The sequence below is a fragment of the Bactrocera tryoni genome, chromosome 5 (genome assembly GCF_016617805.1).
Source record: "Bactrocera tryoni isolate S06 chromosome 5, CSIRO_BtryS06_freeze2, whole genome shotgun sequence".
NCBI lineage: Eukaryota > Metazoa > Arthropoda > Insecta > Diptera > Tephritidae > Bactrocera > Bactrocera tryoni.
The window spans coordinates 66993533-67054480 of NC_052503.1; the positions used below are offsets into that span (position 1 = coordinate 66993533).

The window sequence follows — 60948 nt, forward strand, 5'->3', positions numbered from 1 at the left end:
GGCCAACTTACGGGTCCATTTCTTGAGATGAATTGTTCTCCGAAGTTTTCCCTCAAAATGGCCATAGAATCGCGAGCTGTGTGGCATGTAGCGCCATTTTGTTGAAACCACATGAGTCAACATTTAAATGAAATTGTCTTCAAAAAGTAAATGTCATGAACCAATCTAACGTTTCAAATAAAGAACCGATGAGATTTTGCAAATTTTATGCGTTTTTTTTTTTTTAAAAGTTATCAAGCTCTTAAAAACCTCGATATATATGTACATATATAACCCTATATAATATAATTATAATACTCTATAAGTCGCTCATAATTCCCGTCCTGCTATATGGTGCAGAGGCTTGGACGATGTCAACAACTGATGAGTCGACGTTGCGAGTTTTCGAGAGAAAAGTTCTGCGAAAGATTTATGGTCCTTTGCGCGTTGGCCACGGCGAATATCGCATTCGATGGAACGATGAGCTGTACGAGATATACGACGACATTGACATAGTTCAGCGAATTAAAAGACAGCGGCTTCGCTGGCTAGGTCATGTTGTCCGAATGGACGAAAACACTCCAGCACTAAAGGTATTCGACGCTGTACCCGCCGGGGGAAGCAGAGGAAGAGGAAGACCTCCACTCCGTTGGAAGGACCTAGTGGAGAAGGACCTGGCTGCGCTTGGAATATACAATTGGCGCCACGTAGCGAAAAGGAGAAACGACTCCAAACGCGACAATATTCTCTATTATTCAGTCAAAAGTGAGCTTCATCATTGAACAAAATTTTCTTGTGAAAATCGGTATCGGTGGTTATCTCCATTCAACGAAAGTGGAATACACCGAATTGTCGTGCGGCTTCAATCCTCACACTTGTTTCACGAGTTAATTTACGTAAGCTCACAAAGCAAGATCCTTTCGTAAAATCTTCTTTAAAATGGTTGAGCGCAGCTCCAATTATTTTGCGCGATGGCGTATGGACTCATTCAGCTCTTCTTCGATACTCTACTCCACAGCAGCAATAGCGTCTTTGGTGCGCAGTGTACATAGTTGTTTGAATTACTGTCTCTACTAGGCAATTACTTCGACCGAATATTTTGGTAGTAAATTCCCCATATTTTCAAACGTTGTTCCGGAGTAGTAAGTCTGATGAAATGACATACCAAACTGTGTCTATCATAATAAAATAATAAAAAGTGTTATCTAGGCATTAATTCACTTTATACGTAGTGTGAGCCCAACCTATCGAGATTTTCGATACACTAGTACTATAAAGTGGATAGTCATTTAAATATTAGTGATTAGGAATACGAAATTATATGCTGTTTGTATCAGTCAATGTTTGATTTTTCCATTGCAATTAAGCGCGCATGTTTTCCTTTCCAAAAATAGTATTTTCTAACTTCTAGTATATTAGCACATTGTTATGCCAAAAGCAAGTCTAAATTTAATCAAAGAATTTTAAGATACCTTAAAACCGATTTGACCATTATACAAAAATAGGCTTCTGTAAAGTCATCAAGTACATGAACATTACATTGTTAAATCCGAAAAATCCATCAATGCCTATTGTACAGGTCGTATATTGAGTAATAGATGTGGCGTAAAATACTTAAAAAAGCAAACAAAACAAATCTGAAATGTGTAATGAGCAAAGGACAAATATTTCTGCAGCAACTTGGACTGTTGCATTGTTGCAAATGCACAAGAATGAAAACTAATTACGAAACAGTGATTGCACACGTTACGTGCAGCTGCTATAGCAGGAGCAGGGAGGCAGGATTTTAAGTTAGAAAATGTTACGTGCAGCTGCTAAAGCAGGAGCAGGAAGGCAGGATTTTTAGTTAGAAAATGTTGCCAACATGTTGTTGTCAGTTAGTGGACAGCTTGACGAGCGGCATATTACGTAGACAAGCAACATGAGACACACAAATGAGAATTCAACAAATTTGCAAACTGATGTTTCCACACTGCTACGCCACACAGAAAATCTAAGCTTAGGCAGTGTGATGAGGCATGAAATTATATAATTGCAGATTGTGAGTTATATGAGGAAGTAGAATGATTGTGATAGTTGAAAAAATAGCACAGAAAGCACAGTGGTTATGTAAAATGTGGCAGGAAAGACTTTCAGATTTGTTTTGTAAAGTTGTGTGTATGAATTTCTATTTTATCCATCAGCATGCTGTACTGTGTGTGCTAGCTTATATCATTCACTTAGAATTTTAGCTATAAGCTCGGAAGGGCTGCCACTTTAGGCCCATCAGCTTATCCTCCTTATCACTAAAAACTCTGGACAGATTGATTGACTGGTACAGTCCGAGAGACCATTTTACAGGAGCGAAACATGCTTTTTGTAAAGGCAATTCAGTAGATACTGCCCTTCATAAAAGTTATGTATTATCGTGCCATGGCTTGAGATAGTCATTAGGATTAGGGTTAGGTATTTCGCTGTTGAGACTTTTCTTGTTATTGAGGGAGCTTTCAACAACGTCCTTCCGGAGGCAGTCGTTACTGCTCTAGACGGTCTTAGGATTGAATTAAACCTCAAACATCTCATTCTCTGTCTTCTGTGCGACACAGTGATTGAAAGGGAATGGAACAACGCGCGTGCGCGACAAAATGTGAGTAGGGGAAACCCACAAGTTGGAGTTCTTTCTCCTCTTCTATGGATTCTGAAGATCATGGCTACAAGGTTATTGCCTTTGCAGACGATGTAGCGCTTATGGTCAAAGGAAAGAATCTGAGCACCGTTTACTCGGCGTCGTACCAAATTGGGCAGTCATAAACAGTAGCACCATCAACCCAAATAAAATCGAGGTGGTTTTATTCACTATAAGATGCAAGATCCCGCCGGCAGCGCCGCCGTGAACAGGAGACATCCGTCTGCAACCAGTAGACAGAGTGATACATCTAGGGCTCGTCCTGGATAGGAAGCTTCCATGGAAGCCGAATATCAAAGACAGAGCAAAAAATGCATCGATTACCTTTTACTGCTGTAGAGGAGCAATTGGCAAAAGGTAAGGTCTCCCACAGAAAGTGGGATCTCTACGACACCATAGTTAAATCCATTTTCTTTTATTGAGTCTTTATGTGGTGGAGGCCTTCAGAAAACACCATACTAGTGAAGAAACTCGAGAATGCAGAGCGGGCGGCGCTCACCAGCATGTGTGGTACACTAAGGTTCACTCTAAACATGGCACTCAACGCCATCATGCACATATTGCCCGTGGACATCGTCGGAAGGTGTATGCCTGCGAAAGCGGCCATCAGACTCAGAGAGTCTGAGTTCCTAAAAGAACAAGGGAGTAAACACTCGGAAATCCTCATTTACTTTGACTTTCTGAAGGATTACTTGGATTATATAGTCGCTAAACTGAACTCTGGCGGCTCCTCCTCTACCCACATACTTCGGTGATACCGACGTTTTGTTTTATAGTCAAGATCAGGTCGGCTATACTGAAAAAGAAGAGGTGTAATATTCAACTGGTCGCGTACAAAAGTACATATAAAGCCGAAATATTAATCACTTCCATGATTTTTCCGAATTTTGATAAAATATTTCACTCTCACCAAAAAATCAACACACCTTTAGATATATACTATATATGTCTCACATCAACAATTAAGCTATCACGTTGCACTTACGAGTATTATCTTACTTAACTATTTTAATGGCGTTGATTGCCGGTCTAGTGTGCATGAAGAGCACCACAATAAAGGCGAAAAGCGACAGAAAGGTATCTAGTACTAGTAGTAGTGCAGTGCGCCATGTTAGCTACACAGGAGAGCAATGCCAACTGTGGCTTCTGCGTGCAACTTGGTTACGGTCTATACATACATATAATACCTGCATGTATAAGTGTGTGCCACCACAATTGTGGGAGTATTGGTTACCGTTGCAAATGCACTTTCCTATTATTCATTCATTTTATACAAATACCTTAAATTTGGTTTGCTGTTGCTATCCATCAACATATCTAGTAAACATGTGATAGAAAGCAATAATGTACACATATACAGATACCTACATAAATACATATATATTTTCGTATATTTTCAAAGCTATTAATTATTGCATTCAACACGTGGCAACTGATGGATGTGTAAATGGAATTTCTGAGTGGATAGTGTGTGCTTTATTGTCTCATATTTTATACCTCTTTATTGTCTGCTTAATAGCATGCAAGGTGGGTTGTGTAACTAAAATGTATTTAAATGCAAACAATATTTGAAATTATTTCCAAATATGTACATATTGCGCATATTGTATTTAAAGCTTATTTCTGAATCTTGTATAACATTAATTTGCTTACCAGACGCTTCTTTTTTGGCATTTATATGTAGTTTGACTGAATATTTTTAACTCCATTCTACCGTATATTCAAATCCATGCGCTTAGAAAAATTAAAAAAAAATAAAAATTTTCAACACATCAAATTAGGTGGCAACACCACAAAAATAATTTTTTTGTAAAAATATTTTAAAAGTACATATTTACATTCTCCTTTTTTACGTTTTCTGAAATTTGTATGATTAAACTGTAAAGGTGGCAACCCTGTTCCATTATTTTGTAAAACAGCAACTTCGCATAAATATTTTTGCAAAGACCCTAATTACAATTTCCAACTTTTCACACCCCTTTGCCAACAGTTTTTGTTTATAACCAGGTGGCAACTCCATAAAACAATATTAAAATTTTAAGTGCTTACCAAAATTTATTCAAACTCTTGCTCTACATAATATTTCAAAAAAAAACATTTTTGCTGCACTGCGAATTAGGTGGCAGCGCCGCAAAAATATTTTTTCGTAGAAAAATTTTAAAATTACTTATTTAACATACACCGTTTTATACATATCTATATTTTTTATAATTAATCGGTACAGATGGCAACCCTGTTGCATTTTTTACTTAAACAGCAACTTCGCAAAAATATTTGTATTCAAATTCTACTTACAACTTTCAACTTTTTGCTATATTCCACACTGTTTTTATTTAAAATCAGGTGGCAACTCCAAAAACAATATTAAGTAATGGTTTTGCTAAGGCAGTGTCAAGTTAAGCTTATCTAAAAATCTATTTTGAAACCTATTTTCTAAACATACTGTTATATGTATATTTTTATATATAGGATTCTTTATTTAAACTCAAAAGACAAAATGTAAAATTCCGATCCTCACTCTCAACCCAATGTTAAGGAGACTAAAATACATACATATGTTCTAATTGCGAGAATCATGGTCAATAAAATATGCATGGTATCCACATATCATAACAGGGTAACCCGATAGAGTCAATGATTGAACCCAATTGAATATCGCCGTTAGAGCAATTAATCAAATACTGTAGAGGTACTAACTTATGCTCAGTTAATGGTACATACACAGGATGTATGTATTTAGGAACATACTTCTTACACTCCCAAAACAGTCGGATCTGCGAAACCGGAACGAACTCGAATTTTTAACCGGTCAAAAACCTACTACTGGGCAGCATTCTCCCAAATTACTTCAGGAATATTTTCTGCCACTACAATAACAACAGCAAAAGAAGACTGCTTCTCTTTATCCCCGAGTCTTCTGTGCGGTATGATATGAGGCTATTTTTTCTCGAATTCATAGAGTCCAAAAAGATGTTTGTTTTTACGGACCGTTAAAACGCATCTAAAGTAACCGACACTAATAAGGTAATATTTTATAAATGAATAATAAGGTCACCAAGCTTCAAAAGATTAGTTCAGCCTAAATAATTTATATATTAAAGTAGTGAGATCGTTTAAATAAGCCTATATAATGATCACGACTCTCCCGCCATTTAGACACTGACAGATTCTGCACTACTCTTAAAATATGCTTAGCTGTAATGGCATCACAATTTACATTATCTTGCAATAACAAAATCATTTTAAGAATTACTCACCCAGCTTCATAATCGTAACAATGACAGCACTAAAAGTGGATTTCAATCGAGGTTGTTTCAACATTTCAGTAAATATTTGGTTGCGTACAGTAAGAGTGCCACAAATAGTCACAATTGTTTACTAAAGGACATATATTTGTAACTAAAATGCCAACATTTTAAAATTACTGTGTCTTCTTTTTAAATAAAAAACTAACAATTGTTGTAAAGTAACACTCTCTTCTCACTACTCGGAATTCAATTACTTCACAATTACTAAGCTGAGAACCACAAATACTTATAGGCATCTTAACTTACCTTGAATGGTACATTATTGCCACAAGTACGTATATGTGAAAGCAAGTCAAAGTAATGCTTTTACGAGTTAAAGAAAATAAAATTATAAAATCTCGCCGACGTAAGGGCGTCTGCAGTCTTGCATTGCCTTCAATATAGGTATGTATGTAAAATAAATCAGTACGAATACACTCGCGTTAAGTAAACAGAAGATTCTTATGCTCACAAGGAAACCTGCACTAGGTCAAGGCTGGTCGATGCAAGGAGGATAAGCACATATTGAAATGTATGTTAAATGCTTATAAGGACAGAGGAAACTGTACAAAACACAAAGTAATCAACAGCTTAACTGTAATTTCTAAACACGAATGTAATGAAGAAATATTTTTTTTATTTGAGGTTAGTGTTTGGTAAGAAAGAAACATGTTTTATCGTTTTAATTTCTTCATAATTATCCTTTAAAAGCTAATGTTCTTTAAATCTACATACTAAACTGTACTATACTAAATTTATAATTTACTATAATATATATGCATTTAAAAGAAAAAAGAGCGCATAGGTAGATCTTTCCCGCAAAAGTCTACTATGAGAAGTTTTCCGCTTTATTCTACCAAATTCTTTGATTCAGCTATAAGCTACAAACTAACCAGCATCACCCTAAACCAAGGTGTCAACGTGCCCCTGCTGATGGGTGAGTGGTCAACTTGCAGTAATCGAATAGCTAATCGCGATACCCGAGCGAAGACGGTGGCAATAAACTGCTTCTTTTGTCTTATCGACATCGCGTACGCGTGAACAAAACTGAATGGCTGACTCGTGGAAGCAAACAAGAAGTTCAATAATAATAACAAAACACAACTCAAATGTCAATTTGACAACCAACGCTTCTACTACAGCTGTAGCGGCAAACATTACGACCTATCGGATCCCTACTAAGGAACCCGAAAAAGACAACCTCCTCACCTCCAGTCAGTATGAAGGTATAAAAAGAACTATCGGATGTACCAACCAGAGTACGCCAGTAATGTCTGCAGCAGAACAGAGAATACCAACCATAAAAACATAGAAACTTCCACCTGTAAGGCGGAATACACTGGCAGCCAAAGGAGAGAACCGCAGAAGAAGATTAAAAAATCACTAAATCTGTTGAGGAAACAAAAATGAAAACAGAGGAAAGATTAGATTGCTGGCACTTTGTTTGTAGTTGACGAAGAGGAGATAAAAAACGAAGCACGAAGCACAAACGAAGGAAAGGAAGCAAGCGGAACTTTTCGTGGAAACCACCAAAAGCAAATATGTGACCTGGTCTACGAAAAGGGAGCTAACGTGCGAAAAATAGTTTTCTGGGAAACACCGTTATCTCGTTATTTCTCCGTTCGCCGTTATTTCTCGTTATCTCATTAATTTTGACACCTAAGCCCCCTTTCCGTAGACCAGGTCACATATAGTGATTTAACCAAGAAAAGCCTCCAGGTGTCCATAATAAACAAAAAACTACTCGTCATTAAACACCACATAGGAGAGATGGGTGGAGATTAACGTCAGATTGTCTAGTCCAGTGTTAAGCTGTGTACTATTCGGAGTTTAAATCCTTAGGGGCTACAGCGGCAGACCTGATCTAATTCGAATTTCTGGCGAGTAACCTTTCCAAACTTAGCGATGCCTTGGTAGTCCTCAAACTGGAGCTTATAACCGCCAAGGATATACCAAGTAGACCTCGTGCTTGCAGTTGGTTATCGCTCTAGAAGAGCCAGGCGAAAGAGTACTGTGGCGTAAAAAACTAAACAGGCCTGCGCACGATATAAAGGCTGGCATTCTATTAAAGAGGAGAGCCGTTCAAATCTAGCAGATCGATACTAGCAGCCATCTGCGCAAAGTGAACAGTGAACGGAGGTTTTATTGAAGCAGACAATATCCGCATCAGTATCCGCAAGGACAGTATGAATAAATTTCAGCCAAAAGGCACAATTTTCGTCGACTGCAAATGGGGCTGTATCTCAGCAATAACGGGCCGAATATTCTCTTCCAGGGACTCTATTGTCTCGGACTTATCTGTGTACGTAAGCGACTTCACATAACCCCATAAAAATAGTCCAGTAAGTCCCATAAACTACAATATCTTGGTGGGCACGTCACAAGCTCACGATGGGCGCATTATCGCTTACCAAGAGTTTCCTTCAATAAATTGAACATTACGTTGCTGTATGACATGTAGCGCCATCTTATTGGAACTAAAGGTCGTCCACATCAACATAATTCATGCATGAAGAAGATACTTATCACGACTATATAGCATTTCCCATTGACTGTAACATTATGGAAACTTTATTTTTGAAGATATATGAACCAATAACTCTCTCTCAATATTCGAGAACTACGAGAGCTTGCGAGTACCGAAGGCATAAAATTATAGGAAACTCTGAATAAATACTATGGGACACAGAAGAAACTAGAAGCAATTTCTTTTATATTTTAACATTTAATTAGACCTTCAAATAGTGAAAATATGTATTTATTTTAAGTAAGACCAAACAAATAAGAAGATAAAAGTGTTAGCTCAAAGTCAAGTGAAAGCATACGATTCATTGTGGCTAATATCTAATCTTCATGAAAAAAGTATTAAGAAAAAGTATTAAGCGGCAGAGCCATCGAACTATCTCATCAAAATCTCTGCCCTCTTTCAACGCTTCAACAACAAAATTGTAAACGGAATACCAAAAAATAAATTCAATTCAAATACAAAGTTCAAGGTGCGTTTACTATTTCTCAGCAAAAGTACTTAAATCAAGGTATAGATGTAAATGTTGCCGGAAATCAGGGCAACAATAATACTTGGAAATTTACGAGACAATGTCAAATTGTGGCTTACTGGAACAAAGAAAATATATTTACACGTGCAATTTCGAAATGAAAACGAATGAAGCCATAATTTGCGAGACACACACAAAAACTCTGGCGTTACAACAACAACAGGCACACACACACACACACGAAATTGTACGAAATCAAAACACATCCACACAACGCTTGCGATGCCGTTATAATTACAATTGAAGCACTTAAAAATCACAAAAAGAATAATGCAAAATCAAAAGTCTGCTTTATATTCCGTTCTAAGTGAAATGTTTTTGCCATAAAATCAAAGAAATACACCCACACTCCTACACACACACACACACAACTATACGTAAGTTGTAATGCAGCAACAACGCCTCTGTAACCATAAGCACTCGTTGATTCACAGCTATGATAAATAGTAGTGCTGAAGTATTTATGAGGGAAAATTACAAGATTGCACTTACACTACTGTATTTGTGTGTGCGCGTATGGATTTGAATGTTTTTGTTCGTAAAATGTGGAAAATTTCGGTAATTTACACAGTTGTTTTCGCTTCAAAATTAGTTATGCTCAATTACTTCATTAATGCCATCGTAAACGCTGTGAATATTCAAGTTATGAAAGATGAAACATTCAAATATTGAACTATTTCGATTTGTAAGGCGATTTGTCGGAGGTGATCGCTTTATTTTTGTTAATTGGTTCATAATGTCTGCAATAAGGGGTTTTAAGAGGGAGCTGAAAAAAACTAGAAAATATAATATAATAACATATATAATAAGTGGTCACTTTTGAACAAATTGGCTAATTATTCAAAATTAAAATCCCTCTAAGATTGTGGTTAGATCTGGAAATTTTTTCCCAAAATTACATCGTTGCCTTGGACAATAATTAATGAAGAATTAGGTTTAGAATATATCTAAACAAATCAAAATGGTTACCATACAAAAACTGTTGTTGATCGAGATGGCAGCTATATGCTACAGTGGTTCGGTCTGAGCAGTTTTTTTCGCATATTAAACCTTTAAAACCAAATTAAAAAGCTTTTCATTCTTCTTCATACTTGACTTTGATTGTTCAGTTTAATGCTAGCTTTGAGCTACAGTAGTCCGATATCGGTTGTTCCAAGAAATAAGCAGCTTCATGAAGAAATAAAACTTCAGCAAAATTTCGAAAATAGTTTGCGATAGTAACACTGACTATAGTATATAAATACTCGTACAAATTTTGAACCGTTCCTTTCAAGTTAGACAAACTTCGTGCAAACTTAATATACCCTGAACAGAATATAGTGAAAAAACTAATTATATGTTTTCAATAATAACACTTTTAGAATACTACATATATTAGGCCTCAAGCTCTGCAGAACATAAATTCCACAGATTTGATAGAGGTACCCCTACGGAATTCTATACTTCAATACAAAACACTTTTCTTGGATGGGTTCCAAATATTTACTGAGCTAATGGTTCGTTTAAAATGGGGTAGACTTTGAGTTTCGAAAATATTGAATATATTACCAGATACTATATATCTATATTAGCAATATATAATCGGACCTCAAAAGCGAAGGCAAAAGTTTTGGTAAACTTATACAAAAATATGGCTCCGTAAAATGGAATATAATCATTTTTTACACTTGCAACATGTTGCTACAGAGTATAATAGTTTTGTTCACCTAATCGAGTTAGATATAGGGTTATACATATATGTATGTAAACGATCAGAATGGTGAGACGAATTGAAACCGTGGTACTGCTTGCCTGTCCGTCCGTCCGTAGATTTCAGATGTCTTGATGAAACTTATTACATACGTTTCTTGCCAAAAAAGTAAGGCGAATTTCATAGATGGGCGTAATCTTACATGGTCCACAAAACGCCATTAAAGGAAAACGTATAAAAACCCATAATTAAGCGCTTAATTAAGCTGTGGAAGTGTAGTTTGGTACAGAGGATTGCAGTGTAAGGAACACTTGTCGGCCTTTTGAAAAAAGTTTAATGTACATATTTCTCAAACCGTTTAAGCCAAAATAACCAAATTCTTTCAAGACAAATCCTATAAGAGCTCCAGCCGACAATGTGAAAATGAATGAAAACGGCCCATAAACCCGCTCACTCTCCAAATAACGGTACTGTTAAAAACTATGAGAAGGCTTTATGGGACGCAGATATTGGTCAATGTGTGTCAAGAATGGGTTGAATCGGGTCAATTTCGAATTTCCTGGCTACCGCATATATCGGCCAGAAAGTGGGTTATCTAAATGGTATTGAGAGAGCGTGTTTTACTGATAATTGTATACCTTTGTGCTTAAAATTTATAAAATTGGGCGAAAACTTGACGTAGTTCCCATATAACTAACATACATATATCATCCGGCTTATTTTACTCCACATGTTTCGTGATGGTATGTGAAGTACTTTAATTAATCTCAGGTGACATATTATTAGTATGTGGAAGGTTAATAGTATGTAGTATTGGCAAAAATAAATAAAATCGAGTCGATGCTACTCCCAATTCCCAATGATTTTCGTTTTTCTAACAAACCTTATGCCGAATATGTCGGTCAGTGTATGAGTTATAAAGATATACATACATATATGTATATACAGTTGAACTTCAATCGATCCCTTGAATTGGCAGTAGAAGTCAAAGTTCATAAAAATGTCCTTCCATAACTCGAAGTTTTGGTGTAGATTATGGAGATTTTAGTCAGGGAAGTTCAAAAAGTCGTCGCACTCGCGACTTGGCTCTCACGTTACTGTTGACAGTCATAACTTTGAAGTCGTAGATAATTTCGTCTATCTTGGAATCAGTGTAAACACCACCAACAATGTCAGCCTGGAAATCCAACGCAGGATAACTTTTGACAACAGGTGTTACTTCGGACTGAGTAGGCAATTGAGCAGCAAAGACCTCTCTCGACGAACAAAAACCAAACTCTATAAGTCACTCATAACTCCCGTCCTGCTATATGGTGCAGAGGCCTGGACGATGACAACAACTGAGGAGTCGACGTTGCGAGGTTTCGAGAGAAAAATTCTGCGAAAGATTTATGGTCCTTTGCGCATTGGCCACGGCGAATATCGCATTCGATGGAACGATGAGGTGTATGAGATATATGACGACATTGACATACTTAGTTCAGCGAATTAAAAGATAGCGGCTACGCTGGCTAGGTCATGTTGTCCGAATGGATGAAAACACTCCAGCTCCCGAGGTAGCAGAGGAAGAGGAAGACCTCCACTCCGTTGGAAGGACCAGGTGAAGAAGGACCTGGCTACGCTTGGAAATGGCGCCACGTGGCGAAAAGACGAAACGACTGGCGCGCTGCTGTTAACTCGGCTATAATCGCGTAAGCGGTGTCCACGCCAATTAAGAAGAAGAAGTTCAACTATAAACATATATAATTCCGTTCATCTGATTTCTGATGTTTTGCACCTTAAGGTACATATTTGCCTGGCTTTGATTCTTCTAATTTGCAAGGGTATAAAATGTTCGGTTGGACCAGAACTTAGTTCTTTCTTACTTGTTTAGCAACCAGCTTAACATGCTTAGTTACAAAACTTCGGGATATTAATCGAAGCAAGTTTATTCCAATAAAAATTTCTGAAATTTTGAAATAGAAACTAATAGTTTACCAAACCAATAGATCAACAGCGTTGCAGTAGGAGCCATGTACAGCTTTTTAATGATGTAGCCAATCCTTATGAGATAACAAATTCTATTACATGAAACCTGTTATTGAAATATGGAAGTCAAGGACCCTTGTTAACAGGTAATTTTAAATAGCAGAAATAGAGAATTCCGACCTACGACAGTTGTTGCTCATAGACAGAATCTTTTTGAGATGAAACATTGCTGATTAAATATTATGTTATCCGTTAACAGTAAGTCATGTTCAGTCTTACAGACTCAACTTGCTCCTATATGTTATATCCAAGTCATATGTTAACTGCAGTGTTCTGTAAGAGTTTTTCATTCATGTAAAGTTAACATAGGAATTTAAAAAAAATATTCTGTAAGTAAAACAACAGCAATTGTTCATCTTAACTTATAGACCGTTCATTGCACTTAACATTATTATTTAACATTTATGTTATTGCGCATGTTTTTATAACATAATGTAATTTTTCTTAAATATTCATGTATGTACATATATGCAAGTATTGAGGTACGGAGATCACGTATTATTGCTCAGAAAAAAGTTTACTAACTATAAAAATAAGCATGCGTAATTATTTTCACGAATTTTATAATAATGTCAAAGATATAAAAACTAAAATATACATATGTATATAGAAAGAGATTTATTTCAACTGATAGGAAAAATTTATTCTGCAAAAAAAATCTATTACCACGAAAAAAAACAACGTTATTCAAAATTAGCACAATTCTTTTCAAATACCCAACGATTTATAAGAAATATCGACGCAATAACTGACACAAAAGCTTTTCCGGAAGCTTTCTGCCTTTAACAGTTACAGCTATGTACGTTAACATTACACATTTTCTAGCAGTAGGGGAATAGTTATTTCCCATATTTCCAAACTTATCTCTACCGAGCTAGATACATACTTAAGCCCTTCTCTCGATTGTGTACAGCATATAATTTTCTAGGCGGGAATGTTATTCTTCCCACTGGAACAGAGTTAGGGAGACACGAAACTCACACTTTCCACAGCTAAAAATCTTAAAAACTAATACTTAGGTTTATGCATATGCAGTTAGCATACATTTTTAAGTTTTAAGCATTTTTTGACAGTTTGAGAGCACTCCTTCAGGGCCAAATTATCTAAAATTTCATACAAAAACTGACAATTTCATATAAAAAGACAATCCTAGTGGTTACATCTGAAAAAACCGCTTGTTATAAATATTTTCTATAAGATTATTTAATCCTTTAGTTTATTTGTAGACGAAAAATAATAATGATTAATAATAATAAATTAAATCTTTGGAATTTGAATTCTTGAAACTTCCCCGGAAGTAATATCCGATGTGAAATAATATTCTTCTCAAAAGAGTACATTATAATAGCTAGATTTGAAAATTTTTGGATTATCTTGATGCCCTACTCGCTCCCCAGTTCAATATCCAAGGTCATTTGGTCATTTTAGAAAGTTTAGATTTCAGAGTGGATGATTTTTTAGCAATTATTATGAAAAAACTTATTCATTGGAATAACTAAATACATGTATCTAAAAACATCATGTGCAAATTTCAAATCATCGGTAGTCGGTTTGCAGAACTCGCTTAATATTCATATGTGTTCGCAACTATTTTTCATCACAAAAATTGTTTTTTTATATTTTTGTTTTTAATTTTTTTTTCTTCAAATTATTTTATTTTTGTTCAAAATATATTTTGTTTACAAAATTTTTTTTTTCTAAATATTTTTTTTTTAATTTTTTTGTTTTAATTTTTTCTCAAAATTTATTTATAGATATCAAAAAAAAATTTTGTTTTAATTTTTTTCAAAATTTATTTAGAGATTTCAAAAAAAATGTTCATAAAAAGTATTTCAATATAACCAAATTGCAAAGCCTTTTTTCCACACAAAACACTGTCTTGCAGGGATTTCCTTAAATAATTACAATTTATAATCACGTATTCCATTAAAATATTTGCGCACCTTCAAAGAAAATGTAAACAATAACTCAAGGCATCTGATTGCCAAATTTGATTACAAAAATGTAAACAGCTGGAAAGTTCGCCCTACGACAATTTATCATGTTCCTTGAACATTCACACCCTCACAACCAAACGGCCTTTGGCGTAAAGGGTTGCTTAATGTAATCACTAATGATTACTCAGCGAGTGTCCAACAGACAACAATAAAGTGAATAAAAAAAACAAAACAAAAAATATTTCGCAAACACAAAAGCTTTTTATAAACTTTCAAAAAGCTGCACAGAATGGAAAAATTCACCGAAATTCCAGTGGCTTGCAGAGCACAGACTTTTTTTTGCTCTTGTGAGTGGCCTTGCAGCCGACGTAAGCATTGTTGTTTTTGTTATAATTTATTTATTTATGCGTTTATTTATACACATGGTTTTGTTATTGTTTTTGTGTGTACTACCGCTGTCATTGACAGCAGAATCAGCTGTGCGGCGGACAACAAGCACAACGTTTGCTGGCAACAAGCGCATGTGCCGGTTAACCGTTACTCGTTACTACGCAGACATTCAGAAATTCACTCGCCGAAAAATGCCGACACTGCTCGCCTTTTGCCATCAACACACACTGTGAGTGTGTTATTATTGTGGCTGAAACATTTTTGGTTTCTTATCGGCGATTCGTTTTGTATGCGTGTGCATGTGTGTAAGTGCGTTTATGCCTGTTATCTCTGCATTTTCAACGTTTACACTTTTGTCCGTTTTTCCTTTTGTCTGTATGTGTTCGTGTGCGCCTGTGCTTTATACTTTCTCTTTGGTTGCTTCACTTCTTTGGCTGCGTGCGAGATTTTCGTATTTGCGGCTTTCGCGCCTTTGGCACAAATCAGTCGTTTGCTAACAACACAACTTGCCAAACGTGGCCTAGAAAAGCGGTCAAAAAACACATTCTCGACCTTTATCGCCAACAAATAACTTACAATGCGTGCGCTCGCTCTCAACCATTGTTGCTGTTTAATTAATTTATTGGCTATAAAAGTGAAATAATTGCCACTGTTGTGGCGTTTGCGCAAGCAAAGTGTGATTAGTTTCAAAAATAAAATTTATTTGATTTCTAATTTATCAGTGCTGTGCGGAGTTCTAAAAAAAATAATAAATTAGTGTTGAGTTCCCTTTGAAAAATGGTTTTGAAAACTCACAAAAATACTGAATTAGAATTAAATTGAAAAAAGTTCGAAAAAAACACAATGACATTGGCAATATTATACAAAATTTCAAGCAAAAAATTAAAATTGGTTCAAAATATTACAACAACAAAAGCAACATTTTGAAAGTTTCTATAAAAGAAGACGTTTTGAATTTCTTAAAAAACACAAAAATAATAAATTAGAATCAAATCGAAAAGAATTCGAGAAATTACCACAACAAAAGCAACATTTTAAACATTTTTTATAAATAAACGAAGACGTTTTAAACTTCAAACTAAAAAAACACAAAAATGCCAAATTAGAACGAAGTTGAAACAGTTAATGTAATTACAACAACAAAAGTACCATTTTAAAAATAGCTTAAAAAATCGAAAAGAAAATATGTAAATAATTTCGAGTAATTACAACAACACAAGTAATTTTTTGGAGAAATTGCTATAAACAATTGGAAAAAGGTTAGGCTTCTTTCAAAGAGAAAAATACTGAATTGATTTTAAATATTTAAATTAAATAAAAAAAGTTGCAAAAAATGCAATAACAAAAGCAACATTTTCAAAATATTTTCAATACGGAAAAAATGCCAAAAAATATATAAATTACAACAACAAAAGCAACATTTAAAATAACTACTCTTAAAACCCATTCTAAAAGGAATAGTGTTTACATGTATTTTTAAGTCATAAGAAGTATAAAAACATTAACTTAAATATATAAAATTTTTCTCTTACATTTAAACTAAACAACTTGACAACAATTACAGTTTAATAATAATTTGTTAATATATTTTTAAATTAAGTGTGTGTCAAGTGTGTTGCTATAGAATATACCACAAAAATTGCAATTAAAGTACGGCCTATTGGAAAAAACCAAAAAACATAGAACTTCGAAAACTCAATTAAGTGTTTAAAATCTAAATTAAATGTAAAAAACTGCAAAAAATTAAATTAAAATTAAAAAATTTTGGAAAAGCAAAAAAAGTTAATTTAAAAAAATTAATAAAAAATTAGAAAAAAAATAAAAAATAGCTATCAAGCTGAAAACATCGTACGACTTAAAAAAAAACGGAAAAAAGTAATAGTCGAAGACTACACTGAATGTTTCAAAATATCAGTGTTAAAAAATCATATTTATTTATAAAATTTCGCTGGAAATATTTGATGTCACATACTATTACCATTTTATATATTTTATAAAAATTAAAGCGATTCAAACACAACGGTAGTCAAATTTACAACAGTGTTGCCCGTTATACTAAACTTGAAAGTTTTTCGAGGCACATAATTATATATTCCAAAATATGTATATTGTTCAAGTATTCTTCAAAACTTTATTATAAATAAACAAAAACAAAAATCGCAATTATCATAAATAGCGGATGCGCCATTACTTTACCTTTGATCTTAAACATAAATTTATGGACGCCATTCATAAGTACATAAAGCATCAGCGCGGCAAACCATATAAAGTGAGTACCAAAAAAAAGTCAGAATTTTAAACGTCAATATAGCTAAACAAGAAAAACCGTTAAGATCAGTTGCAACGAAGCTTGCATAATGTTCACAAATAAATACGTTTCTATACAAGACCAAGATATATATATATCTAGCTATAGTGCTTCGATCTTAAAAATTTGTTCAAATGTTGTAGGTTTTCTTTAGGAAATAATTATTGCAAATTTCATGAAGAAATAAAGTGAAAAAGTTTTCCATACAAGGTCTTGAGTTTGATCAGTAATTTGTACGGCATCTACTACTATGAGCACAGAATAGTTAGACTTGGTCACGACACGATTTTGGTCGAAAATTTGCCGAAAAGCCCATAAAGAATCAATGCCAGGAGTGATCGGCCCATTATGCCGGCCTCTTTTTACGAATACCTTCACGCAAACGGCGCATAACGCTCAAATCATGTTCTTTGCTGACAAGAAGGAATTCGGAATGCATCACACCACCTAAATCAAAGATAACTTTCAAGATAACCTTAATTTTTGGCCTACTTTGACGTGTTTTTTTCGGCTTCGGTTCACTTTTGCCACGATATTCCGGCGATTGATCGTCTGCTTCGCCGTCTTATGTCCAGATATAAGACTCATTGTCAGTAATAATACGTTTCATGACATCCTAGTAGTCGAAGAACATTGTTTTAAAGACGTTAACGCGACGCTGTTTTTCGAAAAAAAAATTGTCCTTTCACTTTTTTTTAGACCCAAATGATCTTTCAAAATGGTTTTCACTGTTCCTTCCGATATTCTAATGATGATTAAGATCTTTGACTGTTAATCGTCGATTCTCAAGCAGCAATTCCTTTATTTTTTTGACGTGTTGATCATCAATTGATGTTGATGGTCGTCCTGGACGTGGCTCGTCGCCAACGCGTTCTTGAACCTCTTTGAAGAATTTATACCAATCAAAATACACTGAACTGGCGGTTATCGCCAGGACTGATGTTCAGAAATATTTTGTTGTACATTTGGTGTTACTAACAGGGTATCATATTCTATGAGCTGGTCTCCAATGCCTTAACTCTTAATTGCGGTTTGTGCAATCAACAATTAGACCGACCGAAGGAAGTAATTGGCCAGAAGCGGCCAGTCATAGCCAATAGCAAAGGTATTGTGTTCCATCTTGATCTTTAGTGACTTACCAGAATCTCTGGGATCTCAAGTCTATGGTAAATGATTTTGCGTACGAAAAAATTGTCTAAAGAGAAGCTCATGAAAATCGACTGTAACAGTTTTTTGCCAATAAGTACCAGTAAATATTTTTATTAGGAAAAACACATTAAAACTAATAAAGGGCCGATCAGGGCTCATTAAACAAAACTGTTAAGTCGTCTCGTCATCCTGATCATATGCATGTATATACATTAACTCCATATCTACCTCAATTAGTTGTAGGTGATACGAGTAACCGTTTGTTGAACAAAACCATTAATTTTTACAATCAATATATTTTTCGGATTTGGCCTGGAATACTATATAAATTGTCGAACGTAAAAACAATCTTAGTTCTTAGTTGAAAAGAAATTTGGCGAAAATCAAATAAAAATCGCCGAGACAGGTCCTTATTACAAGCAAACGACAGATTAACATTTTATTACAAGCTTGTAATATTGCTATCCAACTGTTGATGTCGATCGGTTATTGTCGTTAACAGCCAAGTTTCTATTATTCTTACTATCAAAAAAATCCGGAGTCCTGATTATTTTAGTTCATGAAGGTCAACTAAAGTCATATTTTTATACAGTTTCCTAAAAAAAACTTACAAGTTAAAGAACCTGCAAGTTAAAGAATGAATGCGCCAATTTTATGAATTCTATCATTTACTTATTGCCTTTCCTTTAGTTCGCATCGGCGCTTCGCTCGAGCTTCACTTTGGAATTCACTTTTAATTTCTTACTTGTAATATTTCCAAAAAGAAAAAACAGGAATTCAATTTACCTGACAATCTTTACAGTACTGAGTTATTGGTATTGTTCAGCCAATCGCTGCTCACAGCTCAAATTTCAATGCGTTGTCAAGTTGGAGCGATTTTCCTAAAATTTTCCTTCACTGATTTCGTATTTACGTACTTGGCATGCAACCTAAAACTCTGTTGGTTACCAAGGCGGGCAACGACACACCCATCGGGCCAAATGTTGAACGAAATTGGCAAACAACTACAAAGTAAACCAAAGTCAATTGCTAACGAAGTCGCCGATCAGCGAACGAACAAAGAAGCAGCGGCTGGCTAACGCCTTAATGCCGCTTGCGGTCTGAGACAGATAACTGCCAAACGTCATAAATATATAATACAACAACCAAACAGTGTGCACAGCACACCACAAATCGCCTTTGCAGGCAGTCAAATTCCTTGCGAGTCCTTTACGCCCTTCAACTGCCGCGCACTCACCTTAAGCTGAGCGCGCAATTTACTTTCACCGTTAGCTGCTTGCTGCTTTCTCATTATATTCTCTGGCAGTGCGGTGTTTATTACCGTTGCAGCTGTCACCGCAGAGTCATCAGTGCTGAAGTTGTTGTCATTTGAGCGCTCTTACCAGCCAAGCCCCGTGAAATCGCACACACAAAGCACTCTTCGCATCGACACCACTCACCCACGCTTTCACCGATTCACTCACCAACTCACTTAGAAATCGTTTATAAAGTTTACGTGCAACGCAGCGCAAACCTGTTGCCGATAATTGCGTACAGTGGTGTGGTAAGTATTACGACTGAACGAGTGGAAGACATAAAAAGAGGCACGCAAGCGAAATATTATTTAAACTCGCGCGAGTTACGAGCGCATTAATGTGGAAATTCGTATGTATTTGTGAATTTGGATGTACTTTGTTCCGTTTTTTCGATAATGATAGACTTAGCCGCCGACAGAGCATGAAATGTACCACCACACCTGATGACAGGCGTATTGAGCCGTTGCCGTTGTCCATAGCTATAGTGGCAGCCATTGTCATTGTCAATGTCAATGCGCTAGTAAATTGTCATACTTCACGCCACTGCCACACGCTTTCGCTCTATGATGATATAGTTATGATTTTATTCAGCTATAACCACATAACGGCACAAATAAAGATATCAAGGAGTTTTAATGCATTATGCTATTGAAATGTTTATTTGTGTCATCAGGAAACTAAGCAAATAATGGGGTTAATGATATTCATTTCAACCATAATACACATAAGTAAAGTGTCTTGATAAGCGTCAGCTATTGACTTTAATGAATATTTATGTATTATAACCATGATATCTACAGATATTAACTCTCATCCTTTCATTTGGCCATGTTTCACAATTTCGAGTTGCATTACGAACTTCTTTGATCCCAGTGAACCGTAGTTGCTTGCTACTTATTAGTCTAAACATGGTATGATCGACACCGAAGAGCCCAAAGCCGATTATAATCCAAGCAAATGCAGTGCCGTAGAACCGGGAGAAGTAGAGACTAGCGGGTGATCCAAGCAACGAAACTTTTTTCAATAGCCTTTTTTGACAGATCACGCGTGAGTCGTGTGAAGGTGGTATACTAATTTTGTTCCGAATTATATAGCATTTCATCGCGAAAAGACTTCCGCCTAACAACAAGGTCGCGATCGTATGACATCACACCGTTAAACTTTTGTAATATTTTTGGATATGTAAATAAAGTCTATGCGGACAATCCTGTTTCGATTCAGGCCTTGGAGCAAAACATCACGCTTGTCATTCGCCAGCTACCAGTCGAAACATCTGAACGAGTCAAATGCCAAAGAATGTTTTTTTTTTTCGAATGATAATACACATTCCCCATTGTGTCTGAAGTTTTTTTCTTTAAAAAAGTAGTAAACCTCGAAAGGGTGATGCATTTATATAGGTTCAGTTAAGCGCCAACCTCAATTGGTTTTGATTTACTTATAGTTGCTCTCTTTATTATAAATTTAGAAATTCCCAGATACATAGATTGCTCCTTAACCAGCTGTAAATGTAAAGACTTCATATAAATATTTATGATCATTATAATTTGAAAAGCATCCTTTAAAATATTTACGCTCTCTGAGAGCGCGAGAGAAGGACGAAATTGTACAGACAGAATACATTTCATTGACAATATTATATGATAAAAAAAATTTGTATGAAGCATTAACTGTCCTATGGCTTAAATAATAAATAATATTCGAGGTTAATATCGTGAAGATCAGTTTATATCTTACGACACATGCCCATATAAAGCTTATTGAAGTACGAGGTTGTTCTGATATGTGCTTAGCTCCACCGACCTATGACATCACTATCCAAAGATAAATTTTCTTTAGCGCAGTGTCATAATTTCAACCGAATCAGAGTTTACGTTTTATTTTGATCGCGTATGAAATCGAGCGCTTTCGGGAATTTTAGAGAAATGGAAAATATGCAATATCGGTCTGTGATTAGATTCTTACTTTTGGAAGAAAAAAAAAAGCATTGAAATCAAAGATCGCTTGGACATTGTTATTGCCCACGTTGCCTACCAAGTATATAGTAGTATGCAACAAATCGTCCAGGTCATATCCATTGTCAAATCTTGTATACAAGAAGCGCAAATATGAGGCCACTTCATAGCAAAAGTTCTTAAAGCACAATTCGAAGGTAGTTTTGCGGTCTATGATTAGATTTTTGCTTTTGGAAGACAAAACGAAGCACTGAAATCAAAGATCGCTTGGACACTGCAATTGTCCACTTTGCCCAGCAAGTATATAGTAGTATGCATTTCAACAAATCATCTAGGTCATATTCTTTATTTATTTTTAGGTGCTGACTGTATTGACGTGGGAAAGGGTGATAGTAACCGCTTTCTGTGATCTACATCGTCTACCTGGTGAAGAGCAAAGTAGTCATAGGGCTGTACTATGACGCATTATTGGGCCCATACGACGCCGAATTGCAGAAAGATTCGGTCGAAGTGGTCTTCCATACTAACAACGCTCGGGATAACACTTCCGTCGTATTTAAGGAAAAAGAATACGGTATTCAACCTTATTCATATTGCGACCTTCTTTTCTTTCCAAACTGACTGAAAATGATACTCGCTTGGCAAGAATTTCAGTTGACTGAGCAGGTTATCACCGCCAAGGAGCACTACTTTTCGGGCTAGAATGCTATATTAAAAATTATTATTAATTTTAATTTTCGGGCTTCTTTCGTAGGCTATTTTTGATGTGACCGCTCCCATAATGGCGTAAAAGCTTGATGTATGAATTGAATGAAACTTAATTTGTAAAAAAGCCGAAATTGTTTAGAATTAGTAGGAAATTCTTATTTTATTATGAATGCCGTCGGGACCATTTTTGAGAAGCGAGTGCTACAATTATTGAGCGATATAAAAATGAATAAAACAATTTTGTATTGTAACACGTTTTAAAATTAGAAATACCCTTCGTTTTGGCAGATTGCTTGTGAAATGATGAAAAGGTCTGTCTTAGATTTCATTTCAGCCACTCAACTATACTACAAATTTGATTTCAAAAAAGGGTGTTTTTAAGGTGAGGGCTTCAATGAGGCAATACTTTTCTCAGAGTTGGTATTTTTGATAGCTGTTATTTGATTTAAAGGTTAGACCTGCAAGAGCGATGTGATGCTAAAATGAAACATAATTCTCAAATTTAATCAAAATGTGTTCTGTTTTCTTTTTTTTTTTTTTTGAGAAGATAATTTTATGTCATTTATGATTTAAACAAGATGTTGGCCAAATGACCACTACGGCTCCGTTTGCATATTTCTACCGGTTTACGCCAATTTTCAATGACCCTGTGCAGCATTTCTGTTTTTATAGTAGTTGGGAGCATCGAAATCCGCTAAAAGTATCCTACTTTCATCTCATGACTCTCCTACGGAACCATCGGTTAATTTTCACTTCGTGGAAGGGACGGAATATTTAAGTCTCCTCTAATGGGCGGTATAATCTGTTGAATGTTGTTGTTGCGAGGGTAATTAAATATTACATGGTCAGAGTCTTTTATATATTCTATGCATGTTGGACAATTCGGACTAATGCCATTGTGGAATCTGTAAAGGTTGCTTCTAAAGCACTCATGTCCACTAAGTGTTTGGGTCAAATGTGATTCCAGGTCCCCATGTCGTCTGCCTATCTACAAATGGATGTCCGGTATAATTTTGTGGATCCAACGCCCTTTGGATGAGGAATGCCACCACTGCTGCCACATTTTGGTGCTCTTTTTCCTCCTCTTTATCTTTGCCGATACTACTTTAGGCGCTGAAAGCTGATCGCTCGTGTTCATCTCCCAGGCTGTCAATGGGTGGCATACTGGCTAATACTTCAGCAGCGTCGACTGATATAGTCGGGAAAGCACTTATTACTCGAACTGCAGATAGCCTATGCTCTGAAATTATTTGTTTAGCATACATTTCTATGTCCATTGCCTGTATCTGTGACGTTGCTGCATCCAATATTATGGTACGGTGCAGCATTTCGGCTATTGTGTGTTGAATGTTGTTTTCGTGCTCCTCGAGCGTTGATTGATTGGCGTAAACCTTTGATTTAATATACATACAAAATAAAACAATAAATTATATTCATTAAATTGAGTGATCTTCTCGACTATTTGACCGTTGCATCCTCAGAAAGTCACTGCTTGGTGTGCTCTATAAGCAGAAGCAATCAATCGTCTATATTTGTTCAAAAATCAAGCCGGGCATAAAGTTACAGACAATGGGGAGCGATATAGAAATATCACTAATGAATCTTTCGTATCAGAATTGGCGGATGTTGATGTGGACGACCTTATGATTATTCGCTAAACAGCAATTTATTGAAGAATACTTTTGGTGGGCGCATTATCTCACATCGGGGGCCTGTGGCGTGGTGTCCAAGATCGTGCGACTTTAGCCCGCTGAACTATAATTTGTGGGATGTATGTGAAGTAGTTGTCTATATAGATAAGCACGAGACGAATGTTGCCTTGGGAGTGACTTTTCGACGCTGTTGCTGACATACAGCCTTAATTGGCACACAAAGTGAACGAATTTATTCCATCCAGCTGCGGGACCAAGTCTTTGGCCATAACATTAAATGATATGTGTTTTATTTAATCTTGAAAACCACATGTCTAAAAAAACACGCTGTACTTATTCCAAAATTTGTGCTGCTCTATTAAAAAGGATAATTTTTTAATAGCTAAGAGCTTTTAGCTATAATTTCGAGTTAAATTAACACAAAGATAAAAGCTTAACACTTTTTCTTATTAGCCATTAATTATTGTATCTAGATATGCAACACAAATAACAGTAAAATAAATTTTCATAAAAAAGGATTAAAAATCTTGGGCAAGTAAAAATTTTGTTGCGCTTACGAAACTGGCTACGATTTGCTGAAACCTGATAAATTCGTTTAACTTTCCACAATTAAATTGCAGTTATATAGCAAAGTATATATAGTTTGGTATATATGTATATACGTACCAAAAATATTCTGCGCTTGTCGACCATAAACTGTAGATACAAGCTAAAAGCTGCAGCTGCAACATTTTAAAATTTAGCTTTTCAGCACACCATTGAGACGGTAAAAGTAGATGAAAATCTTGCCGGCGACGCTACTGCGAGCGAGCAACACAATTACACCTACTACATTTGCTGCAGTTAATTTAGCAATTTATAGCCAAACTCTAGAGCTGCAGAAAAAAAATTTGGACTTTGTGAACAGAAGTATAAAGCTGCCACCAAAAACGTGTTGTTGTTCTTGCTTTTGTAGTTGCGTATTTTAAATGGCAATTTTTAGTAGCCACCGGCGAGTTGTCGAAATCTGTGTGCAACACAAACAAAGCGGCACACGCTAACTAAGCAAACCACAATTGCTTGCAGCAGGACGACGGGGCGTATGAGTGATAGCGTTTTTAATCACAATGAACGAAGAACGCTTTGTTGTGGTGAGTGAGTAATATAAAGCGCGCTGAAAAGAAAAAAGTAAATAATATACAACCAGAGTATTCAACGCAGCAGATGAAGCACAAACATTTGCGGCAACCACACGTTGGCAAGCACCACATCGCACCAATAACACATTGTTTGCCAGTATATGCCACACGGCGTTGGCAGTTTGCAACGCCTTTCAGTTATTTTTTTTTTTATTCTTTGCACCAAATAACCCCTTTGGCCTTTGGTCTGTCTGCACTCTTGTTGCCCTTCTTGTTGTTGTTGCCCGTTTGTATTACAATGTTTTCCCTTTTGTAGGTCACTTAGCACCAGCGCAATAATGTGGCCGCCAGTGCGCACCCGCTTTCTTTGCATTATGTTGCATTGGTTGCTAGTTGGTAATAATGTGGCAAGTTGTAGCTGCAGTCGAGTTTATCTGTTGTTCAAGTTAGTTGGATAAATTGCTTGCCTTTCCTAATGCAATTTAATGTTGTGGCAAAATTGTTTCGCTTTGAGTGCAGAAGGCTAACAAGGTTTAAGATTTCTTAATGGGTTTAGGGTTAGAAAAATATTTTATTAATTTTTTTACAATCTTTTAGATAATAAAAATTGATAATTTAAATGTAGGGGTCATTATAAAGAGTTTAGATATTTATTGGCATTCGAAGAACTCTTAACTTAATATACAAGGTCTGTCGCAAAAGAAACAGAACTTTTTAAATATAACTGTTTCTGGTGGCGCCACCTATTGGTGGGTATATGAAATAAAAAGCTTGATCTCCTGTTGACATTTCGGAAAAATTTTACGACAATTGGATAACTACAGTCGATGTTATCGATCAAAAAGTGACAGCAGCTTTTGGTCATCGGTCGTAAAATGCATTTTGAACAAAGAGCAAATATTAAATTTTGTTTTAAACTTGGGAAAACGTTTACTGAAACACTTCAAATGATGAAAAAAGTTTATGGTGATCAGTGCCTATCCCATAGTAACGTGCATGAGTAGTTTAAGCGATTCCAAGAAGGTGGTGAGGACCTCTGTGACGATCAGAAGTCAGTCGTCTTCAGAAGTCAAAAACAAAGACAATGCCGATTTGTTTTTACGATTCCGAGGGTATTGTACACCGAGAGTTCGTCCCATCTGGCCAAACGATTAATGTTGTGTTTTACCTTGCTGTTATGAAGCGTCTTTTGTCACGCATTCGTCGTGCTCGACCACAATACGTTGAGGCAGGGTCCAGGTGCCTGTTGCACGATAATGCGCCGTGTCATCGGTCGACGCTTGTCACTGATTTTTTGACAAAAAACTCCATATTAACCATTAATCACTCACCCTACTCACCCACACCCCACTCTGGCATCCTGGAAAACTTCATTTACCCATGAAAGGACATTGGTTTCAGGACATTGAGCTACCCAAAAGGCGACGACCGATATTCTCAAGAGCATTCCGAAAAATGACCTTAAACACTCATTTGAAATGCTAATTGACCCGGCTAAACGCTGTATCGAAGCACAAGGAAACTACTTTGAATAAAAAAATATAGCTTTTGAAAAATATTAATTTATTGTTGTTTTTTTAACAGTCCTGTTTCTTTTGCGACAGACCTTGTATATACATATTCTCTTAATATATACCAAAAATTTTAAAATTGATCCAGGAAACAGTTTCGGAGAAATGAGCTATTTTTAACAAAAAGCTCAATTTTAAAAAAAAAAATTTTAAAACTTTTTTTTTTGGAAAACCGCAATTTAGTCAAAATTTAGACCAGTCCTTTGATTACTAGCTGTATTCATCTATATAAATAATAGATTTCTTTGGTTTTTGTATCTGAGATAGTTTTAAGCTGAAAAATCTTTCGAATCAGACATTCTTTTTCAGAGGTGCCCTTGGTGATCGGAGTTTTATTGAAGTACAAAATAAATGCTGTAAATGTACAATATTTTTATTTTTTCTGACTTTCAGGTTGATGTCATGTGGTATTCTACATACTTTCTCATTAATTATCTTCTTACAACTACCACCATCGAACGATCTTAATGAAATATCCTTCACTGATCTTTAAAACAATTATTTCCAATACCAGTTAATTTGCCTAAATGTAGGTAAGCATTTTGTAAGGCTTCCATTACTTTTCCGTAATTCCAATAAGTATTATCGAGATAGGCACTTGTAGGCACTTTCTTTCTCTCTTTTGCTTGTTAAACTCTTAGTTAAGATTTTTATACAAGGTTACGTAATATCCAAGCTCTTGTTTCTATATTATTTATGCTCAAACGAGGCTAATAAACTTTAATTTAGGATCGGTCAAAGGACTAAGAGTTACAATTTATTAACAAGTCAATTAAAAAATTCAGCATGGCGGTACTAGGATGAAATCCATATAATTTCTCCTAACCTTCAAAAGGCGCGTGTATAAATTTAATAGCTGTCATCAGGCTTGCCATCAGGTTTTACATTTCTGGGTCTATTTTTATTCAATATGGATGATATTTCGCTGTTCATAATATACACAAACACACTGTTATAAACAAAAGGCAAACATTTGTGTTTAAAATAATTATCTTCTTTTCAAACTCGGGATATATCAAACCAAAGCTGCCTTACTTCTTTCAAGGTTCTGCAAAATTGCGCAGTGAGTTACCACCAACCACTTAAAATTATAATATTATTATTTATTCAAAGCATCAGAGCCATAAACCAATAAGGCTGTAGTTAAACTAATAACTAAATATTAGACCAAGGTCTTCATCCGGGGGAAAGCGGATCACCATATGAACACTTACATGCGAGAATGTAATTTTACCTATAACACAATAGCTCTATAATAAGTGGATTTACGTATAAAAAAACTTAGTTATATATGTGCTTGCCCATATTAACACTGAATTGTTTGTTGTTTTAACAGAACACTTCGCTCACTGTGAACTTTGTTTGCTTTAGTTCAGTCAGTTCAGCGGAAGTTTGTTAACAACCGGATATGGGTTTGGTGTATACAATAACAACACTTTCTCTCCTATTGTAGACTTGTCTGTGTTTACTAAACTCTTGTTAACATTTATTAGCTACATAATTAAAATTCCACGAACACTCAGCGGTCGGGTGATACGCTGAAGCGTCAGAAGTGAAGCGAAGTGTCTCTTGGGCATACGCAGACATGTGTGAAAACTTGGTGTATTATTCTAAATGGCGACTTTTTGATGTGGGCGTAAATATATACATATATGCCTTTTTATACCCTGAACGGGGTATATTAAGTTTGTCACGAAGTTTGTAACATCCAGAAGGAAGCGTCGGAGACCCTATAAAGTATATATATAAATGATCAGTATGTTGAGCTGAGTAAATTTAGCCATGTCCATCTGTAAATATACGAACTAGTCCCTCATTTTTTAAGATATCGTTTTGAAATTTTGCAAACGTCATTTTCTCATCAAGAAGCTGCTCATTTGTCGGAACTTTCGATATTGGACCACTATAGCATACAAACTGAACGATTGGAATCAAGTTCTTGTATGGAAGACTTTCACATTTGACAAGATATATTCACGAAATTTGGTATAGATTATTCACTAAGGAAACAATGTAATCTCCGAAAAAATTGTTCAGATCGGCGTACTATAGCATATAGCTGCCATACAAACCGGATCGGAATCAAGAGCTTGTATGCAAAACTTTTGCATTTGACATGATATCTTCACGAAATTTGACATGGATTACTACTTAAGGTAATAATGTAATTTCCGAAAAAATTGTTCAGATCGGATTACTATACCATATAACTTTTGTATAAACTGAACACAAAGTTACTAAAAGAAATGCACCTGTGAAGGGTATATTAGCTTTGGTGCAGCCGAAGTTAATGTTTTTTCTTGTTTTTTCCTCATCTTGCAAAATTTCATTTAATTTGCAAAGCCGAAAATGAGTTAAGTGTATACTTAAGCAACACTTATTAGGATTGCCAACGGCTGGCGGCAATTTCATCAAGAAAAACAAAATGTGAATAAAGTGCATATGTCGCTTAACGACGGCATAATCATATAAACAACAACGCCAGAGGGATTTAATTACAATGTATGCCAAAGTTGGCTCTAGATTACGCAGTGTCTCTATTTTATAACATGTCGCTCACAGCCCACATAATTCAAAATTTATAGGTATTGGCAAAAACTTTTGAAGAAGATGGTGTGAAGAAAACCTTCCAATTTCGCGTAACTTTGTTTTAGAATTTGGCAAAAGAGAGTGAAATAATGTTTGTGCGCCGAATTCGTAAAAATAGTTCGGTTGGATGAAACTCCTCAGCTTTATTGTACGTTGATGTGGCTGGAGATAAAGAAATGAAATGCTTATGACGATATTGTGAGACCAAGAATGATATCGCTAAATAGTTGCCTATACAAAGGCTATAAAAAGCGGTGAGCTTTATGAAAAGCTGAATTTTGTATGCTTAGTCTCTTAAAGAATCTCTGAATATCTACAATATTTCCAACATTGAGTAATGTTGTTCAAGTTTCTCTGATAAAGAGAAAAAGGATCGAAGAGAGAGTAACAGAGAATCGCAGATAGAGATGCTACTTTACGGTTTTGATAAATAAAAGAGAGAGATACAGGAAAATAGAGAAAAATATAAAAATAAAGAAAGTAAAAAGCAAGTTAGAGCAAAAATGAGAGGGCTGTATATGTTAATTTGTGCAAAAAGTTAAATATGTTCAACCATAAAAGTGAATAGATCTGCGGTTTCTCTCAAAAAGCCGCTCACACCTATAACCGATGCTGGGTCAAGGTTTAAAATAAATCGCAAAATCACTGGAAGTGTAAATGAAGAATGTGGTTAAGGCCTCATTCTCAGGTAGTTGATGCGGATTTACTCAAACCTAAACACCATGAACTTTGCCTAGCTTCATAAATAAGGTGCGAATCGGAATTAGTTAACTTTTAGTCTTCTGCTTTGAGTTCTAGATGACTCGCACTTCAAAAAAATAGTGGAATATTATATACGAAAAGTTACCAGAATAGAATTATATTGACATTTATGGTATATAACTGGCACTTACATCTCTGACTTATGCTTGACCAATCTACTCTCTTCAGATTAGCTATTAAGAAGTAGACTTATCATTTGGGATTTTAGAAATTTTCCCAGTTCTTATGTGAAAACTATAATATATAAACATTCTGACGAATATATAGTTTGGTTGCCCCTTAATTAATTCAGTTAAACCTAGAATCTAAATGGTAAGTCTAAAAGATGTAGCCTCTGCAGTCGGCGAGTCTCTTCACTATTGTCCAGTAGGTTAATGGCGTGTATGTTGGGGTGGCAGCTTAGGCGATTAAGATATCTTGAACTGAGTTACTGAATGTCGCACTTCACCATATTTATTCCGCGTTCTTTCTGTAAGTTAATATATTTGATGTACTACGAAGGGTTTGCGCTCAACCTACCTGTTTTCGACTGATAGCTTTGAATTTGTTCTACGTTCGATTTACTTGCAGTTCATCAGATTTGTATTCCATATGTCCAAATCGCTTCTAAAATGCTTTTACATAAGATTGCCTTATTTTTAAAGCTAGGTTTTGATTTAGGACCCACTAACCAGTACTTTTTTCTTGTCTTGATTTCAAGATGATCGCGTTTGGTTTTATGTGTTGCTGCTATGTTGGTCTTCTGCTTAATTTCATCCCGAGATACTTAGCGCTAGTGCTTTTTGGGATAATGGTTTGATTTGAGATTGACACTGGGGCAATCTACTGTTTTCATGATGAAGGTAGCATGTGCTGATTTTGTTTCATTTACCATAATGTTACAATTTCGAAGCCAGGATTGTACTGCGTTCAGTTCTTTTTGAACAGTTTCAGAGGCTTCGTTTGCAAAGTAAGCAGATGCAAGAATGGTGGTGTCGTCTGCATATGTGGCAATTATTATATATTCGCCGTTTATTATTGACATGTCGGCAGCGGAAATTGTGTATAATGTAAAGCCAAGCACGCAGCGGAACACTTACTTTGACTTCATATTTGTCGGATGTGTCATTATTAATTATAACGTAGAAATATCTGTAATTTAGGTATGACATAAGAAATAGGTAGAGTGGAGGTATTAGTTTCATTTTTATTTTGAATAACAACTCCTCGTGCCAGACTTTGTCAAGAACATGTTGAATCTCTAAGAAAACTGTCTCAGAGCACCGTTTCTTTTACAGATATTTTAGTATGGTTTTAACGATTCTGTGACAGTGTGCAGGACTTCCACGTAGTTGCCTGAAACCAAATTGATAGCGCAGGATAACGGTTAAGGATTCCAGAACTGGCAGTAATCGACGAAGAAATGTTCTTTCAAATATTTTTATGAATATTGTCAGCAAACTTATTGACCTGTAAAAGGATATTTCGGTCTCAGGCTTTGACTTCGAACGTAAGGTTTAAAATGTTTAATCGCATTCACAGGACAATATTGCTAAGACGTAACCGAGCGAATGCGAATAGATATGAGTGAAAAAGAGCTTTGAAAGTCAATAACCGGTTCTTGGTATTTAAGCATTTGAAACAATATGACCAAATTCATTCTTCCATAAAGCCTTAATACTGAACTTGAATTTCTATATGATTTTGAATAGAAGTAACTGCGTGTTGCTGCTTAGCATTTCTGAATCTTTCTTTAAGTTGCACCCAACAGAAGAAGTTGTTGACGTTTTATGTGCTCCTTTGTTAATAAACAAACTTAAATTCCTTGCAAGCCTATGGCCCACCTATCAACACATAATGTGCACAATTATGGCATATCGCACAAAAGCTCCACTCCTGCAAGTATCTTCCATACAAACAACATAAAGGCGGAAGAAAGCAATTATACCCTCCCTTAATGCCGCCGATAAGTACAGCAACTAAATGACCTAATGCAGGGCATAAAATATTTACAATGTCTACAAACATAGCATGGTATAACCAAGCATAGCATAGCATTTGGCGTTAGCAACCGTCCAAGCACAACCAGCCAAATTTCATGCAATTTGAAATTACAAAGATAAACAATAAATGGATAAAGGAGAAGCGACAAAAACGAATTTAAATAAATATCAACAGTAAATCGAACGAAAACACACAAACATACCAGCAAAAACATGGATTTGTGGGTGGGTTGGTTGAGGCAAAACTGCTTTTGGATGTCGCAAGAGCACTTGGCTAGCGGCGTTGACTACATAGTACCAGCAGTATAGCATAAATACAATTGCCTGTTGTTGTTGTAGCTTTTTTCTTTTTACGCGATTTATATGCAAACTTCTTTGTTTGTATTTGTCCTATTCGAAAGTAAATTGAATGCAGTGAAATTTTGGAATTTCTTTATGCCGTTTACTTAGTGACGCCTGCGGCAACAAAAGCTTAAGCGCAACGCACAGAAATTGAAAGATAGCACGGCAGTGCTGAAAAATCTAGCAACAAATAAATGTTGCCAATGGCTAAGTGGCGGACAATTGAAACAAACCGACAGACACTTCGCGCCACTTCAAATAATACGCGCGGAAATAAAACCAGAATTTTATTTCCTTTTAGAAAGAAGAAATTCAATGTTTTTTTTTTTTGCGTCGAGAAAAATAATGCAAAATTTATTTTTTTTTTAATTTTTTTCTCCAAAGCAAACAAAGATCTGAATTTTATATGCATTCGATATTGTGCAAAAAGTATTTTATATTCAAGGTTGCGTGAGTGGACAGGAGCAGGTTAAAGTATTTTATTTGATATAAGCAAATAAAGGTAAAGGAGTAAGGAAGAGCTAAGTTCGGGTCCAGCCGAACATTTGGAAAGGGCTATTGGTCCGATTCAAATCATTTTTAACATACAGACATATCATTGTCAGAAGAATATTATCCAGGAATTTAAACTATACAGGGAGCTTTCTAAAGTAAACATGACTTAAAAAAAAACAGAACAAATGGTTTTTTCGGCAAAATCAATTTATTTTATTCAAAATAGCCTCCTTCTGCTTCAATACAGCTTCTTGCATGTTTTAGCTCGTTGGCCGGTATGGCCGCCAGCATGCCGGTGCAAGCCTTTCGAATGGCCTCTACATCTGCATAACGCTTTCCTATCATGGGCAAATGCATTTTTTCGAAAAGGAAGAAGTCGCACGGTACCATATCAGGTGAATACGGGGAGTGGTTAATGGTTAAAATTTGATTTTTGGTCAAATAATCGGTCACAAGCGGCGATCGATGAGACGGCGCATTATCGTGCAACAAACACCAACTTTCATCTTCGCGTTATTCGTGTCGAACACGTTGAATACGGCACACCAAACGCTTCAAAACTCCAAGGTAGAATACCGCATTAACGTTTTTGATTAATTCACGCACAGTTTCGATGGAATTTCCGGTGATAACGGATTTTGATTGGCCCACATGTTGATCGTCATTTACGATCCACTTTGAAAACGTTGAAACCACTCGTGCACTCTGCTTCGGGATAGACCGCCATCGCCAAAAAAGGTTCGGTAAAAGTTTTACCAATTTTTAAACACACTTTAATGTTAGCTCATTGTTCGAAGCTCATTTTCGCACCGATAACACAAACACACTGACACTTAAAACGTAATAACTTCACTTCCAATCAATGAAATGACATAAAATTCTCACTGGACAATCGATAAAGATAGCAAATTCCAACGCACCAGATCGATGGGGGCGCAAGATTCAAAAAGTCCTGTTTACTTTGGAACACACCTTGTATATCTTACACATTGACCGATACTTTCAGGCAAAAGTCAACCGTAGGTACTGCAGTCACGGAAAAAAATTGGTTGCAATCGGACAGGCGGTTCTCGAGATATACGATTTCACCAAAACGGGTACGGTGACTCCTCGTTCAATTTTTAACCCGACTCCCATAAAGCCCTCTCATATTTAGTTATTGACTTATTACGGTCTTAGTAGATTTTAAAAGTACCGTTATATGGGGAGTGAGCGGATTATCACCCGATTTCATCCATTTTCACCCTGTCGATAACAGTTCTTACAATATTTCTGCTTGACAAATTTGGTTTTTGTAGCTTTAACGGTTTAGGAGATAAGTACATACATTAAACCTATTAGAAGGCGAAGACATGCCCACTTTTTCAAAATTTTCACCCAAAGGTGCTCTGGCTACTTATATTTTTGGGCGTGGCAGTGGTCTAATAACGCCCATCTACGAAGTCGTAAGTCTTCCGGATGTTGACTCGTCGCGTCATCCTGAACATTTATATATACTATGTAATGGGTGGGCCATCTAACGTTTCAAATTTGAATTATCTATATTTCGACATTGGAAACGTCAAATACCATTCGGAAAGTGACAGATATTCAGTAAAAAGTCTAAAATTTACGAAATGGGTCGCTATTCACTAGAAGAAAACTGGGAAATACTGAAAATTTGAAAGTTTGACCAGGGATGGCCAATTTTACCGAAAAATCATCTTTTCGGACGAGGCTCATTTCCACCTCGATGGTTACGTTAACAAGCAGAATTGTCACATTTGGGGCGCTACGTGCCATACAGCAAACGCTACATTCAATCCTTTACGCCCAATCTTCGAAAAACGCATAATCAGCAAAAGAGGTGATGTGAATTGGCCTCCCAGAAGCTGCGAGTTAACTCCGTTGCACTATTTTCTGTGAGGAGCTGTTAAAGATAAATATTACGCCAACCATCCAGAAACAATTCAAGATCTAAAATACGAGATTCAAGCTGCTGTAGCTGCCATAAAGCCTGAACCCATCGAGAAAGTACTTCAAAATATCGTGGATCGGATAAGCTATTGTAAACTCCGTGGTGGTCGTTTGTCCAAAATTGTTTTCCACAAATAAATTTCATAAAACAACCTTTTAAATAAATGTTAGACCTTTGAAAAATATCAAGCCGTTTTTTTCTTTATTGACTTTTTAAATTTAAAATTTTATATGGCCCACCCTTTATATAACTCTATATCTATCTCGCTTAGTTTTAGGTGTTACGAATAGTCCTTAGTTGAACTAAATTTTATAATTTGTAGATAAAATAACAAAAAATATATAAAAGTAAAACAAAATTAAAATTAAAATAATAAAACACGATTCACACACTTATTTTGCATATGCTAATCAGCAGGTTTGCGATAATATATTCCTTTGAAATGCAAATAAATCTGTCTCTTTATTCATAGCACATTATAAATAAAGCATTTTTGCCTAAAAAAACAGTTGAATAAATAAAGTTTTTCAAATAAACTAAGAATCAATATGGAAATTGTTTGAAGTGTTTGCACAGAAAGTGGTTGAATATACAAACAAAATATGAATTTAATTAAATCTAAAAATTTTTTCAGGTTTTTAAACATTTTTACGCCAAATACATTTTTGGTATTAATTTCAATATTAAATTTCGCCAACACTTTCAAAAACTGCTCCAACAAAATGTTAAACACAAATACTCGACTTGATAAATAATTTTATGGAAATACTTTATATTATGGTGACTTGTCAATAATACTGTAAATTATAATTATCACTTATTAATAACAAAACTATTATAAATCTCCATAACAATTCAAAAATTTACCTCTGGTGGCCAGTACGTGCTACTGCAAGGGACAACATGTCATCTGTTTCTGCAAGAAGTTATCATTTTTGCTTGAAAAAGCTCTGAATTAATTATTGAAAGGAATAATAAATATGCAAAAATAATGTTCTCTTTTGTAGGCTCTCATAGGCCACTTCATGCATTACATTCATACTTCATACAAACAAATGAATTAAACGCAATGAATCTGAATTCACCTGAAAATCGACTTCCCAAATAAAAAGGTGCGTCCATTATTTCCATTATATGGAAAATATTTAAAAGAAGACGGATTTTGTCTTGTGAGAACGAGCTAGATTAGTGAAGAGATTAAATATAATCTAATCGCTTAAAATTTTTGATGAGACCACAGTATTAGAATATTAAACGTAATTAAACTACTGCCTAAGTTTCATGACCTTTCGTGAAATTCTTCTGAAGCTATTGAGATCAAAGTGAAGATAGCCTTTTTAATTTTTATTATTTTTTTTTTTTTTGAATGAGAAAATAAATGTTAACTTTCTGTGTTGTATAAATATAAAAAAAGTACATTTAAAGATTTTGTTCTTTGGCAAAAGATTTCGGTAAAATTGGAAATTTTTAATATTAATATATCGAAACATCTCACTGTATAATCGTTATCGACATGTTTGAGAAGCGTTATAACAAATGTATTGCTCTAGAATCAAAAGACTGGAAATAACTTCGGATTTTTCGAAGCCTAAATCTATGTTTTCATTCAAAACACAGCCTTACTTTTATTTCGTGTAAAAGGTTTCAAAGCATCGGATTTTAAATTAGACCCTCTTTATTTATATCAGGTCTTAAAAATTTCTCTACTCTCAAAGTAAAGTCTATAACTATAATCAAAGTAAAATTAATTAAATTAAATTAAATTGCTGAAGATATCGTGACTCAAATACGTGTATGACAACAAGATGCTTCCTGGAGAAGTTTACTGGAGACTTAGCTGTATATTTTCTCACATGAGAAAACAAGAAACCAATTTTTTTAGTTGCAGTAATGATAAATTTTAAATTATCTTGGCAACAGGGGGATCAAATCTGAGTATACGGAACGAAATCGGATTTATAGCAGTCAAAGGACTATCAACCTAGCAGCTTCAATACAATTTAATGCATCCTTTCTCGCACCAAAACCAAAACAATGAAAAGTAAAAATTAGATTCCGAATTAGTAATCTTCAACGAACTCTTCATATTAATTGGAAATGCGAAACACTTTCATACTATCTCTAGACAAATAGTTAAAAAAAAGATTTGGTAACTACCTAGACAGTCCAGAAAATGTGTTTTTTGAATATTCTGACAATTTTTTTAATAATTAATTGGAGCCAACTTTGTATTATACCATATACATATTGACAAAATTAGAAACTAAACTCCACAAACTATTTAGACGTTTAAATCCATACATAGTATAAGAATTATAATAACAAAAACATTACAATAGCAGCAGCTTAAAAGCGCGCAAAACAAAGCTGCAAGCAAATCACTTTGACTTCCTGTTAAGCTTGAGAAAAAACCGCACACTAAGCGCCTTTCAAATCTCAAACATCATTACGCTTTAATCAACTCGACATTGAGTCATTGGAATTAATTTAGACTCATTTAGTTGTGTTTAAAGTCAATTTCCACAACGAGCTGTTAATGAATATTAATTAGCTAATTATATTTAAAGTGTGGTAGCGCCTAAATGTAGGCTACGTTAAAACAAAACAAAGCACGCCTAATGTGTTTACGCACACAACAGAATTACAATGACTGCAAATACATATAAGAATGTGCGGCGGATTATATATAAGTATATAAAACGTTATTTGTATATACAGCACATACAACAAAATATAAACATATATGAGTACTTACAGTCTTTCAAAGAACTTTTGAGCGCTGAATAGGATATTATAAGTTTGTCAAGAAGCTTGCGGTAGCCAAAGGAAACATCGGAGAGCATACCAAATATTTAAAATAGCGGCAGAAAAAATTTCTGAAGCAATTACGAGACCTGGTTCGGGCCCGTTCCGTTTACCCGACGGTCGTGGGAACGGAAAAACGAACTCAGTAGTGTCCAACTATCTGTCCGCTTGTAAAAACGTGAAGTAGTATCTAAGTTTTTGAGATATCGATTTTAATTTTTAAATACGTCTATTTCCCTCCAAAAAACTACTCACTTGTCGAAAGCGCCGTTATCGGACGTATAGTTGCCACTCCAACCAAACGTTCAAAATAAACTTCTTGTTTGGAAACTTTTTGATTTGCAAAGGATATTACAGCCGGAGTTAATATTATATCTTCTCTTTATAAAAATTAAGCTGCTCATTTGATCAAAGCAATTAAAGCAAACTATTTTCCAGTATTTTTATTGTTTTTTTTTATGTATGTTTTCTATTATCATCCATTTTCAACACTTCATATCCTCAGAGTAGGATTTGCATAAAGTCAACTAAGGACAGGGATCAAAGCAATAATCCTATTAGCAAAGAGACCTTGAGCTTTAGGTATGCGCTGCGCTTCCTTAAAGCTACCAAAAACTATCAAGAAACTTATTTTGCTTTCATTCACTACTCTACTTTTTACTCACTACTTCCGCTTCGCTACTTAAATTTTCTGACACTAACAACATTTTTTTTCCCCGAGTTGCCTATTCCACTTTCATACACTGTTTCCTATAACCAAACTTGACTTAAATTCACTACTCTATATACAAACTTGTTTCCATCTTCGCGCTTTAGTCATACTCGCTTCACTTTTCGCTCTTATCTTAGTCGTTTGCTCATCCGCATGGTAAATGCACACATTTGCAACACTTATTGTAACGAACACACACATACATATACTTTAAGTGTGGCATATTTTCTTTAAGCACGCTTACATTTAGCACCAACATTAGCGCATACAAACACACATACACGCTCAGACATGGTTAAACGAATACATGTAATCTCATCCGAACACATAGACACAAACTAACCATCCACTTGAGAACGTTTCGCTGCACTCCATTGCTTGCCAAAATTAATGGGCAATTGGTTCAGTTTGCGCCACTTGAGCGTGGCAAGGAAACGGAAAAACTTTCTGGATATTTTTGTTTATAGTAAAAGTACCTAATTGGAATCAATCGTCGTAAAAATTAACTTTCATATTTTAACAAGAGAAAATCGCCTTTAAAGTCTAGATTCGATGACTTTACAAAATAATAAAAATTTATAAAATAATGAACAACTTCGCAATGCACTTCAGTTATAGAACAATATTTTAGTTCACTCAAAACTAAATCAAAAATCGACCATTTGCCAGTCAGTTTTGTTAACACAAAATGACACTTTTAAGTTCATAAAAATTGAGTGCTTGATTCGAAGGCAATGAAAATATATATTGGGCACCAATAAACGTTCAGCAAATTTTCTACAATTTACACCATTTAATTGAAACAATTAGTTCTACCAAGTTAAGTTATATTTTGCTCAAAGGGTTCAATTATCCAAAAATAAAGTTTGAAACGTGTGAATATCAAGAGCTTGAGAAGCTAGCAGACGGAAATAATGCTCGAAAATTGTACGAAAAGATGAGGCGACCAACCAACCGCCGAAGTTTTAAAACCGGAGCATACTATAGTAGGACTCAAAGAAGAGATCTATCGGCTGATGCCCAGAGCAGACTGAATTTATGGAGGGAACACTTCTTCAGGCTGTTGAACTGCAGTGAAAGTGTAACAATCGGTGGATTTTCCGTCGAGCCATTCAAAAGGCGTAGAACTCACAATGTGCATGCGTTAGCATCTCTGCAAGATATGGTCAGACGAAAGCATGCTGTATTCATAAAAATGACAACCCCTCAATCTACATCAATTACCGTCGGATAAGCCTCCCAAAATCTCATATAAGGTTCTATCGGACGTACTATGTTAAAAACAAAAGCCCGCCGTCAACAAACCTGTTGGATACTCAGCTTTAAAAGTACTCAAGGAGAAAAGAAGAAGTATTCACTAATTTCAAAACTATGTTCAAAATTCATCAAGAAAAAATCGCGCTTATGCAAGTACTGTCTTCAAACATGGCCATAATTAATTAAATTATGTTTCAAGCTGAGGTGTTTGCTATTGTGAAACCGGCGAAACTGTCCTCCAATGCACCTGCAGTCAATTCCAGAGTCAACAGCTACGTAGACAGCCAAACAGCAATCAATGCAGTATTCTCGTATCGTATATGGGGCAGAAGTGCCTTAAGAAGTAGGACAGCAGTGGAAAGTGTTGCCAGAAGCAGGCAGCTTCACTACTACTGGGTGCCTGGCGACAAAGGCTTCGGAGGCAATGAAATGCCGATAGAACGAGACAGAAGTCATCAGCAAAAAGATAGATCGGAAGTACACAAAACTCCGATTATCACTCTACAAGTATAAAAGAAACTGTAGGAACATGATTGGAATACTGGTCACTGTCTGGTGGCGACACACTCCCGAAGAAAGAAATGTCTAAAGAAAGGTAGCAGAGAAACAATGAAACATCTCTTGTGCACTTGTTCCGCATTGGCAAGACTATGCTGAAGACATCTGGAGTCCCCACGGTATAAAACACTAGAGGAAGTATCGATAGTGAGGTCACAGAGTCTGTTGAAATTCGCGTCAATCACAGGCATCTTATATGTTGACTACTCCTCATTTACCTAGTAACTGAACTCTATCTGGTATCGCATAGGACCAAAACTGGTCTATGTATAAGCCACGCATCTGGTGGCCTACCAGATTAACCTAACCTAACCGGCTTCAGAATATTCAAAATTATCTTATATTCAAAACCATTAATTAATTGAGTCAATTAAGAGCTAAATATAGTCGACATGCTCGATGTTCATGTATGTACATTCAGCCCACTATTGATATCTTGATTCACAACTTCATAACAAAACTATTAAATACTGGATATTTACTTCAACTTCAACATTTTTTGAAAGCTTATTGAAACAAATTTTTAATTATTTCACAAAGTCAGTTCGATTTAAAACTTAAATATATTTGAAAGAACTCTTGTAATTCGAATCCATATATCATTGTCTTATCTTTTCCTGATGGGCAAATAATATACGATTTTAAGCTAGTGCTAAGTTAATCAATATCGTTGTTCAATTCGTCACTACTCTCGTTATGTTTGTCTCTCTTGTTAACCGATTTGCATAAGAAAATAGGCGGTTTAAATCATTACATGTTGATGGCTTATGAGAGTTAATATCATCTTTCTCTTCTCTTTCTATTTGCTTATGACAGTCTTCAACTTATATAAACTAGTTATGTGTAACTTTCGCCATTATCAGAATTGACGGCATGAAAACAATTCAATTAAATTATTGCTTCTGTGCAGGTTCTTCAGCAACTACATAATTCTAGGGTATTATAAAGCTTGACAGTGCGAAAAATTTAGTTCAAATAAATATTTATAGCCTTAAAAGGGTATATTAAGTCTGCCACGAAGTTTGTAACAGCCAGAAAGCATCGTTGGAGACCCTATATATATAAAAAATCAGCGTGACGAGTCTCTCAGTTTTTGAGATACCAATCTAAAATTTTTCACATGTCATTCTCCGTCAGAAGAAACTGGTTTGATGGAATCACCAGTATGGGATCTCTGTAGCATACATCTTCAGAATGAGATATACGTATGTGTCACCAGTTCAGAATTTCTCGACAGGTTACATGCATATTTATATGTACATATATCTGCATGCGTACTTGCTTTAGTACAAAAAATACACAATAAATTCGCTGCTATTCGTTCAGTAAACATAATAATGTGACATATAAATCTATTTAGCTTATTTATTTCCGCAAAGACAATAATTTATATGTACATACATTAGTAAAATGGCACCAGCGCCAATGACTCAAACGCCTTACCATTTATACCACTATGAACACAATTCCATGTTTATTGTCTTTCGCATATTTATGTATGTGTAAAGGCATTTGTTTCCGTATTGTATAGTATATGTGCCACATGCAACTGTATGCCTGTTGTGAGTGTTTTATACACTTAAATCAAACAAGAGAAATTTATAGAACTCTCCACACGAGCAAACAACTCTGCTATAAAGTGCTTTACAAAGCCAAATATTTGCATTACTCCACAGAAATATATATAGCATCATATACGGTATAAATTTATCTCATATTTATTTGCACCATTGCTCATTTCAACACACACGGATAAGTTGCAGAGTCTAACCCTCGCCTTATATGTACATGTATGAAGGTTTATTTGTTGTATTTGTCCATTACTGCAGCTACTTATTCAACGCTAAATCGCACTTTTACGTGTTATAATGTTTCTGTTGCCAGATGAGTGGCACGCAATTTCTTTGTCATTGTTGCAATTTTTGTTACATTATAACCTTCCGTTGCGCTTCTCTGGTAAACAAAAAGAGCGGGAATGATTCGTAGAAATAGTTGTATTAGTTTTGCACTTATGAAACCTGTTGGAAATCCCTTTTATTCTTAAAAGAAAATTCGAATTGATATTAATTCCGATAGAACCTACATCTCTCAATCTCCGCTTGGAGCAATATCATAACAAATGAGATCACCAGATTTTATAGCGCATACACAGAAATTGTCATATACTTAAACAAAAATGGAAAAATAGCTTCAACATATGTGTTTTCTTTATACGACAGTGAAACAGTCAAATGTTTAATTAAAAAGTGGAGAAATAGAATCGAAACGGTCATGTCCATCAACCAGTTTTTGACAAGAATTGATTTTCAAGGGAGAAGTTTTCGCAGCTGCGAGCAATAATGGTAAAGTCGGCTTAATGATAAGGGCAAAGTATCAGTCAAATTAATCATAGAACTCAAATTTTAAAAAAGCAACAGGAAAAGCCGTAAAGAAATATCGGATTATGAACCATGGGTAATAAAAACGTTTAGCTTCTTTCAACAGCTTAAGGTGAAGAAATTATACAACAAAAGAAAGTTTACCAAAATTGAAAAACTGAGTTCCGAAATCTATACCTGTTTTGAGATCTTTACTTAAACTAATATGTCGCAATTTTGGATGAAATGCTTAATAGGAAAAGAGACTGAAAATATACTATGAGTAAAGTAACATACAACCTAACCTTAAACTCTAAATTTATTTATCCTAATTAAACGTCAATTAAACTAACTTGAACGCACCTTGCCAAATCTAACCTAACTTAACTTGATCTGATTCAATCTAACCGAACGTAGCCTAAACTAACCTAACTTAACTGAATACAACCTAAACTTATCACATTCTTTAACTAAAAATCCTTAAAAGTTTTGTTCAAATCTCGCCTCAATAAATTTTTTTTCCTTTATAAGAAATACACCATATAAAGCCAAAAAACTTAGAATTACTTAAACCAAAGTCACATTAACTTTTATATTTCCCAGCAAATTACTAAGCAGCAATAATTATATTAATTGTTTGATAGCCAGCCACGTGTCATTAACCTATTCCAAGTCACTCACTACATATCCTAAGTACGACTCAGTGTGTACTGTCTACAAGTGCTTAAGCCTCGGTTGAGTCACGCGATTCGCGCATGTTTTCAATTAACTTGCTGAATAATATGGCTTGTGTGAGTGCTAAGTAATTAAATTAATAGCTTTTGTTTTATTAGAAATTTACTGAAGTAATAACAGTTTATTTGATTTAATTCAAAGAGATAAGCTATATAAGTAAACTTAAATAAACATGTACTTATATACACTCATAGAAGTCTTTTAGAGTTTCGACAAAGAGACGTCTGTAAAAAGAGATGTAAAAGTGTTCTGTGTTCTCAACTAGCTCCCTAAGTTCGAGCTGGCTTGACAAAAGCAATGAATACACATATACATATGTACTATAATGGGGTTTTCAATAAGAACGCCACAAAAGTTTTTTTTAATAAAACAAAAACCCTTTTTGTTGTGAATTTATTCCTGTGAAAATACATTCGATGCCATTATTTATGAACGCTTATAGAAGTCCAAACACTGAACACAGTTTTCGAAGGTTTTCAAGAATAAATCGGCCGATACTGTTGCAATTTCACGTTCGATATTCGTACGAAGCTCATCAATCGTCGCTGGCTTGTTGCCATAGACCATAGACTTTACGTAGCCCAACAGGGAATAGTCTAACGGCGTCAAATCACACAATCGAGGCGGGAAATCGACTAGGCTGTTTCGTGAGATAACACATTCACCAAATTCGCTGTGTGGCTTGAGGCGCCGTTCTGTTGGAGCCACATATTGTCGAAGTCAATATCATCCATTTTGATCCAAAAATATTCGATTATCAATAAGCGGCAGCGATCTCCATTCACAGTAACGTGCAGGACTTGATCATCACGAAATAATGACATCCAATGACGCCGCCGACCCATAAACCGCACCCAGCCGAAATTTTTGCAGGATCCAATGGTGGCTCATGGAGTACGTGTGGATTGCTGCCTTCACGAACATATGACGATTCTGGTGGTAAAGCGGCTTCAGTTCTTGCGTCAATTTGATCTTGTAAGAATATAGGCCAAGATCTTTTCACAAAATTCGCCACAACGACGTGACAGAGATGCCCTAGGTCTTCTTCAATTGATGTGCTAGCGGCAGCAATATTCTCGAGACTACGGCCACTGCTTTGTCTCACTGGCACGGGAATATCTGAGCTCTGCCTGTGGATTAAATTTTTCTACTAGACGCTCAATTGTTGATCAGAGAGGAGCTGACTCCGAATTTTGGAAGTAAATTTTAATTTCGACTCATTGTTGGATCGTATATGTTTCCACGATGAAATAGCAAACCTTAGTGAAGAGAAATGTCAAAAGAGCGGGAAAAAATAATGCGTCGTTTTCTGTCCCTACCCGTCTACTTTTGTAGCGTCCCTATTGAAAATACCGTTTTAAGTTTTCGTTTTCTTATCACCTGACTCCAAATTATTCGTTGTTAATGAGACCAAAATCGAAAGTTTGGATTGAAAAAATAGAAGTTATCTCTTTGATTAAAAAAAAATAGAGGCGCTCTTCCTCTTTAGTAAGTCTGTCAAAACTCTTTAAATGATTTTTAACGAAGTCGAGTTTGGTTCTGTAACACACAGCTGTTCGAAATTAACTACATATATAACTTGCAAAAGTCCACGATGTATTGCGTAAAAACTGAGACAGCCTGAGAAAGGTATCTCAGGAGACCATGACGCATACCGGCGTGAGTTTCTACGTAATTTCGTGATCGCCAATGAAATATGATCGTCTTCACCCGGTGAAGCTGATCCCAAGAAAAGTCTATTGGCGGAAAAGTTGATGTCAACAGTTTCTTGGAATTCACGAACTGAATTCAACATCGAATATCTATAGAAGTACAAAAGATCACAGAGCTAGTAAAGTTATTTGGCCGATCCGTCGCTGATGAGCCAAATTGCAGTGATAACAGCCCAATTTGTGCTTTTCCATCATGATCCTACAGATTGGGCCACAAGTGACTTAGTTTTACCAAAATGAAGTAATTATTTAAAGAGTGCGAATTGGAGGTAATCGTGATTATGGAGGCTACTTTGTTAACCATCAAATAACGTATTTTTTATATCAGTTAAAAGAGTTGGATAATCACTATATTAAGTTTGTTGAGTTGAGTTGAAAGAAGCCTATCTTCAGAAGTAAGTTTACATTTCCCCACCTACTCCAGGCCTACCCACCTTCACCACATATTCACTCAAACATTTGCCTTCAATAATGTTCTCATAACACAATTTATGCTGCGAAATTAATAATTATCTTAACTAACACTTCCAACCATAGAAATTATTATCACAATTTAACATGCAACGCGGCACCGCACTCGCCGCCTTTCGTTTAGTCAACACAATTGAGCAATTAAAGTCAACCATCCCAGCGGTAATGGAACTATTTGGCTTGCTTCATTACAGCAGCGCTGTTGGCGACGCAGTTGGCGAGTTTATTACGCCTTAAGTGCGGCTATTTTCGGCGCTCGCTTGGCGCTATAAATGTATTTGATTAGGACAATGAAGAGTTTTATTAGTCAACCGGCATGCCAAGTAAATGGCAAGCGCGTTAACTTGATTATATGCATGTTGAACGGAGTCAAGAATGTTTACTAGTTGAATATAGAAATAGATTTCGAGTTATTATATGCAGCTGTGTTGATAAGGAGCGTTAGCGATAGAGCGCTTTAGAAATTGTCTTCTCATAAAACATTTTTTTCATGATTAAGATAATTATGATTTCCTCCAACAACATGTTACACAGCGCGTTATTGATTCTTTCTCCTAACGGTTGTTTGTCACTTCTCAAAATAAGCGTGATAGATATAAAGTTAGATTCAGTACTCTCCCACAACACCCTGCAAGTTGGTATTGCTAATGGAGAAACCCGTACTAGGGCCACGCCCACAAAACATGTACATATGGTTCAGCAGTTCACGACTTTCGATCTTAAACCAAGTATCCTCTGAATAGCCAAAAATATCTCTTAGAAGCCGAGCTAAAGTGAGAAGGCGAAAAGTCCGTCACAGGATTCTGCGCTGGTTTGGTACGCGCCAGGTAGATACACCCTCAATGAAAAGTAGAAAATAGCCTAGAGTGAGAGATACCCCTTTTGATGACGACCACTGCAAACGTGTTGAGGATTACGATTTGAGGGAATACACCTAGAATATGCGGTCTCTTAATTGGAAAGGTAAAACTCAGCAAGCTACCTACCCTCCTCCGGATCCAAAAATCACAAACCAAATCGATTATGTTTTGATAGACGGAAGACTCTAAGGTCTTAACATTTACTCGGACTAATATCTTGTTGGGGAGAAGATATGCACCAAAAAATGGTGAACCAAAGGTTCGAATAGCAATTACCCGTGTGTAGAACAACAAAGCGGTTAGGGCCGATGGACCTATTTAAATACGTCGGCGAAACACTGACAAGGTGCATGTATAAGCTTCTATAGAGTATGTTCGAACGAAAGTATGCCCGCTGATTGGAATTTAAGTGTCCTCTGTCCGATCCATAAAAAAGGAGACCCCACAATTTGGAACTTATCAGTGTAGCTTTAGACCTGAAAAGTCAAGAACTGACCAGATATTCACCATGTGCCAAATCTTGGAAAAGACCCGTCAGAAGAGAATCGACACACACCACCTTTTCGTCGATTTCAAAGCTGCTTTTGACAGCACGAAAAGGAACTGCCTTTAAGCCGCGATGTCTGAATATGGTATGTACGTCCCCGCAAAACTAATATGGCTGTATAAACTGACGTTTAGTAACAGCAATAGCTCCGTCAGCATGGGAAAGGACCTCTCAGAGCCGTTTGATACCAAACGAGATTTCAGACAAGGCGACGCTCTATCGTGCGACTTCTATCTCTGCTCTTGGAAAAATAATTCGTTTATCGAAATCGGTTAGAATTATCGCTATTTCGTATATAACCCAACACTATTTAGGTCAGATTAAGTCGCTTTCCTATATACACCTGACGGAAAACATCGGAATAAAATTTTGTACAAATAATATCAAAAATCCTCTCTCTGGTCTCTCATCTCTTGGGACATTGCTGGCAGAATATATCTGTCAGTTCGTTAACATACTAAGTAAAAAATTATGAATTTCCTTATACGTACATTATAATGCGGTCTGGTGCTAAAAATGGGTAAAATCCTTTGTGTATCCGCCAGCGCGCATATAGCTAGTATAGTGTTTTTTAACTCTCCGGTTGTATTTTCTATCGCAATAACAGTCAATATGTGTGGTGTTTTAATTAGTTTGCTTTCTTGAACATATACATATATACGAGTATATGTATGCATGAATAAAATCCGTACAGAGTTTTGTCTATCTCCACATACCATCTCCAATAACTAACCAATATAGGTGTAATATACTTGAGTTTATATCGCTTATTTCGATATTAGCGTAAGACCTTTTAGTCAGTTATGGCAAAAATATTTCAATTAATATTATATGATTATAGATTGGACAACACCTAAAAATATTTTCCCAGCTTTAATCTATTCCAATTGTAAAAGTATCTATAGAATATATTGCTGCACCCGAACTTAATCTTTCCATACTTATTTCTTAATCGACTCCTCTTTAACCCTGTGCAATAGTTATTGTCATTTTTTCACTTCACATACATACCATCTGCAATAAATTTAATTCAATTTCTCACTTAAAAACTGAATTTATCCCGTTAATTCCCCCTCGCTCGCTGCATTTTGCACATATTAAATTTACAACCACTTAAACCGGCTACGAAAGCCCTCCCTTCCGCTTGATTGCATTTAAACACACCGTCGTTTTATTATCCGCCTCTTTAATATCCACGCCATGCACGCGCCACTACACCAACTCCTCTTGATGCTTCTGTCCAGCTCACTCTCTCTCCTCGTCGCCTGTATTTTCAAGTACATCAAACGAATGACTGAGTCTTGAATTGCAATGAAATTTTGCAATTTACATGCAAAGTTATGCCAAAGTGGAGTGAAGCGAGCGTTTCGCGACGACAAAGCAACAGCTAGAGAAAACAACAAACCGCTGTTCACGTTTATATACTATAAACCATACATACTGGTATATATATTTATGTACATATAAGTATAACAATGTCAACAGCAACCGCAAGTGTTGGCTTCAACAACACTCAAACACATTCTTGCACAGGTACAAACAAACAGCCAAGCACAATATGTTTACGTCTGCCGTCGCCGTTATTATGTAAATATGACCGTCGACTACTCATCATCATTGTTATCATGTCCTTTTTGTCGTTGGTCACCTTAGTGGCCACTCAAGGTTTGGTCCTTGCTTGCGTGTTGCACTCGTGCATGCCTGCGTGTGAACGCTTTTAGTTTCCGGACTGTGTTTTAAATTTACTGGCGATTTAACGGTTTTTTATGGCAAAAAATAGTATTTTTTTATATATAAATTTGTAATATAATCAGTTGGTTATGATGGCATTTCTCAAGAGCCTTTATGCGTGCTTCTGCTTATATGCTTTAAAAAATTTAAGAGTATAAAGATTATAAGGTTTTCAATAAAGATTACGGTGAGTAGAGAAGATTGAGACAATATTATAAGAGTTGATACTTGTCGCGGTGTATACAGGGCACTGCCTGCTCAAGAAGCACTTGTCCGGCTCAAAAAGCACTTGTCCAACAGGTTTTGCTTCCTCATTTCAAATAATTTTTGATCCGGACTGGTCCTTATAAACTCAACGAACAGACCGGATTTGTTTCTTAGACTCGTACAACCTTTTTTATATTCCTTCGAAGTTTGATTACCGCATGCCAATTAGGAACCAACTATGCATTTGCTTATGTCGCGAACAGTTTTTGTGGAAGTTTTAACCATGGATAAAAAGTTTGTTTGAAATTTTGTGTTTCCAATAGAATCATACGTATAAAATCATTGAGATTCTAACAGAAGTATTTTGAGTAGTGCATTTAACCCCGAACATACATATTTTAGTGGCACAAAGCATTCAGAGATAAGCGTGAAATCATCGAAAACTTGCCATATGCGAATTGTCCTCCCATCTCTTATAAATACGATAACAACGAACAAGCTAGCAGAGGATCTCAACATCTCTTTTGGAACGGCTCATCGATTTTGGTTACTGTTTTGGGTAGGCAACGTGTCAATTCTATATTTGCTCCTTGTGCTAAAACGATGTACAGTATAAGTCTCAAAGGAGTTGATTGACAACGTAGCTCAGAACCCACATTCAGAAAACGTATCCAAAAATTAGCTGAAACCGAAAAAAAATCATAGTACACCGAAGATACTGAAGCCTATCTTAGCCGAAACTGACGAAAAATGTATTGAAAATTGGATTGAGAATGAAAAGGTAGTTTTTTTTATAAGTTCGGTTCAAATTTGATCGGATGGTCTACCGGCTATAGTAGAGACATCGCTAATTGCTAACCCATTGAGCTTCCCAAAGGAGAAAATTTAGTTCGTGTTAATCATTTAAGATTTTTATACATTAAACATAATCAAAATAGTTCTAAAGAATGCTGCTGAGATAAGAATCGCTCGTCGGATATAATTTCCGGTTCCATCTTCATAGATTCGACTATCGTGGAAACATATTTAAAGTTATTGGTCGCTGACAGCGAAGAACTAAAATTCAGTTCCTTTGACGCAAGCGGGTTAATTCCAATGCTAACACCTTGGAAAATCCAGCATTGACATGAGACCTATGTTCTTCATAGGTTTTGTCTAAATTGCACTAGAAAACTAGTAAAAAGTTATTTGGCCGAAAGTACTACTACCTGTTTTTGTTTCTAGTCCTTATTCTTATATAACGACATCCTTTAGAATCAGCTGCATTTTACTACATGAAGAATTATATTTTGTCTGTATTGAAACAGACTCTTTCAATGCTTGTTAAATTCTACTTTCCATTGCATTCACACGGGCAACACGAATCCGACAACTTGAGTCGAATAAATTTCTGCATTCCCTTTCATATCACATTTTCAACATCTTGCAAGTTTCATGTAAGCGGTGCACAGAGCGTGCCTCAACCACTTTGTCTTTATTCGTCGTCCGCTAAAAACCCGGTTTAGACAGAAACGTCCGTGTGTGAACCGGCACTTATATAATATTTTAAACGATGATATGCTAGAATAATCGCTGTAACATATCTCATACAACTCTTGGAATTAAAAAGGAATCGAAAGAGAGAAAGAAGAGAGAGAATGCGTCATAAGGAAATTCTGTTAAAAGTTACAAATAATAGAAAGATACCATAATAGAAGTAAGTAATCACCAAATTAATCAATTTTCCAGCCTCTAAAGAATTTACAGGTGTACAAAAACAACTTTTGTTTTAAATTTTAAAAAGTACCTCTTTAGGCGGACATTTTATTATACAAAATTAGATGAGTTAAATACTGATTAGTGTCAGCAAAACCACAAAAGTTAATTGTCCGTTATAATTTATTATTTAAGGTAGTAATTTAGAGTACACTTTTTACCAAAAGAGAACCCGCTCCCGTTATGCTATGCATTTATGGATTATTAAAAATTCTCGCTCTCCGAAATGTCTTTACTTTCGGCTTCATTCACTCAACGTCTCATAAAAAAAACCCTTTGAAGGCCATATTATTTATTGAATACCATTACACCATTACCGTTAAAGCGCCCTTTATTAACGCCGCATTTAGACAGTATGACTACCCCGACACCAGCAACGCAAGCGTTACATAAGATGCGCAAAAGACAAGGTTATTGACCCAGATTACATAACATGAAAGATACGACTATGAGTTATTAATGGACAAAAACAAAAAATAACTCACTAAAAGCAAATTTATCATTAGAGACATTTAATATTAACGAAACGCACATCAAATACTTATAATGCTTAAGCAAGGCTCGTTAACGCGGCCAACATAGTGAATGCATAAAAGTCTTCGACTCCCATCTACCAGTGCTGTCAATCAGTTGTGATGTTTGGTAAATAAAAACGAGACGAAAACCATTCAGGTCAGCTGCGTATGTCTCAAAAGATGCGCACAAAGTGAAGGAGATATGGTGCATACATAGATATAATATATAAAGTCACATTAGGGTGAGCCAAAAAAGAAATTATTTCCAATTTTTGTATGGAAAATTTAACTTGAAGTAGACCTTTCATGTTTTAAGTTAAACAATCTTCTTCTTTATTGGCGTAAGCAACGCTTACACGGATTACAACAACGGTCCAGTCGTTCTTCCTTTTCGAGATTCCAAGTGAAGCCAGGTCCTTCTTTACCTGGTCTTTCCAACGGGGTGGAGGTCTTCCTCTTCCTCTGCTTCCACCGGCAGCTACTGCATCCAATACTCTCAGAGTTGGAGTATTTTCATTCATTCGGACGACATGATTTAGCCTCGTAACATCGACTTATCAGATGATGTAATCTTCCGTGCCTGTGCACCATAAAGCAGGACGAGGGTGATGAGAAAGAGGAAGTTATCTTAATAACAGGAGATATTTCGATTTTGAGAAGGCTTATCCCACGTTAGCTGTAGCAGATTGTATTCCTGTTGCCGTATTTGTATAGCTCGGTCGGTAATCCACCGGTCTGTCATTGGCGTCAGTCACTAGATCACCGCCGGGGGTTCTACAAGAGTATGGTCCGGTCTTGAAACCTTCTATTAGTAACCGCATTTTTTCGTAGAATTATCGAGCACTAACCCAGCTTTTAAAGCTCTTCGTACGGACGCATTGCGGCCTCTCTCGTTTTTTCATACTCTCGCAACAAAGTTGCTAAGGAGAGTATTATTTTTTGTTTGTAAATGCGTCTCGCTTCCCTCTTCAGCTCTCGGTATCTATCCCATTCCGCACGTGTTGTGGTCGACTAAAAGGTTGCGAGATAAGTTTGCTCTATATACGAAGTTCATTTCAACATGTAAATTCGGGATCAGTTTTTTTGGACACCCTAATAAAATTCAACATATATTTATACATTTTGATGTGTAAGATAAATAGGAAATGTGGCATAAAATGCCTTTCAATCACACGTAAGGCGTACGCGTTCATTACGTTTATCACTTGCCATATTTCTTTTGCCTCCACTTTTATCTAAATGTGCTTTGTTTTCAGTTTTATCTACTGTGGGTCACATATATATGCACCAGCGAGCGCCAGCATAAATGGTTTCACTGAGCAATTTCGTGCGCGCCAAAGTGTGTCGATAATCGGCAGATACACAACCAAACATATAGACTTATATATATATTCTGTTTTATATACATATATGCACCAGAGCAAAGTAACTGAAAGCTATTGTTATGCAGAGCCTATGACATTGCCGGCGATTCCGAGCTAATATTTGCAAAGATTACATTTTTCTTCCAACCAAATAACACCTAAATATATACATACATCAGCCTATATTTATGTAAATATACTTGTGCACATACATATATACTTGTATATTTGTATATCTGCATGGCAATGTAGCTTCGATTTTATCGCTGCCGACATATTGGCGCGTGCGAATGAAGTAAACAATTGTTTGGTGTTGAAAGTTGCCAAATTCCTTTTGCCTACACAAATACATACGTACGTACATATGTTTTAAGAACATGTCTACGCCTAGCGTTGAAACCTCCTATGCCAAAAACAGTCCTGACAAAAACAGCTGTCCCACATTGCCAACAACAAGTAGGTGCGGCATTGTGCCCTTATAAAGCTGCGATTTGCATAATACTCCTATCTAATTTATATATTATTGTCGGCAGGAAGCTTTTCGGGCATACAGTTATTTGATTTTGATGAATATATTACGGAATTTAGCTAGAGTATGTATCAAGGTTTAAATATTGAGGACAGAAATTATTTGCATGTATGAGGGGCAGAAAGAGAGAAACTCAAACGCATACCCAGATATGTCGGAAGAGAGACTGTTGGAAATACAAAAGGTATGCATCGAATTGTTTTCGTACCAATAGTCGAGAATCCTACTAGTTTAGCAACTATCAAGTCCTAAAAGGACCTAAAGTTTTGTTAAAAGCTCTTTTCTTGAGAAAATAAATATTAATTTTCACAAAATATTTATACCCGGCCCATTCTGCGCCACAAAACAGGTGTCAAGGCATAAGCCCTTGCTTGACTGATATCAGCTGCTGCCAAGGATCGATTTCAATCTCTCTAGTCTTCTTCTTCTTTATTGGCGTAGACACCGCTTACGCGATTATAGCTGATCTCTCTAGTATAAAATTTTATACACTTAAATGTTTTGTGATGTATGATGTGATGTATTTCTTAAAGTCATTTTTTGAACACCATTAAAGGCAAGCAATGTTAAGTCGTCTAAAGTTTGCGGCTAAACAAATTTTAAACTCTTTATTATTATGGGATCTTCCTTCCAATTTCCATCCACGTTTCTGGTACAGCATTTTAAACCCTTTCAGGCGACTCTGCTTTAACCTTCCTTAGCTACAAGAGGAATATTAAATATGCCAAACAACAAAACGTTCTAAGTAAATGAAATTTAAGCCCCATCCAATTTTGTTTTAAATACCCATATCAGAATATCATTGTATAACTTCCGTATCTATTGAATTGCGCTAAAGGCAACGCCACCAAGTGCCCGCAGTCCTTCTTGTAGCCAACTGACAAACCTGACAGCTGAGACAAACCTTTACAGATGATTGCTGCATGTTAATGTGCTGTCACTTTCAATGATGCGCATGTCCAACGAACCATTAGAAACCCGCAAAGTAGTAAAAGTAGATATAAAAACACTCACGACAAAAATGTTATAGTACATACCATCAAGGATTAAAAATTACTCTTGGGTTGAAGCGAGCTGAACGAAGGTGCTAGTTTCAATGTTTCTAAATATCTATAGTTGTATGTACATATGTATATTGTGTACCCGTGAACTATATATATAAACATATATCTACTTAACCATGTAGCTGTCAGTTTACTAATTTTAACTTGAACAAAATAATTTTACATGCGGGTCCTTAAATTCTTTAATTATGCTCAAAGTGAACGGAGCCATGTGACTATTAAATCCATAAACACTGAACCAATTAATCACTTGAAATACTTCTGCATGTACATTGAAGGAGTTGCCATCTGTCTAAAAGGTACAATTGTTTAAATAATTCTCTTTATTTTACTATGAAATTATACTTTTTTGAGTAAAAGATATTTTTAAGACCGCTAAGGATCAAAAAAATTATAAACAGAGTTGCCACCTTTTCGAAAAACTATTGCAATATGGATTTCAAAATAGAGTATTTTCTCGAATACTAATGCACACTGAACCAACTAACCCCTTGAAATACTTTTGTATGTATGTACATTGAAGGAGTTGCCATATGTCTAAAAATTACATTTGTTTTAATATTTCTTTTTATTTAGCTATAAAATGATATCTTCTTGAGTAAAAGGTAGTTTTAAGACTACTAATGACCAAAAATATTTTAAGCAGAGTTGCCACCTTTCTGAAAAAATATTACATTATGGGTTTCAAACAGTAAGTATTTTTACGAATAACAATGCACATAAATTCGTTAAACAGTGTTGTCACCTTCTTAAAAAAAATTGCATAATAGATTTCAAACAGGAAGTATTTTTACGGATACTAATGCACATAAATTTTTCAAACAGAGTTGCCACCTGTTAAAAAAATATTGCATAACAGATTTCAATCAGGAAGTATTTTTACGAATAACAATGCACGTAAATTTGTCAAACAAAGTTGCCACCTTTTTTAAAAAAAATGCATAATAGATTTCAAACAGGAAGTATTTTTACGGATACTAATGCACAAATATATGTTAGACAGTGTTGCCACCTTTTTAAAAAAATATTGCATAACAGATTTCAAACCGGAAGTATTTTTACGGATACTAATACACATAAATTTGTCAAATGGAGTTGCCACTTTTTGAAAAATTTTACAATATGAATGCAAATAGATATTATTGGGTGATACTTTCGCCTTTAGGAAATGTTTTAAATAAAATGAAGTTAAATAGGGCTGTCATAGAACGCGTAAAAATCTGCAAACTTAAGAATAAAGAAAGCTTTAATGAAGTTAGGATTGTCTTCGTAATTTGAAAGCCGCTATCATTGTTCATTTTTTTATTTTTATGTAAGTAGTTATAATTAAATATTTTGCTGATTTGTTTAAATAAGCGTTATAGAAATCCGAAGAGTGCTTCTTCGATACCGATATTCATAGCTGTCGGCGGATTTATTTCTTCTTCCTTGGCTCTTAAAGGTTTTGTTTCTGTAACTGTGTGGTTTAAGATCTCGAAGCTTAAAAACCCCTCTTGCTTTCATCAGTCGGCTAATTCCGCACTTATGCGGTTGACCTCCTCGCGTCAGATCTGCGCAAGGCGGGCAATCGTAGGGTTAATAATATGAAGGCTGAAACGAGAAGCCCGAGCCAAATGTAGACTGGGCCGTACGCACTTGGTCCTTGTATATATGGACGCTCTTGCTTCGTTTTCCACCTATGCATCTTTGATGGAGTATCTACTTCCATCCATAAAACATGGCCTCACCAACGAATTTGTCGGTTGTTTATGCACCTTACTATATCCATGCTAACCAACGAATTTGTCGGTTGTTTATGCACCTTACTATATCCATGCTATCACAAGGCTGAAACAGTACAGTTGGTTCTATCTTCTTTTCTACTCGACAACCACGCGGACGGCATCAAAGGCCTTTCTTTCTAAAAGCTTTCTCATCGCGTTTCAACATCGTCCATGTTTCAGCACTTCATTTAATTGTCTACCACCTATTGGCAAAAGATATTCTAAGCTTGACCTCCACGCTTTTATGTCTGTATTTTCATTGTAGGATCATGGGCTTTTCTCATTGAATCCGATTTATAATCAGATCCACTACCGCTACAAAAAAAATCTTGGCCCCTATATTTCACACTGTTTACCAATATCTGCTTGCTGTCCCAAACACACCTTTCTTTTTTGTATTTGCTTTTTCACTTTCTGTCTCTTTCGATATTCCTTTCCACCTCAATATGCAACACTCATATTTCCACAGCGCACCACCCAATACCACTTGTGTATCTCTCTAAACTTTTTACTTTTTGCAGGCTATTTGTGTTGTATTATGATTTATGAGAGCCCATCAATGTGACGTGTTGACTTTATTGAGTAGCCTTAAAGGTATATTGTGTGTCGAAACAATGGTAAACAAGTAGAAAAAGAAATGGCAAACAAGTTAGGCGAGAAATATATAAAGTGAAAAATGTGCAATTAAGCTCTTACTCATCTGTCATATATGTCAACCGTTAACAACAACGATTACTCATACTCAACTAACCAATTAACTGTTTCGTGTTATTTTGCTCTTCACTTGCAGAAATGACAACCTAAAGGACGTTTGATGATGGACACTAAGTAAAAAGCGGTGTTTAAAATATAACATAAAAAGAAGTAAAATCCAAATTCGTCTAAAAAATAGTATTAACCTCAACATCAAAACTGTAGCAGCTCACTCTCTTCAAATCCAGCGCTCTTACGCTCAACTCAATAGCAACTAAGGTGCAGTACAGGCTATACAACATGTCACACAACATTGTTACAAACGCTTCCCCCGATGAACCGCAGATCCCGACTTTGGCGCTCTTCCCGCTCGAAGAGGCTATCGACTCGCCGTTGCTTCAAAATCTCAGCACAACGATGGCTGTGAGCATAGAGAATGGCACCTACAATACAACCATGGAATATTCATATTATGAAAATTGTCCAACAAATGGCGACTCTATTGGACATATTGTGAATTTTGTGCTCTATGTGATTGTTTGTGTTATTGGCCTGTTCGGCAATACGCTTGTGATCTATGTCGTGTTGCGTTATTCGAAAATGCAAACCATTACTAATGTCTACATACTCAATTTGGCAGTGGCTGATGAGTGTTTCCTCATTGGCATACCCTTCCTGCTGCATACCATAGTTAGCGGTAGTTGGCAATTCGGCAACTTCATGTGTAAAGCTTATATGGTCAGCACGTCAATTACACAATTCACTTCGTCAATCTTCTTGTTGATCATGTCAGCAGATCGTTACATTGCCGTCTGTCATCCAATATCTTCGACGCAATACCGCACGCCACTCATTTCAAAATTAGTATCCGGCTTTGCTTGGCTTACTTCGGCTCTGCTGATGTTGCCGGTCATCATATTCGCCAACACGGTGGAGCAGAATGGACACATTTCATGTCACATCAAGTGGCCTGAGTTGGGACATCATGAGACAGGTTTCACTTTTATTATGTATGTCTTCACGCTCGGCTTCGCCACACCGCTCATCTTCATACTCTGCTTTTACTATCTCGTCATACGGAAATTGCGCACTGTCGGCCCACAGAATAAGTCGAAAGAGAAGAAACGTTCTCACCGCAAGGTAACACGTTTAGTACTGACCGTCATCACGGTTTATATACTTTGTTGGTTGCCCTTCTGGATCTCACAACTAATACTCATCACGACTACACCCAGTCCATGTGCTACACGCCTGGAAATTGCCATCTTTCTGCTTGTCGGCTGTCTCGGTTACTCCAACTCGGCGATGAATCCCTTTCTCTACGCTTTTCTAAGTGAAAACTTTAAAAAGAGCTTCCGCAAAGCATTCGCCGCCATAACCGCATTAAACGCGAAGGACACAACGTTCACGGCCAGCGGCACCGGTACTGTGCCTACAGCTGAACTGCATAGCAAAGATATTAGTATGTTCAGCAAGTTGGGTAAGAAGAGTCGCAAATTAGCGGCTATACGACAACAACGGCAAAAGCAAAAGGAGGCGCTACTAGGTGTGGATAGTAATACAACAACTTTGCTTACAAATACCACATACGGCACGGCTGCAACCGCGACAACAATGACCGTGGCCGAAACGTCCGAGACATTGCCGACGGAAATTACAAATGCCAATCCCACGCTCGTTGCGTGCTGTGACAATGGTCAGCTGATTAAAGGCGACAATACAACAGCTGATTCTTCGACGCTGAGCGCTGTCAGTGTGGTGAACACGGCGGCAGACTTGCAAGCCAATGGCGCTGTGGCACATGCAAATGCGGCAACGGAGCGACCGCCGGTGTTGCGCACAGATTTATAAGATAATTGAAGCGAAATGGGTATGTGTGTGTGGAAAGCGAGTTTAGAAACGTTAGAGAAGAAACGTAAGGCGAGCTCATCTGTATACTCTCTGTCGCACTGCTAGAGTGCTTAGCGCTTAAGTTTAAGTAATTAATATACGGCTGTTCAAACTGTTTAAGATGAAAGAGTACTTACATAATATTAATAATGACTACTGTTAATTATCTCACTTTGTTTTTGCAACTATATAAGTACTACATAAATAATTAATTATGTGTCTGCTACTGTAAAAACTCTGCATAAACCTTATTAGTTATGGATAAATATGTATATAATTGCTCAGCAAACCATTTCTAAAATTATAATTCTAAGCTTCTAATTTAATAATAGCAACTACTGAAATAATTAATAATAATTCCTAATGCTGAAATGCAAAAAAAAATATTTTCTACCATAGTATTCAATGTCTTCTGGGTAGTATGTGTTAAGCTCCTTGCATAATAGCATATAAGGTATTAAATAGTCCGTTAAGTATTTGTGTACCTGTACATATCAGTGATTGTATGTAAATTAATGTTCAAATGTCATTCAATGGTAAATATATAATAAATTATATATGAATATGTACTACTGAAAAAGTGATATGAATTAATTTACCTGACGAAACAGACGTGAGTATATAGCATGTCCAGATACTACTTTTTGGTTTAATTAAGTGTATTTGCGACTCCACCGAGCTATCGCATCCGATGTACACTAATGCTTATACTAAAAGAGATTCAATTTTCTTCTCAATTCTCTACAAAATTATTAAAACTATATAAATAGGCTTAATTGGGTCAATTAATCTTAAGTTCATTAGTAAGTCGAATTTTATATTCACTATTAGCTTTACTGCAAAAAAAATACTGAAACATCCGCTCAATCCTTAACAAAAATATGAAAAAAAATTTGTGGAATTGAGTTAATTAGTCGAATTTTATATTGACTAATATTTTTTTCAGATAAGAACTAATTTGTCTGACAAAACCGAATGGCTAGATAGCATGTTTGATACTAATTTTGGCATAATTAGTGGGTTAGCGATTTCATCCATTTATCGTATCCGATGTACAGCAATAATTAATTATTCTAAGATAGATTTTTCTATATCAATTTCTAACCTTATTGTGGTTACTAACAAGTAGAAGACGAAATATAAAGACAATTCTCTACGAAATTATTTAAACTATTAACTACTAAACTTATTCAAATTATTAAAACTATATAATTAATCAAATTCTATACTCACAAATATTGGGAAAAGAGCTTTACTGCAGAAAAATTGTTGGAACATTGACTTTAATCGGGTCCATTATATTTGGGTAAAGTAATTTTATTTATATTTAATAAAAAAATAAGCGAAGAAGTCTTGAAAGTCCAAATCTTAAATAGAGTCAGAAAACTTCCTTAGCTGAGTAAATTAAGCTTAATGGAGCTAATTAATCCATTTTTATATTGACTAATACTCTTTTGCAGATCACATCAATAACAAAATATTAAATCATTTAGCATAATTGAGTTAATTAAACTTAATTGAGTTAGTGGATTTGGGTAGGTAAATTATTGAAACAGTTACAAAGTTGCTTAATTGAATCAATTATGCTTAATTGAGTTAATCGATCAAATTGTATACAGACTTGTACTCAGAAATCGCTAGTAAAATATTAAGGGGTCCTGGTGGTCTAGAATTTTCAAAAAATCGATTTGGTATTTTTGATAGTTCGAAAGTATAGTTCTTTAAGAATATACTGTAAAATTTTTGGAAGGATATTCACGTTATTTTAGCTTCTACAGCGCGGTCGAGGGGCTGGATGAATGGATGCTTTGTACGTCATTTATCTATCAACAGATCAATATCTATCGCTGGGACTACGATCAAATTTTAGTTTTATGAACTTCGATTTTTTTCGATCTAAAACCGGTCCAAAAATAGCTGTTTTCAGAACCTAAACTTCAAAACCGCGAAATTTTTTTAATTTTAATTTTTTTTTTGGTTGTAGTCCCAGCGATAGCTTCACTCCTAGTGATTAATAATTTATTTGGTTTTTATGTTTCAGCTGTTCAGAAGAGTCAAACTCAACCACGGCACCGGGAGTCATATTTTAAGATAGCTGTTTTTGGACGCCATTTTTAATATTGTTAAAAAAATTTTTTATTTAACAAAAAAATATTTTTGTACTTTTCATAAGTGTATAAATAAACTGTAAAAATTTTAAATTGATTGCTCTTTTTTTTAAACCTTAAAAATAAATCCAGAAAAGGCCCTTAATTTGAGGGTTCTAGACCACCGGAACCCCTTAAATCATTTAGCTAAATTGAGATAACTGAACTTAATTGAGTTAGTTGATTAGTCGTATTTTATATTAACTAATTCTCATTTGAAGAAAGATCTTTTGGGAGGTAAACTGTTGAAACAGTAACAAATTTGCTTAACTGAGTCAATTATGCTTAATTGAGATAGTTAATCGAGTTTTTTTAGTATTGGCTAAAACTCTTTTTCAGATCAAATCACGAATAAATTATTAAA

At 35.7% G+C, this 60948-nt stretch overlaps 1 protein-coding gene across 2 annotated transcripts; it reads left to right on the top strand.

The window, feature by feature from the left end:
• Positions 1 to 17041: 17041 nt before the first annotated feature.
• Positions 17042 to 58967, top strand: LOC120778855 (somatostatin receptor type 5-like). Of its 2 annotated transcripts, none has more exons than XM_040110883.1 (2): positions 17042 to 17301; positions 56645 to 58967. In XM_040110883.1, the coding sequence occupies exon 2, from the start codon at positions 56848 to 56850 to the stop codon at positions 58396 to 58398; it is 1551 nt and encodes a 516-aa protein (XP_039966817.1). In that variant the 5' UTR covers positions 17042 to 17301; positions 56645 to 56847; the 3' UTR covers positions 58399 to 58967. The 2 variants fall into 2 exon arrangements, with proteins under 2 accessions (XP_039966817.1, XP_039966818.1); XM_040110884.1 differs by lacking the exon at positions 17042 to 17301 and adding an exon at positions 56490 to 56502.
• The last annotated feature ends 1981 nt before the right edge of the window (positions 58968 to 60948 follow it).

What these genes read in the sequence shown, in the direction of transcription:
- LOC120778855 (XM_040110883.1), top strand. Translation starts at nt 56,848, where the DNA reads ATGTCACACAACATTGTTACAAACGCTTCCCCCGATGAACCGCAGATC.